We start from the raw sequence: 72,089 nt of genomic DNA, 5'->3' as shown, positions 1-72,089 counted from the left end.
AATAATTGTAAATAAGATTGCTTAAGTCATTTCGTAGGTTAAATTGTATCGTCTTTCGATCAATTAATGAACTTCTTAGTTCTATTTAACTTGGATTTTACCTTTTAAATAGTCTTTTGGTCAACTAAAGTACTACGAGTATTTAGCGATTTTAGGTTAGATTGTAATTATATAAGAGTCTTTCCATTAATTAATTGACTATTTAGCGGTTTTAGGTTAGATTGTACCATTATACGAGTCTTCCAACATATTAATGGACTATTAGGTCAGTTTTAAGTTGGATTGTACATTCTCAATAATCTTTCGATGATTTAATATAATTTTTAGTCGATTTTAGGTTGGATCATATCCTGCACACAAAAGGATCATTTAATGTAAAATAAAAAGTATGAAAATAAATGTGAACGACAAAAATATTGAGAATTCAAAAAATAATAAAAATAAACAGGTTATTGAAATAAATTATGATAAAATAAAATTAGACAACATTATAAAAACTTAAAAATTAATTCCACCAAAAAATAATCAAAAGCTTAAATGAATATTAAGGGGATATGATGAAAGTAATACATGTAGTTTGTTGAAATAATTTATCAAAAATAAAATAAATTAAGGTTTGAAACAATAGAAAGAAAAATAAAATGTTTGTTGAGATATTTATACCAAATTAAAGAATATTTAAAAATAGAAAATAAAAATATATAGAATAAATGTGAAGGCAAAAAAATGTTGGAAGAGGTCGATCCTTAAATGAATTTTAGTTCTCTCAATAGATTATTTTTTACAGATGCGTGTAGAGAATATCTTAATTTACCAAAAAATATCATTCATATAAACATAGAAAAAGAAGATACATATAAATTTTCAAGCTTACCCCCTTCAAAATCCATCAAATTTTGGCACCTTCTTATTTTAAGGGCATTGCAAGTATTTCATACCAAAATTACTTTATATATATTTCTTTATTTTAGTAATATATATTTTTTAACTCGTATATATTTTTTTTTATAATTTTTGTATTTTTACTCATATATTAATGCAAGTGTCTACTTTTTTTCGATTATTACATTGATGATTATAATGAGAGAGGCCTTTAAAAGAAATACTCAATCCCATCACAAAATCACAATCCATTTTCTACCAATATCAACAAAAAAAATGTTTATTTTCTATAACTTCACCGGAGACCTATATTTCTATGGGAACCTATATTTTAAATAATATATTTATACGCGTGTCTATTTTTTTTATAATTTCTAAAAATTTACTCATAAAAAATCTCAAGAGGGATGAAAGTAGTAATTTCTAGAGACCTATATTTCTACTTATATATTAATATGTGTGTCTATTTTCTTATAATTTTTACGTGGATCTATATTTATACTCATATATTAATATGTCTTTGGTTGTTCTTTGAAAGAGATCTTATAAAAAGGGACAAAGAAAAAAAATACAATCTACACGATGTAGTAAGAATTGATATTACTACTCCCTCTGTTTCAAAATTATACAAAAATAATTTTCAAGCATATTATCTCAAGTAATATTACCTCACTCTAGGTAGATATAATAAGGGTCAGTTCCTATCAGCAGCGGACCTAGGGGTGGGCTGAGGTGGGCCGCGGCCCACCCCCACCCCCAAAAAATAATTTTTTTTTATATGTAGGGTATTAATTTAAATATATTATTAATGATTTTAAGTCACCCGGTATATATATGTATAAATATTAATATAAATATTAATTTAGAGTATATTATTGATGACTATAAGTAATTCGGTACACATATTAGTTCAAGTATTAATGTAAATGTTAGTTCATAATTAATTGAATTTATAATAATAGATAAAATTAGCAGTTGAACTAGCGTATATAAATATGAAATGACATAAAAAATATGTTTAATTAATATTAAATTTTTAAAGTCCCATATTTTCACATTTGTTGCAATTTTAGTCCTATCTAAATATTTTTTTATTACTTTTTTGCTGTAAAATTAGCGAATTTTAATGAGAAAAAATTGTGAATTTTGGTCTCAAATTTGATATTTCATCTTTAGATTCAATGTTGGAGACAATAAATCACCTTTATAGCCAAAAATCACAATTTTTAGAGTAAAAATATAGTTTGTTGGTACCAAAATAGTAACATGTGAAAATAGAAGAGCAAAAAATTCAATTTGAAAATAAATTGACTATTTTTCGGCCCACCCACGATATTTTTTCTAGTTCCGCCACTGGTTCCTATGAATTATAGTTCGAACATTTTAACTCGTGTCATTTTTTTATTGTATCTTAAAAATCTATAATGAGCTTTAATAAATAGTATTTTTTTTTGTTTTTACTTTTATGTTTTGTACGACACGTATATGAAAATTTGCTACTATTAAAATGATATTGCACTGGCGATAAATAGTAATAAATATTACAATATATAATTATCATACACAGGACAACAATATTGTACTGGCGAGTAATTTTGTAATGAGACTAATTTTTTACTATACAATATTTAACCTATTATAATTTACTCTGTTAATATTTATTGCATTATCTTAATAAATAAAATGTGTAAGTTGAAATTAAATTCTATAATGTAGCTGATCAAAAAAATTCTATAATGTAGTATTAATATTTATTTCTAAATATTTACGACAATATCGTCTTACCATAAAAAATTGTCTTACCTTGTAAATATTAAGATAATGAGAACTAAATTGTCTGTTTGATTTGAAACTGGTTATGAGACTGGACAAATTAGGTAGCAAGGAACAGAACAAAAACAAGATTTTTTGTCCCTCACTAAATCACATGACAACTTTTTGTCCACAGTACAACTATAAAAAATAAGAAAATATCCATTTTATTTTCGAATATAAAAATATTATCGCCCTATATCTCTCCGGTACATTTTTGTCCTGTCATGTATTATCTTGTTCTGTCATGTTCGGTTCTTGCTGTTTTATGAATCAAACGCATACGTTACGTGAAAATTTCTCTCTCTCTCTCTCTCTCTCTCTCTCTCTCTCTCTATATATATATATATATATATATATATATATATATATATATATATATATATATAGAGTCAGGATCCGTTGACACCAACTAGTTTGACACCAAATGTTACACCTCTCAATAACGTTTTAACCGATATAAATTTTATAAAATCCACCGTTGGATTGAAAGTTTACATCATATAGATCATTTGTGTAAAATTTCAAATAAATCCAAAATCATTTGATATGTTATTGAGATACATTAAAATTAACGGTTTTTGTATTTATTTAAATGCCGTTAATCTTTATGTGTCTCAATAGCATATCAAATGATTTTGGATTTGTCTGAAATTTTACACAAATGATCTATATGATTTAAACTTTCAATCCAACGGTGGATTTTATAAAATTTATATCGGTTAAAACGTTATTGAGAGGTGTAACATTTGGTGTCAAACTAGTTGGTGTCAACGGATCCTGACTCATATATATATATATATATATATATATATATATATATATATATATATATATATATATATATATATATATATAATTCCTAGATAGTTCTTCTACTATTTATGTAAACCCTAATCCATTTAAGCCAATGAATTTTTTCCATTTAGCCACGTCAGCCACTTACAATGCCACATCACTCCTCTTTACATCATTATCATCTCTAGACTCTATCTACTTTTCATATACCTACATTTATATAGATGATTTTTCATATCGTCCACATTAATACATGAGGAACTTATACTAAAGAGCCACACTTTACTACTTACTCACCATATATTTCATCGGTTGCAAAAAAAATCCATCCATTTACATCACGCATGTTCCATAGTTAATGAATTAAAAATCCTTTATATTTTATTAAATTGATCAGTTTCTTTTTTAAATTATTCCTATGCACTCTATACCTATATGGCTATATAAACGGTGCATAAATATTCATCATTTTTTCGGTGAAATGTTGTGATGGTTTTTATCTCCACAAATCCATTTCTCAAGACACATATATAGGCAAGTGTATATATTATATCAATTTAGAAATATTTACCTTACTTTTTTCATTATTATAGAAAAAAATTTAGTTTTCTCATGCTCATTTACAAACCAAAATAAAATTTAATCTATTCATTGATATAACAAGTGTCTAATTTAGTATAAAACAGTGTTCACACCCGTGCATCGCACGGATAAGGGATTTATATATATATATATATTCTAGATAGTTGTGGAATTGCCTATCTAAACCCTAATCCACAAACTAATGAAAACTTTTCATTTAATCACATCATCCACTTACATCTATTTAATGTGGGGTACTAATTGTAATTATTATTATTATTATTATTTTGGGTTATCATTCATTTTAAATTTTTTTGTTCATTTTATTATTTTGTGTATTTTATTGTCTTTTTTTTCAAAAAAGTTATTGTTTTTGCTAATAATCTTTTGTCCAATCTTTATAAATATAAGAAGTTGGTCGATTGTCAGGACTACTTTCTAATGTTAGTAAAAAAAAAAGATAAAATAAATTTTACTAATGATTGTTATGCCCTGTTTGATTTTTATCATATTCGATATTTGAGTTTGAGTTAAGTTGATTTATCTTTGCTCCAATAAGTTTCAAATTAATATAAATGTCAAATTCGATAATACAGTAGTTTTTTGGTAAGAGATAATGAAGTAGTTTATCCAACTCAGAATCCTCCAATGAGATTTATAATATAAATAAAAACTTATGTTTCAACATCGATTGTTTTCCATGGTCAATTATAAGTTATCATTTCCATAGTTATTTTGAAGAATGAGTTAAAGATATTGCTAATCAATGTTAATGAAGAAGATACCAAAGTAACTTCAAATGTGATGTATAAATAAGTTTTTTAAATGTATAAACATCTATATATATAATTCCTAGATAGTTGTGCAACCACTAATCTAACCCTAATCCACGTCAGTCACTTATATCCAATTAACTCACTCAATAATGCCACATCACTTCTACTTACATCATTGTCATCTCTATACACTTTTTCATATGCCTACATTTATATACACATGACTTTTCATTATACACACAGTGTATGAGTATGACCACAAACCGTTTTCATAGCGACATGACAATTTATGGATTACCAACTTATTTTGGTAGATGCAATAGGATCCTGTTCTTGTAAAAACTCAAAGGGGTTCGTATTATTGATTAAATGGTGTGGTTACACTTGGTTCAATCCCAACAACCCTGGGAGTTTTTTTTAGGTCCGAAAAAAGGATCTTTCCCAATGAAAATATGGAGCTATTTATAGAGCCTCTAGTCTTCTTCTCCAAGTAAGGGCTCCTAAAAATCCGGTCCTTAGCATCTTCTTCGGTGGTGTAGCGTGAAAATAGGGATGAGAACCTTGGTCTCCAAGCTATGGCGGTTTTGGGAGGTTGGTTTCTTCACTCCCAAGTCAGTTGCTAACACAGGGAAGAAGAAGATATTTATAATAATACGGGATTCAACTTTTGGGCGTTGCCCCGCTATTATTAATCACGCCCGGGGCTTTGTGTCGCCTAATGGATATTTGGGATTTACTTGATTTGGGCCTATTCTCCTTCTGATACTCATTGGGCTTACTGGTTATGTCGTTAAGCCCATTGCCCGGTCCACAGCCCCCCAAGTACGAAGTCCAATGGGGTGAAGTACTTGAATGTGATTTGAATTTTCCCTCCCAATATTATGGCGCGAAATTACGTCCTCTCCCACTTCCTGGCGCACGTTCCTCTGTTCGTGTGTAATTTTCATCAACCGTCTCCCCACTAACTACTGCCACGATGAGATTTCTTTATCTATAAATGAAGCATTCAGCGCCCCGATCAATTCATCCCTTGTTGTTTGCTGAAATTTTAGACTTCTTTTCAAAGTTATGTCTCCCAAAAATCCTCCTTTTGAATGCGGTCAGTCTCCCGCCTCTCCGGTTATCAAGCGGCTCCGTCGTATGCTGACCATAAATACTGAAGACCTGATGAAGGATTTTAGCGAATTTTCGGAATTCGTCAAGGAGCTTAACGATTACTGCTGGAGATTGACCAAAGAAGAGAAGCGCTTCCTCGATAGTGTCTTGCGCCTGGAAAAGGAGTTAAAAGCTAATGCCTCCTTTGTGATTGCTGTGGAGAATGTTAAGGAATGTCATTTCGAAGTTACTGAAGCTGTTGATAGCCAGATAGAGATCACGAAGGAGACCATGGGCGTGCAAGAGGAAATCTTAGGAATATGCTTTAACGAGGAGCGGAGAGTGGACGATCGTCTGGCGCTGCTGAACAAGGAGATGAAGCCTCTTGTGAAGAGGAAGAGGGCTCTTCAAGGCGAGATTAGGGATGATGTTGCTAAGTTGATTTCCAGGCGCCATTCTTTGGTGGACCTTTTGGACAAGCTGAAGCGTGTGGAAAAATGTGCGGGCGAAAATCGCTCGCTTAGACAGTAAAGTCGCCACCGAACTTTATTTATTCCCAAAGGAAAAGGAAAATATCGATAAAACCTTGAAAGAGAGGAAAAATGGTCGTCGCAACCATTTCCGAGTTCGGGAGTCAATTATGTGAGGGGAAGGTATTAGCACCCCTTACATCCGTTGTACTCAACGGGAACCTTCTCGTTAATTTTAGGGTTAGAAAGAGTGTTTTTAATTTATTTGCTTGCTTTTTTTAATTATCGGAGTTATTTACAAGAGGGAAAAAAAATTAGTTTTTTATTAGTGTGCTTGACAAGATGTTGAATCTTGCTCCTACGTATCCCCGGGTGCAATGGAGGAATCAAAGCTACACGCAGTTCTTTGGTAGAAAATGATTGTTTGTTGGTTGATTTTATTTATGAAAATGTTTTTTGGTCGCGCTTGGGCAAAAAATTTGCTTTATCAAAGAGTCGGACTCACACTTGGGCGATAATATCCGTTTTGAGAAAAAGTAATTGAACGCGCACGGGCGTGAAAAATAATGTTTGTGGGTTGAAATTGATTTTATTATTTTTTAGGAGAATGACAATTATCTGAACTGCGAGCCAAACGGCAGGAATCCAAATAATTGGGAAGTGGGAAAGCCAAACGGCAGTCCACTCTTTTTATTCGTTTATTTACATCTTTTATTTTATATCTTTGAGTTTGCAAATAACAAATAAAAAAAGAATTAAAAATTAAAAGGACAGCAGTGGTGCAAACAGAAGCCGGGGGCGTGGATAACAACAGATTAACAAAGCCCAGCCCAGGAGTGGTCCAGAGGCGCAGGGTAACAAGTAATAACGCAGGGAGTGATCTCTGCCGTCTGATTGATCAGACGACTCCTATGTGATCTGGGCGCTGCGGCTCTTTGGCCGTTTGATGGAGATCAAAGGCTCCGGAATGATGGGCTGCGGTGTGCGCGCGAGCACGGGATTATGGCCTATATAAATACAGGGCGACTGATTTTTCCCAATTTTCACTAATCTTTCCCTTTCTTCCTCAACTTCTCTCTCGGTCTCTCTCTCTTTCTCAGTTCTCTCTCAGTTTTTTTTTCAATCAAATTAACAACAATCAATACAAACCTCTATTTTCTAAATCAAAAAAAGCATGGAAATAAAATATTATGAAAAGAAAAGAAACAATGGTCACCGGCGGCAAAAGAGGAGCTCTGGCGCAGGGAGAGAGCAAATTCGCGGCGGAGGAAGTGGTGATGAGTGGGGGCGGATTCGACGGCAGTAAAAGTGACTCGGTGGTTCGCCGTATTTGCAGCGGCAACGAGAGCTCCTTTTCTTTATTATTCTGCTCCTTCTATGTTTCTTTTCCCTTTCAATTTGATTTTGTTTCTATTCTTCTTTGCTTTGATTTTTCTTCTTTTTGATGTTATTGTTTTTTTGACAGTGGGTTTTTGATTTTATGGGTGGTTTGTATTGGTGGTGATATGTTGAAGATGGTGGCTGATGTGTGATTGGTAATGATGGTGTTGGTGGATGGTGGAGAGAAGGCGCAGTAACGGTGTTGCGGCAGTTGTTATTGTTTTTTCTCCCTGCCTTTTCTTGTTGTAAAACTCTTGTTATATATAAGCAAAGGAATTAGGTTTAGACTTTAATGTTGATTGTTCTGAATTAGGAATGTTTTGATGATGATTTGGAATTGTTGGGAGAATTGAATTTTTTTGAAACTTGAATCCAGGAGAAATCAAGGAGATGTTGAAATTTAGAGTTGGCAAACAAAGTGAATACGCGTATCCCATATTCTTTCTTTTCTTGATTTATTTTATTTTTATAATTTTTTTTTATTTTTATAATTTTTTTATTCTTTTATGACTTAATTACAAAAGACAAAATGAAACTAAAAAAAAATAATAATTACAAAATACATAAAAAGACTCAAGTGGGACTCGTACTCTCAACCTCATACTCATAATTACTTGGAAGACTCTTTTCGTTGCCCAACAAGCTAACACACACATTTGAAAGAAGAGTGCATAAAAAATAATTAAAAGGAACGTCAAAATTTGGGGTATGACACAAGCAGAACGAGCTGAGAGAGGATCTGAAGCCTATTGAAGAAAACATGGTGAAGGCGAAGAGGGTGAAACGGGCGCTGGAGGAAATGCACCGTATCGCCGTCGCCGACGCCGGTGAATTGGGGAGTTCTACCATGCCATGAAGTCTTTACTTGCTTGCTCTTTTATGTCTTTTTTCCTATGTTTGTAATTTGTTTCCGTATCTTTGAACCTTCGTTATTTTCATTCTGTTTCTTGCTTCCGTTGTATTTCCTTTACAAAAAATTTAAATATTAAGCAATTTCCTTTCCTTATGTATTGTTCTTTTGTTCCTTTTAGTGCCGCCTCCCTTTGCAATCTTCCATAACTAAGATGGGTCAAAATTTTTAACTCCTTGGAAACGTAAAAGTGACATTTCTCGAGACAGTCAACAGTTGGTGGTTACGACCGTCCAAGCATTTATTACTATCGTTAATAACGATGTTAAGGTTAAAAATTGACTATAAATATCACCTGATAAAACTCAAATTTATAACAACCTGTTTTGAATCATCACGATGGAAAAGAATAATGCCAAAATGCCTGCTGCTGAGAAGTCTCAACCTCAGCGAAGGAAGAAAAGGGTAGAGGTGTCTACCTCTAACTCCACTCGCTCCCGAAGGTCTAAGGATGTCAAAAAGGTGGAGGTTATCGTTCTTTCCTCGGATACCTCCGATTCTGGTAGTGGTGATGAGGATTACGTTTCGTTTCTGGAGACCTATATTCCTCCTGAGCTTCGTGCTTCTTCGTCCAGTGAAGAAGAGGGGTCCCGGGTCACCGTGGAATCCAAGATGACTTTCCCTGAGCCTGCGCAGAAGGATTCGGAGTCTGATTGACGAGATTTAGGACTAGCTCTTTCTTTGTAATTTCGCTTGCTATCATTGTACCTTTATTTTTTTAAAAATAAATAAAGATTTTTGGTCTCCGACTGAATTTATTGTTCCTGTGTTTCGCCTTCTTCTTAATCTTGAATCTTTTCCTTTTTGGGCGTTTTCCCTTGTTATGCCTTAAACAGGGCGAGGTTTGTATCACTGGCGTGGTTGTTCTTGAGGCGCGTTGTGCTTCGAGGTAGTAATTTGGCGACTTTGATTTCGCCTTTTAGGATAATAATTATTCGACGATAAATCTTCCAAGGTTTACTCTCGGGATACACGCTTTTGACACGTATTTAATCCGACGACGCGTGCGTTACCTCTTGCTTCAACTTCTGGACTTCAACCAACCGAAAAGGTTTTCCTCCTTAAATAGTATCTCTGTTTCTCTTCCCTTTACTTACTTCTTCTCGCGAATCCGTATTCTTTTTCGCATATCCTTCCTCGATCCTCCAGCAAGCCTTTGTTCAACGCTTCGTGTTAGGACGCTTCCAGTTTATTGCTCCAAGCTTTGTCAATTTCCTAAGGTATTCTTCTTTTATACCTTATTCCTTCTCGCCGATTTGGTCTGTCTTGAGTAGGAACCCTAATTTTCTGATTTAGGTTTTAAAAAGATGGTTATTTTGAGGGAGTTAGATGATAATGAGGGGAGGGTTCCTATTTCTTCTCCTAGTTATCTCGAATGGGCGCAACAAGTTCGCGCCCACTATACTAGGGCTAACGGTGTTCTTAATAGCCGAGGATTTTACTCGGAATTATGGGGTTTTGATGTTGGGAGTAGTAGTAGTGATAGTGATAGTGATAGTGATAGTGATAGTGATAGTAGTAGTGCTGACAGTGGTAATGACAGTGATTGCGTCATAATCGCCCCTTCCTCTTTCACAGGAAAGCGGAAGAATCCTTGTCGAGATCTGGTTGTTGCTGGTTATACTCCCGTCACCATGGAAGTTTCTTCAAAGTATACCAGTACAGAAATGGTGAGGAGCTTTAGGAAAGCCGTCAAGCTTTCAGACCCCTCTCATGAAGACTCTATTATAACCGAACCCGTCAGAGAGGACGAGTTTGTATTTTCTAAGAATGACAACCCGCCGCATTATTTCTATCTTTATACCGGCGTGATCCAACCCCTCAACATTTGGTTGCCTTTTACTTCCTTTGAGGCGGAGATATTGAAGGTTCTCAACGTCGCCCCTACCCAACTCCATCATAATAGTTGGGCCTTTATCAAAGCCTACGAGGTAATGTGTTCCGGCTTCGAACTGGAGCCCTCAATTGGCGTTTTTTTCTCTTTCTATCACATAAAGAACTTGAAGCCTCAAACTTTGGTCTCCCTTAGCAGTCAACCTAACCGTCGCCTTCTGAATCTATACGCTTCCAACTTCAAGAACTTTAAGAATTCTTTCTTTCGAGTTCGTAGTGGTGAGGAATTTTCTGACTTGATGTATGATGAGGTTGATGATCCTCTATTCCCTTTCTACTGGACCGATAACCCTAGGCTTATCAAGGGTGCTATCTTTGAGGCCTTAAGCGATTTTGAGCAAGATACCGTCAACTTCCTTGACTCTTATGCTCTTATGGATACCGCCGACATTCTTAGGTGTGAGGGTAATAGTGAAGCCCTGACAGAGTATTTACGCAAGTAATGCATTTGGTATTTTTCTACTTCTGTTTAATGTTGATCTCGCCTTATTATTAACTTGTGTTTTTTTTTTCTTTTTTCTTTTTTACTTTTGCAGAGAGAATGAGGATTATCTCTAATGAAGAGAGATTGGCGTTTTTGGCAAAAGCTCGCTAGCAGAAGGCCAATCCCGCCATTGCTGTGGTCGACCCGTTGAAGCAGCTACAAGTGGAGGAAGCTGCTGCCAAAGAAGGGCGAAGTAAGAAGAAGCACGAAGGGCGGATCCGTGTCGAGATCCCGGGGAAAGCAGCTCCTGGAGCCAAGGAAAACGAGGGTGTCGCTCCTCCTCCTCCCAAAAAACAGAGGGTCGAGAGTACTACTCAAACTGTCAAGGACGCCTCCAAAGGCAAAGGCGTGGCTTCTAGTTCTTCTCAGCCTCCTTCTCAAGACGCCGATGCCGGTGCTTCTCTTACTTGGAGCTCTTTTGACCCTTTCGATTTCATTGAGAGGGGAGTGACTATGGTTGGCGATATGACTCGCTTCACCAACACTCCTACTGAGGACCTGAGGAAGAAGGCTTTGGAGTACGAGGTTAAGGGCACTCTTCTCAACTACTTGCTGACAAATCGCCAAGAACAAGAGGTCCAAGAGGCGAAGCAGAAGGTGAAGACCGTTGATGATAACCTTGCTGATATTGAGAAGAGGTATACTGAGACCAAGACCAAGCTGGAGGCAGATATTAAGAAGCTGAAGGAAGAACAGGAAGGCGAGGCGGAGAGGTTGAGGAAAGAGTATGAGGAGAAGCTGGCCAAGATTAAGGAAAGCTACGCCGCTTCTGAGACTAAGCTTAAAGAGAATGCAGCTGCTCAGGACGAGAAAATTTCTAAGCTTTCCAAGGAGAGGGATGCAGCGGTGTTCTCTGCTGGGACTTTGGGCGAGGAAAAGGCTAGGTTGGAGAGTGATGTCACAGAGCTTCAGCTCTATGCCGCCAGCCAATATGACGAAGGCTTTTCTTTTGCCATTGAGCAGGTCAAGCTTCTTTTCCCAGATCTCGATGCTAAGCGCCTTGGCGAAGCTGATGCAATGAATCAGATTGTTGACGGCAAACTCGTTCCTTACGTTCCTCCTCAGTGAATGACTCCTTTTCCCTTTGTTGTAATGATTTTTGTTCTTGCCCTTCTGTGGCTTTTTGTAACTATTTTGTATGCCCTTTTGTGGCTTTGAACAATTTGCCCCTTGGCTGGGTCCTTTATAAATTTCTTTATTTGCCTGATTTCTTCTCTTCATAACTTTATGGATTATTATGCTTTTAGGTAACGCCTCCTATTGTTCTTGCTTCAGACACTTCTACCCCTACACCTGTGATGTCTTTGACATTTTAACATAATTGTGAGTTGTTTGAGAATAAATTTATACCTGTTGCCTTTTTGGCGATTGTAGCTGGTATGGCGATATGTCGCCTTGTCTTGAGTGTGTGCAAGCTTTTCCTCTTGGTGATATTGATAATCTTGCTTTTCTTTGCTGTATCTTTTTCTGACGCACCCAACTCGTAAGACTTACAGGTAACGCCAAGGCCTTGCAACCTTGTTTAATTTTTCTTTTTCTGACGTACCCAACTCGTAAGACTTACAGGTGACGCCAAGGCCTTGCAACCTTGTTTAATTTTTCTTTTTCTGACGTACCCAACTCGTAAGACTTACAGGTAACGCCAAGGCCTTGCAACCTTGTTTAATTTTTCTTTTTCTGACGTACCCAACTCGTAAGACTTACAGGTAACGCCAAGGCCTTGCAACCTTGTTTAATTTTTCTTTTTCTGACGTACCCAACTCGTAAGACTTACAGGTAACGCCAAGGCCTTGCAACCTTGTTTTATGGTTCAGCGCTCACATCTGAGTTGATCTTTGATAAAGATTCAGAGCTCAAGTTTGAGATAACCATTTTCGTTGATTCAGAGCCCGTAACTTAATCAGGTTGACGCAAATATTTTGACATATGCAAGAAGATATAAACTACTAGAATTTTGAAATTCAATGAGCCTCGATAAAAACCCGAGTTAAAACAGGGGAAAAGAGTGTCTCATTGTCTTTTTATTCATTTATGAAAACGGTTCTTATACATCATTAAAAATATTGCTAAAAGAAGAGAATGGTTTTACTTATTCTTCCACCAATAACGTGATGCCCTGCGATTAGCTGTAGTAGAACTTTAAGTTTGCTACGTTCCACGTCCTGGGGAGGATTCTTCCTTCCATGGTCTCTAGACGATATGCTCCTCCTTCGAAAGCTTCTTGCACCCGAAAGGGGCTTTCCCAGTTTGCCGCAAACTTTCCTCCTTTATCCTTTCCCATAGGTCTTTTCAGCACTAGATCGCCCTCTTGAAAACTCCTTTGTTTGACTCTCGTATTATAACGCATAGCGGCCCTTTGCTTTATGGCGAATTCTCTGAAATGCGCTCTTTCTCTTCTTTCCTCGATCATGTCTAGGTTCTCTTCCAAAGCTCTGTCGTTCTCTTCCTGCGTCGTGGTTTCTCTGCGCCAACTAGGAGGATTTATTTCCACCTGAAATCTGGCACGCAGTGAACACAATGCTGCACAAGATGCTATAGCACACGTTGCAGCAAGACAGTCGCAGAACACAGTAAATAAATAAATAAATTGCAGAACAATAAATAAGACAGGAAATTGTTAACCCAGTTCAGTGCAACGTCACCTACTCTGGGGGATACCAATCCAGGAATGAATCCACTATAATAGCTCTAGTTCAAAGCCCTCGACCAACACCCGGTACTTGACTTATCACCTAGACACTACCAATGCAATCCTATCTAAGAACCTCTTAGATAATGAGACACTGTCCCAAATTCCCTCTAACAACACATACCATGTTGCTGTCAATAATAATAATCAGGATGGAGACACTCTCCTAGAAACTAGACAACACTCTTGCTTAAAAGCTTATGAGTGAATCACACAAACTAACTCCGTGCTTAAAAGCTTAGGAGCAGTTGACAATAAACAACACAAACCCAGTCCTAAACTTGCATCAAAACGATACAAGAAAGGCTCACAAAAGACACACACACTAAACCTCAAAAACGCACACTTTAGTAATACAAGGTTTAGAAATCGCAAGTTCAATAGCCTTGAGGCTTCACATATTTATAGTCTTCAATTGTCTTGATGGGCAAGTTAGGTCTTCAGACACATACAGCTGTAGGAATTGTGGCCAACCCTAAATTATTTCCAGAAATATAATTCATGTTGTACCAAACAAAAAAAAACGCAAAAATATAATATAATTATATTTTTGTTTTAAATAACTTTCCTTTGACCGACTTCAATAAAACTTGCTGAGCAAGGCTCGTTTTGCCCAGGCGCACGTGCTAGAACATATAATTGAAGCAAATCTTGACTCAGATTTGAAATAAAAATTCTGCACGAAAAACAGAGCTTCAGTATGCTGTACTATAATGCTACAGCATCTCAGTCCAGCATCTGGCTGGTTGGCTTTTGCAAAATGTAGCCAATCAAAACACCAACAATCTCCCCCTTTGGCAAATTTTGGCTAAAACAACCTTAGGCCAGTGCATAGAGAGATACAGTCTAAACTTTCCTTCGAGTCAACATAAGCACACAACTAGGAAAGAAAGTAAAGAAATTCATCAAATGAATAGATAGCTAGCACGTAAGCATCAGAGGCATGCAACAGCGGAACATAACACATCTTAGCCTCAAAGTACAAATAGAGAGAAATAAACTCTCACATAGTGGATTCTAGTGGATTCAAGATCGGAGAAATAAACTCCTTAAGATTTAAATTCTACAGAGAATAGGAAAAATAAATTCCTATATAAGCATGCATATTAAAAGTAGTAGAAAAATAAATTCTACCTACTCCCCCTCAATATATGCATAAACTTTCACTCCCCCTCAAAACATGCATATCACATAAAACATGCTATACTAGATGCTATAGCATTCTTCATCACATCATGCACATAAACACTTTTACTCCCCCTTTTTAGCCATAAATTCTGACAAATAGGACCATAGAATAGGAGCAAAACAAAGAACCATAGAATACCAAGTAGCACAAAGTCATAGGATGTCAGAGCATAAGGAACCACATAGTACATGTTACAAACCATAAGGGCTAAGCCTTCAAAAAGAAATAACATCCAAAATAAGAAAAAAGTTACAGAAGGAAACAGATCATATTGAGGGACTTTCATCAGAGGCCATCTCCTCTTCTACAGTGTCACCACCTGCAAGATCATCATCATGAGGAGCGCCATGGGAAGGACCAACTCCATCCTCATTTGCCTGTGACTGCTCAAGCTCCAAGGCTTGGATTACACCATCTACCAGCTCCTTCTTCTCACCTAGCATATTACTAACCTCCCTGAGATTAGCAATCATCTGTCTCTTGGTCATACCTACAGCTGGTGTCTTCAAAGATGCTACAGCAATGTCTGCAGCATGTTTTCCTTCCAATAATCTAAAATCCATGGTTAAAGCTGAGGGTCTAGAGACAGGCACATCAGAGTTAGTGCAAATGTCAGGATGTTGAGACAAGATAATACCACAGATCAGAGTGGGAAAGGCTATTGGCATTTTTACAGCAGTGGAAGAGCCATGGAGAATTGTTGCATTAAAAATATGAGTGCCATAATCAAAAACAGTACCAGTGCCTATGGCATAGATGAACTTGGCCAAACCTGTAGCTACACTGTTGGAGTGTGTAGTGGGGACCCAGTTTGCTGCACCTATTTTGTTCAGCAGAGCATATTTTGTAGTTAATTTTGCAGCAGACAGTTTGCCAGCTCTTGGCCACACTCTCACCTTGTCACCAGTTATAGTCTTACAAATTTCATGCATAGAGATCTCCAGCTCAGGTGCAGAATCATCACTTCTTCCCAGATATTCATTGATGATGGCTGGCGAGAAATCAACACATTTGCCTCTTACATACACCTTTAAGTATTCAGGGCTTAAAGGATCATCACAGTCAGCTGGGATGTTCACCAAGAATTCTCTTGTCAGCTTTTCATAGCATTTTCCCAGTTCAGACACAGTTTTCATTAGCCCTGCTTGCTCAATTAGATTCATAATATCTTCACATTTCAAGAATTCCTCATTAAGGTTCCTTTCAATGGCTATTCTTCTTTTCACCACAAATTTCCACCTGTTAACATTCTCAACACAGTGGAAGGAGACATTGTCAATTGGTACAGATGGAACATTAGGAGCCATTCTCTTTCTCTTGGCAGATTTCAGAGGAGATGCTTCAGGAGATGCTCCAGCATCTTGATCTTCCTCATAATCAGAGTCACTAGAAGAGACAGTTTTTCTCTTCACAATCTTCTTCTTACTTTCAGAGGGTACAGTTACCTTGCTCCACCGTTTCTTAGGTCCAATTTTAGTTTTGGTGGCTTCAGAAGGAGTGGCTATATCCTTTCCTGTATTACTTCTCAGCCTCCTAGATATACCAGCCCTAGAAGTACCCTTGAATTGGAGACTTTCAACATCAATTACATTTGCCTCACTTGTATCAGGCATACTTGCAGTTTTACCCTTATCCTGAGTAATGACATCAACAGGGATGGTGGTTTCAGTACCTTTCTCATTAACAGGAACCACAGGAGAGTTTGGTGAATCAGGGACTACAGAGGCACTAATATCAACATGTGCTTCAGATGCTGTAGCATCATTTGCAGCATCTAGCCCAGAACCTGCATTCTCATCAATTGTCATCTCAGACACAAGATTGGCCTTAGAGTTAGCGCCAATATCATCAACAACAACATCAGGGTTTTCCAAGGAAGTTTCCCCCAATTTCTCAGCAGACCTAGGTTTTTCTAATCCTAGGGTTTCAGTTAAATCCAATTCCAAACTTAAATTCTTCTTACTAGAATCAGATGCTTCAACATTCACATCAACATTTGCAGTAGCAGGATTATCAAGATACAATTCACGCATTGTATGAACCGCTTTAAGAGTAGATTTAGATTTAGAACACTTACCCCCTTTCTTCGATTCAGACGGCACACGAGAAGTCGATTGACTTCGTTTAGAGCTTTTCTTCGGTGTGGTCCTCTTCGTCTTCACTATATCATCAGGAAACACCGTTGAAAGTGGATAGGCGATTGTGATTTGTTGAGGAAGAGAGTTATATGAAGGTGTGGTGTCGTCGTTCTTTGTAGGAGAAGAAGTTTGAGAACTCGACATGATGTTTGTTGGATTTTGATGGAGGTTTTTGGTGATGGTGATTAATGGAAGAAGTTGAGAGGTTGTTGAAAAGAGAGAATGGAGAGAGATAGTGTGATAGAGAGAGTAAAGAGGTTGTAGCGCGTGAAACAAGAAGTTATGGAAGTTTTTGATTACTTCCCTTGATTTGCGTGCACTAATGAATGAAGTGAGGAGAAACACTTCAACTGCACGCCTTTTATGCTGTAACTGCTACAAATCTTCAAACAGGCAAATACCAAGTTTGCCTCGCAATTTTTCAAATTGAACTGCGTCTAGAGCCTTAGTAAATATATCAGCCAGTTGTTCTTCAGTTGAAATATGATCAAGAGTTACAATACCTTCTTCAACTAGATCTCTAATAAAATGGTGCCTAATATCAATATGCTTCGTCCTGCTATGTTGGATAGGATTCTTTGAAATATTGATGGCACTAAGATTGTCACAGTACAATGCCATAACATCTTGTACCACATTGTACTCCAGCAACATTTGTTTCATCCATAATAGCTGGGAGCAGCTGCTACCGGCAGCTATGTACTCTGCTTCAGCTGTAGATAAAGATACACAATTCTGTTTCTTGCTGAACCAGGATATAAGGTTGTTGCCCAAAAAGAAACAAGCTCCTGAGGTGCTTTTTCTATCATCTGCACAACCTGCCCAATCAGCATCACAATATCCTACTAGCATAGAGTTCTCACCATGAGTATACAAGATCCCATAATCACATGTACCATTCACATACTTCAGAATTCTTTTCACTTGAGCAAGATGACTCATCTTTGGCTCAGCTTGGTACCTAGCACATACTCCTACAGCAAAAGTAATATCAGGCCTGCTGGCTGTAAGGTATAATAAGCTTCCTATCATGCTTCTATAAAGACTTTGATCTACATCAACTCCCTTTTCATCTTTGGTAAGCTTTAAATGGGTTGCTGCAGGTGTTCTTTTATGAGCAGCACTTTCCATACCAAACTTTTTCACTATATTTCTTGCATACTTGCTTTGGGAGATAAAAATAGTATCTTTCATCTGTTTTACTTGGAGCCCAAGAAAGTAGGTTAGTTCACCTACAAGACTCATCTCAAACTCAGACTGCATTTGCTGCACGAAATGCTGTACCATCTCACTAGACATTCCTCCAAATACAATGTCATCAACATAGATTTGTGCTATTAGAAATTTGCCTTGATCTTCTTTCACAAATAGAGTCTTGTCATTTCCTCCTTTCCTGTAGCCTTGACTAGTAAGGAACTCAGTCAATCTTTCATACCATGCTCGAGGTCTTGTTTTAATCCATAAAGAGCTTTCTTTAATTTGTAAACATGATTTGGAAAGCTTGGATCAACAAACCCCTTTGGTTGTTCCACATATACTTCTTCATTTAAGTACCCATTGAGGAAGACACTTTTCACATCCATTTGAAATAACTTGAATTTTAGAATGCATGCCACTCCTAGAAGTAATCTAATGGATTCAAGACGAGCAACCAGAGCAAAAGTCTCATCAAAATCTATCCCTTCAATCTGTGAGTATCCTTGTGCAACCAGCCTTGCCTTGTTTCTGGTCACAGTTCCACTTTCATCAGACTTGTTCTTGTAGACCCATTTGGTACCAATTACATTTGCATTTTCAGGTCTAGGAACCAAGTCCCAAACTTCATTCCTCTTGAACTGATTTAGCTCTTCTTGCATAGCATTTATCCAGAACTCATCAGTCAGAGCTTCCTTCACATTTTTTGGCTCAAATTTAGACACAAAACAAGCATTAGAAACTATGTCAAGTGTCCTTCTAGTAGCAATTCCTTGATTGGGATTACCAATAATCAGGTCTGTAGGATGATTCTTTTGAGTACGAGTAGAAGGTCCTTTCTTTGGAGTAGCAGAGATTTGGTCAGATGCAGTAACCTCTGTATCATTCTTTGATTCATTAGTAGTTTCACAATCTACATCACCTGTTATAGATGCTGTAGCATCTTCTGCATCATCTTCAGCAGTTTCACTTGAGGTGTCATCTATTACCACATTTATAGACTCCATCATGGTTTTGGTTCTATTATTATATACTCTGTAGGCTCTACTATTTGTTGAGTATCCCAAGAATATGCCCTCATCACTTTTAGGATCCATTTTGGTTCTTGGTTCTCTATCAGACAAGATGTAGCATTTACTACCAAACACATGGAAGTGCTTAACAGTAGGTTTCCTTTCCTTCCATAATTCGTATAGAGTAGTTGTTGTTCCAGATCTCAGGGTGACACGATTATGAATATAGCAGGCAGTATTCATAGCTTCTGCCCAAAAACCATGTGAAAGCTTCTTTGCATGTAACATTACCCTTGCAGACTCTTGTATAGTTCTATTTTTCCTTTCTACTACACCCACTACAAGAAAAATGTCACTTTGCGACACTTAGGTTGCAACAACTTGACTATAACCGTTGCAATGTGTTAATTTTAAAAAATTTGCAACGGTTTATGCGACACTTAGGTCAACCGTCGCAATATTTTGGCTTTTTAAAGCGGCAATATATTTTCCATTAGCGCCCATTGAAATTTTTGGCTCTCACTCACTTATAGGCATGGCAATGGGGCGGGGCGGGGACGGGTTTTGCCCTCCCCAAACCCAAACCCATAAAGTTCGGGTTTCCCCAAACTCATCCCAAATTCGAGCGGGGATAAAAATGATGACCCCAAACCCATATCAAACGGGGATCGGGTATCTCATCGGGTTTCGGGTATCCTCATTACGCCTCTTTCCACATGAATTTAGATTATATTTTAGTATTCTTTTATTAAAAAAAAGTTAAATGTCCAAAATTATTTTTTCTCAACAATATTTTTTTAAATAAAAAAAAAGAGAAAATGGTTTGTTTAATACTCAAATTAAAATAAAAAATAAATATATGAACCTAATTTAAGAGATTATTTAAGCGTTTCTAATTTAAAAAAGGTAAAATCTAATTTTTAGTATAAGCGGGGCGGGTTCGGGGACGGGTTCGGGGTGGGTATCAATGTACCCATTACCCGCCCCAAACTCATCTTTTGAAATCGGGGAAAACCCACCCGCGGATATGAGTTTTATTGCCATGCCTAGTCACTTAATACCAAAAAGTAAAAACACACACACAAAAAAAGTGAAAAAACACATTTCTGTGAGAAATCCCTAAATCCCAAAACACTCTCTTCATCGTTCCCGCCGCCACCACACTCACACTCCGGCGCAACTTTCTTCATCGTTCCCTTCAAGAGAAGTGAATGGGTTCATCGTTCTCTCCAATCGTTCACTTAAGGTATCAAAACTCACTCTCTCCAATCTCTTTACTGTTCCCGTCGAGAGAAGTAAGATCTGTCGTTCTTCCAAAACTCGACTGCTCTGTCTATCTAACATCCACCTCCATAACCAAGAATCAAGTCTCAAATTTTAGTTTCATTCCTCTTTTCTCTATTTGGCAAAGAATCTCCACAAACCTAAACCCCAATTCCGAAATTTTCCCAATTCCTCCATTATTAGTTCATGCATGTACGAATTAAGGCTTCAAACTCTCATTTCATACCAAAACGAAAGTCAAGGTATGAATAAAATTTGATTCTTGTTTTCCTCTTGTTCTTTCACCATCGAACCCCCAAATTCTCTTTGTATTTGATGCCTTATTTTTCCCAAATTCAGAATCCTTTTTCACGGCTTGTATTCATGAGTTTTACTATGGGTTGGAGCATTTCAAGTATTGGAGGTAATCTAGGTAAAATTCGTATGGACCTATGACTAGTATTTCTGTCATAACTTTCACTCTGTAATCCAGATTTGAACGATTGCTGAATTTTCAGAATCTAGACGAAATTTCCTTCAGTTTAGTCACTCATTTCATAGCATTTGGTTTAGTAACGAGCTCTGAAAACTCGTTTGAAGTTGGGTTTCTGATGCTGTGAAAATTGCAGGATTTTCCCGACGGGTTTTACTTGCTCAAGCCGCACAAACGGGTAACTGAAGTTTGAAGTTTCATTTTCCTTTTAAGTTCCAGAAGTTCCCTTGACACATGAGGTTGGAAGTTTGGATTGAAAAGAATTATAAGACGAGATTCAATTGGAGCACTAGAATAGATTGGAGAACAAGCTTTTGATGTAGACTATGTTGTGGTTGTAATAATCAAGTGTTGAGAGAGCTACAATTACAGAGGTGAGTTCCATAGATAGAAATCCTTACCAATATTAGTCTCCCCACTATTCTCATGGAGAATTGGGTTTAGGGGTAGTTAGAATTAGAATCTATTTCATGAGAAATTGCACTTTGATGAGATTGCCCCTTTAGATTAGTTCTCTCAAATTGTATAGATTTAATGCATGTTGTTTATGAATCTTGGTGACTTCCCTTGTCCTTGTTGTGCTACTAACTGTTGGCCTAAATTGTCACTAAAATGCATCTAGAGTAAGGCTAGGACTGTGTGAGGATAATGGTACAAACTGAATTTTTTTGCAGGAAACTGGTCACCTGGGCATTCTGCCCTCCGCGTCTGGGGCGTGGACCACTGCTCTGGAAGCGCAAATAACAGTGTTTCCCAGACTGTTCCTGCGCCTGGAGTTACATCCAGCAGCCCCGTTTGCATTGTTTTGCATTTCCGGACGCTTTTGGGACACCGTAATGTCCCTAATGGAATAAGATCATATAGGAATGAAAAATATAGTAGTTAGCTTAATAAATTGCATAGGTTGGGTAGGGAAAACAAACTGAATACTATGGACTAGATGTATTATAAGTTAATTCAGGACAGGTAAGAATATTGACAGTTGATCTTGAAATGTAGTGGACTTTGGGCCACAAGTGTTAGATTTCTAATGCTAAATGTCTATGATGAATAATATGTTAAGTTGTGGTCTATAAGGCACCAGAAAGGCTTCCTTATGTAGGAGTTGGAGCTGGATTGAAATTCTATATAGAATTTCACACAACGATAAGATGAGGTATGACCGTACGCTTTAGCCCTGATATGATAGGGAATTTAGCCGGGTATGTAAGGGAATGGTTCGAGACTACTCACCTCGAATTATTCCGTAAAATCAACTCAGACAAATAATTGTGTCACACTTTATTTGCATTATACCGAAAATAATCGTGAAATGAATATGTATATGTTTATGTAATTGATCAACTGTCAGGACAAAGGATATTAGTACCACCCTAAGATAGGTGGGATTCACTGAGGCTTTATGTCTCATCCCACTCCTTTTTATTTTTTTCAGATAAGCAGATTAAACGAGTCAGGGGTAAGAAGAAACTAAGGATTGAAGATGGAAGATTTTATTACATTAGTTTCTTCCTTGCTTTGTTAGATTAGTCTGATAGATATGTCTGATGATTATTTACCATTGTGTAATGGAACTTTCATTTCCTTGTACCTGATATAGAATTTAGGTACTTGTTTCTTTTGAACAAGCTATTCTATAAATTTTAATGTATCGGAACCTCAATTATGTATATCTTGGTCAATATTCTAGACATTTGACATTTGGATGTTACAAGGAGGTCATTGAACTTATATAGTTTTACTGTGCTTATGTTATTGAAAATCATAATCCGTTTCCATGTTGATATTTGAAGGTAGGGAATCCTCTTATGGAGTTAAATATGTTCTCAATTCAAGAGCAGAGTTCTTATGGTTCCATGGACTGATTTCAAATTCTGCTTTCAAATGTTAAGGTGTGTACATTACTTTGTAATCGTTTAACAGAACTTTCATGTTTATTAAACTTTATTGTGAGAATCCTTTATTTACATATGGTGAGATAGTACTAATTTCCCAGTCTATCATAATTGTTAAATGACAAAAGTCAAATAGTTTTATTAATTGCAGAGTATATGGCTGTCCCATTTTATATCAAGCATACTTTTGTTAATTTTGTTCTACCATCAAAGAAGAATTTTGCAGGGTATATGTAGTGGTTTACTTTCTTCATTCCCAACATGAATTCTATTATAGGGTAAATATTAACTTTGAGTTGTTTTGGACCTTAATTTTAATGTGAAGGATGAGAAGCCAACCAACTGGTAGTTTGCAGAATCTGTTCAGATGAAGGGGAAACCAATCACACATAACACAAATTGCTATGGTTAGATAAAATTTGTAAATTTCCATCTCCTTTTAACACTTACATTAAATAATGCTCTATTACTTCCATCTCCTTTTAATATTTCTCTAATAGTAGTGATAATAGTATATCCTCTTATGGTATGATTCTAGCTCTTTGTATATTATGATTGACCTTTTCATCTCTTTCTTATTAATTTCACTTAATTGTTTCTTTACTACACTATTGTGATTTATTTTCTGTTATAGTAGTTATTGCTGCTGCTGCATAAGTTTATGGTTTGTGTGCTTCTCACTATGTTTTTGGTTGTTTCGCAGTTCTGTTTCTAAAGTCTGAATGCGAACCCTCTGCGAGACCACCGTGAGACCATGCAAAAGTTGTTTGCTACCACACCATCACTATTTTCAATCAATGGCTCCAGTTGTAGTGGGAGATGTGATTCCAGACGGAGCTTAATTTTGTTGCCCTTATTTGTTGTCATTTGTGTGTGTGCGCTATAGGTCCGGGGTTTTTAATGATTGAGTCCATTCGTTTTTTTAAGTATCCTAATATATATTTATGTTTTTCCAGGTAACCGAATAAGAAAAGTCAAGAGATGGTAGCACTAATCAAGGATTATGAAGCAACATCATGTACCAGGGAATGTTTAGATATTTTAAGAACTTATTTTGCCATAATGTTTTGTATGTTTAACCACTATACTAATGTTTATGTTTTAGTTTTTCAATGTTTGAACTACATTGATTTTTTTTCCGTTTGGAACTTCAAGATTATGGATGTTGTCACTACTTAATGAATTATGGATGTTAAGTCACTAAATGAATTATATAAATGAGATTAAGTTATTTATATTTATATATTTGTGCATTTTAATTTCTTTACTCTTGTATGGATATGTATCTATTATTTAATAAGCCATTAAAATGTTTTAAATTATTATATATTTTTTTTATAAAAAAAAAACAGTTTGCGACGGTTTTGAAACCGTTGCAAGTTCTGGTATTAAATTCAGCTATTAAACATTGCGACAGTTTGAAACTATTGTAACGACGGTTTTCAAAACTGTTGCAAAGTTCTCTTGCGACACACAAATCAGCAACGGTTTGCTAACTGTCGCAGATGTATAATTGCGACAGTTTTAACTGTTGCAAACTGCAATTTTGACTGTCGCAAAGTACCTTTTTTCTTGTAGTGACCATTTTGTTGTGGTGTAATGGGAGATGAGAATTCATGTATGATGCCTTCAGAGGCACAGAAGTCAGAGAAACTGGAGTTCTCAAACTCCTTACCATGATCACTTCTGATCCTTAATACCACATTGTTTTTCTCCCTTTGAAGTTGAATACATAGATCTTTGAACACATCAAAGGTTTCTGATTTCTTTCTAATAAAATTTATCCAGGTGTATCTAGAAAAGTCATCAACAACAACATATGCGTACCTTTTTCCTCCCAAGCTTTCAGTTTGCATAGGACCCATCAAGTCCATGTGTAGAAGTTCAAGAACTCTGGTAGTGGTAAGATGCTGCAGCTTTGGATGTAGCATCTTGGTTTGCTTTCCAATCTGACAATCTCCACATATGCTACCTTCTTCAATTTTGAGATTTGGCAGTCCTCTGATGGCTTCTTTAGATATTGCTTTCTTCATGCTTCTTAGATTAAGATGACCAAGCTTTTGGTGCCATAGTTTTACTTCATCTTCTTTAGTGGTTAAGCATGTTGACATATTTGCTTCTTCTTGGGGAACCCATAGATAGCAGTTGTCTTTTGATCTGACACCTTTCATCAAAATCTCACCTTCGTTATTTGTAACCAGACATTCAGATTTGGTGAAGTTTACTTTCATTCCTTGGTCGCATAGTTGACTAATACTTATCAAGTTTGCAGTCAATCCTCTTACTAACAATACATTGTTTAGTTTAGGCAAGCTATTACTTCTGAGCTCCCCTATCCCAACAATTTCTCCTTTTGCACCATCACCAAAGGTAACAAAGCTAGTTGAGTAAGACTTTATTCCGACAAGAAATTTACTTATTCCGGTCATGTGTCTTGAACAACCACTATCGAAGTACCAGTCTTCCCTTGATGAAGCTCTAAGTGATGTGTGAGCAATCAGAGCAGTAATCTCTTCTTCAGGTTGAGTTGTATCACTTTTCTTCTCATTTTCTTCTTTAGGTTTCCATTCTTGTTGAGTAGGAGCAGTTGTGGAAACAGGTTTGTGCTGAGGACGTCTGTTAGGGTACCCATATAGCTTGTAGCAGTAAGGCCTTATGTGCCCTTTTCTACCACAGTAATGACATCTCCAAGCATGGTGCTTTCTTCTATTTCTTGACATGGGATGCTGCTGATGATGCTGCGGCTTCTGATAAGGCATCCTTTGCTTTTGAGTTTCTTTAGGCTCCATGTACATGAGGTCAGGACTATAATTTTTGAATTTATTGACATTCTCATAGCTAAGCCCAATATTTCTAGGCTTTCGAACATTTTTCTCTAAGATTTCCTCCAGTTGTCCATCAGCCTTATGAAGTTTGTCAAGATGCTCATCATCTTTATACAACATGTCAGAGAATTTTCTCAGCCGCCAAATGTCAGTATTTAATTTTTCAATGACTCCTTTAGCTTCTTCAAGATCAGAGGATAGATAATTTACCTTCTTTTGAAGTTCCTCCATCTTTGAGATATTCTCAAATTTTTCTGCTTTTAACTCATTGATGGTTACCTTTTGTTTCTCAATAACCCTGCAGATCTCAAGATCAGAGGACAGAAAATTTACCTTCTTTTGAAGTTCCTCTATTTTTGAGATATTCTCAGATTTTTCTGCTTTTAACTCATTGATGGTTACCTTTTGTTTCTCAATAACCCTGCAGATTTCTTCACTTTTAAGACAAAGTTCCTTGTAGGATGCAGCAAGCTCTTCATAGGTTACCTCTCCATCATCAGATTCTGTATCAGATGTAACAATACCTGTTAAGACTGAGATATGTTTAGCAGTTACAGATGCTGTATCATCTTCTGAGTCATCATCCTCAGACCAACTGACAGTTAGCCCTTTCTTTGCTCTCTTCTGATATGTTGGGCACTCAGGTCTGATGTGACCATATCCTTCACATTCGTGACATCGAATGTTTCTGTTTAAGTTTGATTTTTCATCACCTTTTGGTTTTCCTTGACTTTCATTGCTGCGCATAGTGCTTGGAGCATTGTTTTTGAAATTTGATCTGGGTCTCTTATCCATTCGTTTCAGAACTTTGTTGAATTGTTTTCCCAATAACACCATGGCCTCAGAGATACTCTAATTAGATTCTTCTTCATCCTCCAGTTCTTCTTCATTATTTTTAGATGAGAAGGCAATGCTCTTATTTTTCTTTTCACTTCTTCCATTTGCAACACTTTCATAAGTTTGGAGTGATCCAACCAGTTCATCCAGCTTTCATCTCAGATATGTTTTTGGCTTCTTCCATAGCCGTGACTTTCATATCAAATTTCTTTGGAAGTGATCTAAGCATTTTTCTTACTAACTTTTCTTCGGGAATTTTCTCCCCAAAGCATCAAATTGATTATCATAGTCTAGAATAGTCATATGAAAATCTTGAATTGTTTCCTCCTCCTTCATACGTAAGTTTTCAAACTGAGTAGTAAGAATCTGTAATTTAGACATTTTTACCTGAGGAGTACCTTCATGAACAGTTTCAAGAATCTTCCAAGCTTCCTTTGCTGAGACACATTTTTTGATTAGTTTGAAGATGTGTTTATCTACCCCATTGTATAATGCATATAATGCTTTTGAGTTTCCCAAAGCAAGCTCATCCTCTTCTTTAGACCAGTCCTCCTCAGCTTTTAGTTTAAGTGTTGGCTTTCCATCCTTGTCAATGACCACGGGGGGGTCCCATCCTTTCAGAACAGCCTTCCAAGTTTTGCTATCCATAGATTTTAGGAAAGCAATCATGCGTGATTTCCAATAATCATAGTTGGAGACACCAACTAGAAGCGGTGGTCTGCTTACAAGCCCTCCTTCCTTTTCAATGTTGCCAGACATTTTCCCTGGAGCTCACCCTATAACCAGAAAGGGTGCCTGCTCTGATACCAATTGAAATCTGGCACGCAGTGAACACAATGCTGCACAAGATGCTATAGCACACGTTGCAGCAAGACAGTCGCAGAACACAGTAAATAAATAAATAAATTGCAGAACAATAAATAAGACAGGAAATTGTTAACCCAGTTCAGTGCAACGTCACCTACTCTGGGGGATACCAATCCAGGAATGAATCCACTATAATAGCTCTAGTTCAAAGCCCTCGACCAACACCCGGTACTTGACTTATCACCTAGACACTACCAATGCAATCCTATCTAAGAACCTCTTAGATAATGAGACCCTGTCCCAAATTCCCTCTAACAACACATACCATGTTGCTGTCAATAATAATAATCAGGATGGAGACACTCTCCTAGAAACTAGACAACACTCTTGCTTAAAAGCTTATGAGTGAATCACACAAACTAACTCCGTGCTTAAAAGCTTAGGAGCAGTTGACAATAAACAACACAAACCCAGTCCTAAACTTGCATCAAAACGATACAAGAAAGGCTCACAAAAGACACACACACTAAACCTCAAAAACGCACACTTTAGTAATACAAGGTTTAGAAATCGCAAGTTCAATAGCCTTGAGGCTTCACATATTTATAGTCTTCAATTGTCTTGATGGGCAAGTTAGGTCTTCAGACACATACAACTGTAGGAATTGTGGCCAACCCTAAATTATTTCCAGAAATATAATTCATGTTGTACCAAACAAAAAAAAACGCAAAAATATAATATAATTATATTTTTGTTTTAAATAACTTTCCTTTGACCGACTTCAATAAAGCTTGCTGAGCAAGGCTCGTTTTGCCCAGGCGCACGTGCTAGAACATATAATTGAAGCAAATCTTGACTCAGATTTGAAATAAAAATTCTGCACGAAAAACAGAGCTTCAGTATGCTGTACTATAATGCTACAGCATCTCAGTCCAGCATCTGGCTGGTTGGCTTTTGCAAAATGTAGCCAATCAAAACACCAACACCACCGGGATCATCGCGTCTGAACCATAGACCATTGTAAATGGTGCTTCTCCTGTCGAGGATTGGGGAGTGGTGTGATACGACCAGAGGATGGGTGAGATGTGGGCTACCCAAGCTTCGCCTTTGCTATCTAGCCTCCTTTTTAAGGCTCTTAGTATCACCTTATTTGCTGACTCTGCTTGTCCGTTAGCTTGTGGATGCTCCACTGATATAAAGGTGTTTTTGATTCCTTTGCTTCGACAGAACTCTACGACCTTTTCACTGGCGAACTGTGTACCGTTGTCGGATACGATATACTTGGGCAGTCCAAATCTGCAGATGATTTTCTTCCAATAAAAGATTTTTACCTGTTCCGCCGAGATGCTGGATACCGGTTCTGCTTCAATCCATTTTGTAAAGTAGTCCACGGCGACGATGATCCATCGCGCTTGTTTATAGCCAACCGGAAATGGACCAACGATATCTACACCCCACATGAAAAAGGGCCATGGGGATAATACTGACTTTAGTGGCTCTCCCGGAACGTGATGCAGGTTGGCGTGTCTTTGGCATTTGTCACAGTTTCTTACATACATGGCGGTATCATCATGTATATCTGGCCAATAAAACCCTGCTCTTAATATCTTTCCTGCTAATGCTCTTGAACCGATATGACTACCACACGATCCCTCGTGTACTTCAGACATGATGCGCTTGGCTTCTTCGGTACTGACGCATAAAAGGAGGGGGGACGCAAATCCCCTTTTGTATAGCTTATCCCCTACCATTGAATACCATGCCGCCATTTTCTTCAATTTTAAAGCCTTTTCCCTCTCTTTCGGGAGCTCATCCTTTTGGAGGTACCGGATAATGGGCGATCTCCAGTCTTCCTCTTCTATTACCATCATCACCTCTTCCCCGCTGATGCTGGGAGTTTTTATAGTCTCTTGGATAACGATTCTATGGCTTCCTGGTTTTTTGGTGCTCGCCAGCTTTGACAATAGATCTGCTCTCATGTTTTGTTCGCGGGGAACATAAACTAATTCGAACGAATCGAAATGCTTAGCTAGGTTTTGCACTTTCTCCACGTATTTGATTAACTGCGGCTCCTTCGTTTGAAACTTCCCTGATACTTGGTTGGTTACCAGTTGGGAATCACTCATGGCCCTTAACTCTTTTACCTCCATATCGCTTGCTAACTTCATTCCTGCTATCAAAGCTTCGTATTCCGCTTGGTTGTTGCTGGCTTTGAAGGCGAAACGTAGTGATTGTTCTATCATAACGCCATCTGGTCCTTCCAGTACTATTCCGGCTCCACTTCCTCGCACATTGGAGGCCCCGTCAACTGAGAGTGTCCAAGACGCCATTTTCTCTGTTGTTGGCGGAGTAGACATTTCCAATACAAAATCAGCTAGTCTTTGTGACTTAATGGCCCCTCTAGGTGAGAAGGTGATGTCAAATTCTGATAATTCAACGGACCACGCTACCATCCTTCCTGCCAAGTCTGGCTTTCGGAGGACGTTCTTGATAGGGTAATCTGTTCTAACAACTACCTGGTGGCTTTGAAAGTACTGCCTTAATTTTCTGGCTGTGACAACTACCGCGAGAGATAACCTCTCTATTCTTTGATACCTTGTTTCTGCTCCCCTTAGGGTTCTACTTACAAAATATATGGGTTTTTCTTCGCCCTCTATTTCCTGAACTAGAGCTGAACTCAAAGCTCTATCCGAAACTGCGAGATATAGGTAAAGGGTGTTACCTGGTAATGGGCGTGTCAAGATGGGCGGTGATGCTAGGAACTCTTTTAGTTGTCTGAAGGCTTCTTCACATTCTGGTGTCCAGGAGAATCTCTCATTTTTTCTAAGGGATGCGAAGAAGTGGAAACCCTTTTCGCACGCACATGATAGAAATCTGGATAGTGCCGCTATTCTGCCTGTCAAGGTTTGTACTTCTTTTACGGATGTAGGGCTCCTCATGTCTATGATGGCTTGGCATTTTTCGGGGTTAGCCTCTATTCCTCTGCTGGTGAGCATAAACCCTAAGAATTTCCCGGCTTGTACTCCAAAGGAACACTTTGCTGGGTTTAGTCTCATGTTGTACTTTCTTACTGATCCCATGATGTCCAACAGATCATCATCATGGCGACTTCCCTCGGAAGTTTTTACTACCATGTCGTCGATATATACCTCTAAGTTCTTCCCTATTTGCTCGGCAAAAACCCTGTCCATCAACCTTTGGTATGTTGCTCCCGCATTCTTCAATCCAAAAGGCATGACGTTGTAAAAATAGTTGCAGGTATTCGACATAAAGGCTGTATGGCAGGCGTCGGAGGGGTTCATCTTTATTTGATTGTATCCGGAGTAGGCGTCCATAAAGCTCAGCATCTTGCACCCCGAGGCGCCATCAATTAACCTGTCTATGTTGGGCAGAGGATATGGATCTTTGGGACATGCCTTGTTTAAATCTGTGAAGTCCACGCACATTCTCCACTTTCCATTGGCTTTTTTCACCATGACGACATTTGCCAACCATGAGGGGTATTTGATTTCTTCGATGAACCCGGCCTCCTTTAGCTTCTCTACTTCTTCCGCTATAGCGACTCGTCTTTCTTCTCCCACCTTCCTCTTTCTTTGGGAGACTGGTTTTGTGCTGGGTGATATTGAAAGTCTATGTGTTATCACCCCTTCGTCAATCCCTGACATATCTGAAGGTTTCCATGCGAATAGATCAGCGTTATCCTTCAAGATTTTGATGATTCGTTTCCTCTCCTCGCTGGACAGCGCTGTTCCCAAGCTGGTTGTCTGGTGTGGGTGATCGCCGATTTGAACCTGCTCCAGGTCTTCTATAGGGCTTACCCTTCGATCTTGAAATTCTTCCCTTGGATCCATATCTGCATTTTCTATGATGTTTATGCCGCCTGGAACTGCGGCTTGTCTTCTTTCGAATTTTCCACTTGCGCTGGAAGTTCGGTGCCGTATCTTTAAGCTGGATTCGTAGCATTTCTTGGCGAGAATCTGATCGCCCCTTACTGTTCCTACTCCCCCATTATCAAGGGGGTATTTTATTGCTAGGTACAAAGTGGACATGGCTGCCCCCAATGTGGGGCCTACCTATAATAATATTATAGGAGGTAAAAGGAGTTTTAACTACCAGATATCGCACCTTGATAGTTTTGGCGTTGCTGCCTTCTCCAAATGTGGTGAGAAGAGAGGCATAGCCCATTACATCCACTTGTTCGCCAGAGAACCCAACCAGGGTTCCTGAGTATGGTTGCAATTGCTCTTCTGCTAATTGCATGGCCTTGAAAGCTTCCCAGTACATAATGTCCGCTGAACTCCCTGAGTCTATCAGTACTCTTTTTACATCGCAGTTCAAAATTTGGACTTGTATCACTAAAGGATCATCGTCATGAGGTGCTACCTCCAAACCATCCTTTGCAGTGAACGCCAAATTCGGTACGTCTAATGGCTGGGGTTGACTTACGAGGTATATTTCCGAGATGGCTCGGCGTACATACCTTTTCCTTGCTGAGCTTGATTCGCCCCCGCCTGAGAATCCTCCCGCTATTGTATTCACGGAGATTCTCCCCTTGGGAGGCTCTCTATTTGGCCCAGGAGGGTCCCGTGGCTCCTGTCGGGGGACTTTTGGCACGACAACCCGCCCTTGGGCGGCGTCGTCAATGAATTTGCGGAGGTGTCCGCTTTTTATCAGCTCTTCGATTAAATCTCTTAAGCGGAAGCATTTTTCTGTGGAGTGACCTCTACACCTGTGATATGCGCACCAGGCGTTATCGTCCAGCCCCATAGGGATGTTACTGGTTCTCCTTGGGGGGAGGCTTGCCAAACCAGTGGCCAGAATTTCGTTTAAGACGTAAACTTTTGAGGCGTTTAATGGCGTGAGGTCTTCATTGGCGGGATGATTCCTGAATTCTCTTCTGGGCGGTTGGCGGTAGGGCTTCCCATGATGCCTCTGCCATGGGTCTCCTTGGTGGCCTCCCGCTTTTGGTCGTGGGTGTTCGGGCGCTCTAGTGGCACGGCCCACGTATTCCTTCTCCTTAACGTCTCTTTGTCTTTTCTCGGCGTTACTTTCTTCGCCCTTTATATAACACTCCGCCCTCTTGTTCACCTCTTGCATTGACGAGGCTGGCTTTTGGGCTAAGGACTCATTGAAATGTCCTGCTCTTAGCCCATTGTGGAAGGCTGCCACGAACATCTCCTGATTTGGATTTGAGACCTTGATGGTGGCTTCGCTGAATCTGGCGAGGAAATTACGCAATGACTCGCCATGGTTTTGGCGGATGGAGAAAAGACTGGTTGATGTGACTTTCACGTGTTTCGATCCAGCGAACTGGTGGATAAATTTTTTATGAAAGTCAGCATAACTCTCAATTGAATTCTTTGGAAGGTTCATGTACCAATGTAGGGCGACATCCTTGAAGGTGCCGGCTAGTGGTTTGCACTTTAGATGCTCCGGAGCATTGATTATGGCGGTTTGTGTTCCGATTGCCATCAGGTGCTCCCTTGGATCCTTCTTTCCGTCGAAGGTAGGAAGGTGAGGAACCTTGATTGTTTCCACCACTTAGGAATCCCATAAGTGTTGTGCTAAAGGCTGTACGTCCATGACGCCCTCTCCCTCCTCCTCCTCCGAAATCAATTTCGCTTTCTCTTTTTCATTAGTTCTTTCGGCTTCGATGGCCGCAATCTGAGTTTGTAAGCGCCGTATTTCTACGACGGCGGCTTGCAAGGTGTTAACGCTAGAGTTATCGTTGTTTCCATGCTCTCCAGCCATGTGAAGATGTTTGATTTTTCGTCTAGTTGCTGTGATAGGCTGGGATCAAATGATTTTACCGCAGCCCCACGGTGGGCGCCAAAATGTTCTTGTAAAAACTCAAAGGGGTTCGTATTATTGATTAAATGGTGTGGTTACACTTGGTTCAATCCCAACAACCCTGGGAGTTTTTTTTAGGTCCGAAAAAAGGATCTTTCCCAATGAAAATATGGAGCTATTTATAGAGCCTCTAGTCTTCTTCTCCAAGTAAGGGCTCCTAAAAATCCGGTCCTTAGCATCTTCTTCGGTGGTGTAGCGTGAAAATAGGGATGAGAACCTTGGTCTCCAAGCTATGGCGGTTTTGGGAGGTTGGTTTCTTCACTCCCAAGTCAGTTGCTAACACAGGGAAGAAGAAGATATTTATAATAATACGGGATTCAACTTCTGGGCGTTGCCCCGCTATTATTAATCACGCCCGGGGCTTTGTGTCGCCTAATGGATATTTGGGATTTACTTGATTTGGGCCTATACTCCTTCTGATACTCATTGGGCTTGCTGGTTATGTCGTTAAGCCCATTGCCCGGTCCAGATCCATTGTAATCTTTTCGAAATGTATAAACACATCTTTAATATCTATCTTATATTTACATTATTTTTTTATTATTATTATTTTGTTGTTGTTGTTGTTATTATTATAATTTTCATAATACTTATTGTTTCAATTTATACGAATGATTTTTCAACATTACAATATAAAATACCGCATAATACACGTGCATCGCACGGGTGTGGGACTAGTATATATATAAATCCTGAATAGTTCTCCTACCACTAATCCTAACCCTAATTCTATCAACCAATCATAACCTTTAAATCATTTTCTTTAAAAAACAAATAATAAAAAAATTAACAATAGTAATGATATTTTTTTATTTAGCATCATATGCCTTTTCTATCAACCAATCATAACCTTTAAATCATTGTAATCTTCATATATGCCACATTTAATTTGAAGCATTCATATGCCTTTTCATTCCATTTTCATTTATATTTTCATACACCATTATCCTTTTCATATACCCAATTTAATTTGAAGTGTCCAATAATTATCAATAAATCTAATTTTTTTTTCAAGCAATGAAAAGTTGTACAAATTTAATTTCATATAACCACTATTTTTTTGGTGGACATTATAAATGTTTTTCTATTTCTTTATTTTTTTATCAATTCTTTCCACCACCTGAGTCATTTCGAAAGAATTGATTTTCTTCTCTACCTATGTTTTTTTTTATTTTTTTTTTATTTTTTTATTTTTTTTATCTTTCATTCACATTTACCTCTTAACCCTTCTTATTTTTTTCATCTTGTTCCTTTTTAATTTTCTTGCTCATGATATTAAGTAATAGTTTGTGATCTTAAATGTGCACAAGAAAAAACTGATGATATTGTTCTAATCTCTAACTATTTATGTTTCCTCCCTTTACTTGCCTTCAAGATATTTGCAATATAGTAGGTTTAATTCATATGCTTTGAATATCTATAGAATCTTTTGTTTGGTAGATACTAATTTAGATTGATTGATTTAACGAATATATTTTATTTTAATATTTGTCCAGGTAAATGTTGCTATCATCATGTAGATATAATTTGGTGTGATTGCTTATATATTTGTATTGTAATAGTACTATTATGCAATTGCCTTTATATGCTATTAAATATTTTGGGTTTCTAGATTAATTGTATGAAATATAGATTATCGATTTTGAGAGGGGGCATTTGCCTTTGCATGTGAGATTATACATTCATATGATATGAACAAGAATAATGTGTATGGATTGAAGAGATCATGAAGATAAGTTGACACCAAAACCGTTAATTTTGATGTATCTCAATAACATATCAAATGATTTTGGATTTATTTGAAATTTTACACAAATGATCTATATGATGTAAACTTTCAATCCAACGGTGGATTTTATAAAATTTATATCGGTTAAAACGTTATTGAGAGGTGTAACATTTGGTGTCAAACTAGTTGGTGTCAACGGATCCTGACTCATATATATATATATATATATATATATATATATATATATATATATATATATATATATATATATATATATATATATATATATATATATATATATATATATATAGTATTGTAGTAAAAATGTCGTGGCTCCAAATTATATATTAAATATTTGGTGGTGTTTGATGTAAGATGGACAAATAGTGTATTGTTTTTTATTTTTATTTATTTATACTTTTTTTTAATGTTTGCATTATATATATTTTGATTTTAATTTAGAGATTGATATACTTGATCTATATGTATACATGATTTATATTATAATTGTGTTTGATAGACCAAACATTTATAAGAGATTAGAAGTTCTCCAACCAATTGACACTCTTTATACTTAATAATTGATTTGTTTGTCCGACTTTTGGTTATAAAGTTGGAAGAACTATGTTTGTACAAAAAGAAACGTAATAAATTATGTGTGTCCTTGCCTAAAAAAATAGTATGTTCTTGATTTTTTTTTATATTTCAAGTTTCAACTATAGGTTGTTCCTCCTTGAATTATTTAAAATTTATTTTTTCTATAAGTTTCGTACAATGACATATTATTAAGGGTTAATTAATGAGTCTTTACCCCCCTATAATATGAGTGAAATTTGCTTTACCCCCCTACAAAATATATTTTTTGGATTACCCCCTTATAATATCAAGATTTCATGGTTTACCCCCCTCAGTTGACAACTTGGATGCTGAATGTGTCAATCTGCTTATGTGGCATGCTGAGTTGGCTTTTAATTTAATTTTTATTAATTTATTTGGTGACATATAGATAAATGATTCCACCTAATTATTTAAGAAAAAAATGAAATTAAAAATTCAACACAAATGCATCGAAATTCAGCAAATTGAAGAACACCAAACACCTAAATCACTTTCTTTAACTTTCCCACCTTCATCATCTAATTCATTACTATTTAAACCCATAAATTTGTGATAGTAATTTGTATGTTTGTATGCTTCGACAGTCCATAATTTGTATGCTTGTGAATCTGTGATGTATAGTATCAAAACTTTCAAGCTACTCATTATTGCTTGAGAAGAGGATCAAAACCCTTCCAGCTGTACCTCTCATATTCTTCTCCATATTTTTCTATTTTCAATTTAGGTATTCATCCATGTTTTTTGTATTTCTGTGTTCGATTTCATCGTGATTTTTGTTTGTTCCTTACTTTTCGTGTGATCCTTTCATCCAATTTTATTGTTCTTGTTGTTTGTTCTTCATATCAGATTGGGGTTTTTATAGGGTTCAGATCCGTTTTGATTCGATTGGGGTTTTCTATCTCCACGAGATTGCAATCGCGGCTCCGTCGCTTGCCGGCCGCAGCTACTGCTTCATCATCTCCGTAGCAACTGCGAACATATTGTTCCACGATCGAGACACTTAGTGAAGATGATGATGATGATGCACAGTAAACTGTATTGAAGAAGATGAACAATGAACTGTTGTAATGTGTTTTAAGAAAGAAAAAAAAATCTTTCAAAAAATATTATGTGTGTTTTTATGTTTTTTTTTCTTTTTTGAGATGGAAGATGAAGATATGTTAATATTAGGATTTCTAGGTTTGTAGATATATACTGTATATAGAAGATGAAGAAGATTACAATTTTCTGGAAAAGTGTTTTTCAATTTATTTTTCTTTTTAAAAAATAATATATAATTAATTTATCTATGTGTCATCAAATAAATTAATAAAAAATAAATTAAAAGTCCACTCAGCATGCCACGTAATAAATTTTGTAGGGGGTAAAGCAAATTTCACTCACATTACAGGGGGTAAAGACCTATTAACCCTATTATTAATTAACTATCTATGAAAATATATTTTTAATATTATATTATAAAACAACATATTATAAGACATTATTAGAAAAATTATTGAATGCATGTAAAAAGAAAAAATTAACCGTCAATGCAAATTAGTAAAAAATATCTTGCAGAAATTAATACTACAAAAGAAATTTTGCACATTGAGTCGCATGTTATACGTGGACACTAATATTCCCAAATATGTTGGAAATGCCACTATTATGCAAATCTTACTTTGTGAGAATAACCTTAATTAACCACCCTATCGTACCTATATTTTATATACATGTCCAAGTCCAACTAGGAACCACCACCAAGAACATGGCCACCAGATCTATTTCTTCTGATATTTTTTCTTTTTTAAATTACAAGTGATGCCGCATCGCAACCGCAACGCGCAACGGCGTTTTTCCGCAACGCAACCGCGTTTTGATCGCATTGACCGCAACAGTCATTTATGCCCCAAATCAAGAAAAAAAGGTAAAACTAAAATCAGAGAATCAAAGAATCAATTTCAGAAAACAGAAAAAAACAAACGAAAAGCAAAAACTTTTCACAAAGAATCAGAATCTTAGGAAGAGTAAACTTACTTTTTTTCCTTTACGTCAATTCAATTCGTTTTAGAATCTCTTTTTCCTCTAAATCATAGACTTGGTGCTGTGAAGAGTTGCATTTGCAGTGAGTGAGTTCAATTTATTGTTCCTCTGATTCAATGTGTCCTCCCTTCCTTTCCTCTTTCCAATCGGTCTGATATGCTATGTGATATCTCTCAAGGTATGTTATTGTTATTGTTAACTACTTATTCAAGTTATGTTCTTTCCTCTTTCTGGCTTTTTGGGTTTTATTTGGAAATTTGATTTCTAATTCTAGGTTTTGTGTTTATTTGGGTGTTTGTGTGAGTGGGTGAGAATGAGATGATTCTTTGTAGAGAGAAATACCAGAGTTGGTTCTGAGAGAGTGAGGAAGGAGATAGAGAAGAGAAAATCTGGGATTTGTGGTTCTGAGAGAGTGAGGAACAGAGATAGGGAAGAGAAGATCCGATCGAGAATTCAAGAACAGAGAGAGAGAATGAGTTTTTTGTTTTAATAATAAATAGAAGTGTTTAATTATTATAATAATTATTTTATTTTAGTGGGGGTAGGGGGAAGAATGAAAGTGAAGAAAAAATTGGGGGGGAAACGAAAATGTAGTGGGGGAAAGAATGGAAGTGGAGTAAAAATGGGTAGTGAGCTATTTTTTTTAGTAATTTTATAATAGATTTTTTTTTTGTCAAAAAAAATTTATTTGTATCTACAATCCTTATTTTTAGATTGTGGTTAAACAACCTTTTCATTGGATCAATCCTTGTTTATCTGATATGGATTTTTTTTTTTTATTTCTTTCTAATTTTATAATAGATTTATTTATATTTTTTGTAAAAAAAAAATTTGTTTTTTATATTTTTTTTGAGGCAATTTATTTTTTATATAGTAAGTGATATTTATCTTAATTCTTTTTTATTTACTATTTAGATAAATGAAAATAATTTTGATACATCCTTGGTGTAAAAAAAATTATTGTGTTAGTTGTAAACAAAAAAATTGTGTTAGTTTATATTTTTAATTCGTAGATAATTATTAGTTAGTTTATGTTATTGATTGACATTTATTTATTATTATATTTAATTTAATAGGTACGATTAAATATACACAATGCCATCAAGAGAAGCATTTCCTACAAAAAGATTAGAGGGTGCTCCAAGTGATGATATTGGATGGCACTTTGGAACACCGGTAACTGGAAATAGAAACAATGTTCGTTGTGAACTTTGTAGAGAAATAATAAGAGGCGGCATTACGAGATTGAAGCAACATATAGCACATATGCCAGGACAGGTCAAACCTTGTCCTAGAGTGAACAAAATAGTTAGGGAAAGTATGATGAAACTTCTAGTTGATGCAAAAGCGAAGAGAAACGATTCTAAAAGAAGGAAAGAAGAATTTGAAGAACATTTAAGGAGAGATGTTGTTGAAGTAGATAATGTGGATCATTCTAGTGATGATCAATTAAGGTTTTCTACACAAGAGAGTCTCAGATCACATCATGAATGGGAAAATAGGCAAAAATTCAGACATGAAACAGGAGGATATAAAAATGTTTATGACCAAGGTGAAAGTTCTCGTGCAATTGTTAGCGGAGGTGAAAGACTAGAAGATCTAACTTTTTCTTTGAGGTCTACCAACGTTGATCTTGTGAGGACCAAAAGCATGAAGCAACCTAAAGTCAATAAGGGCATGCTAAACACATGGAGGAAGAGGCTTGGAGCGGCCGTAAGCAAATTTATAATTTATGAGCGTTTGCCTATGAATTTATCTAATTCTCCCTGGTATCAACCATTCTCATATTATGAATTTTTTAGTGTATTGTGAAAAAGGAACAGTGTTTTGGAAATCAGTTGATGCTTCCGATGTTGATAGTAGAAACACAGAGTACTACTTTCAATTATTGGATAAAGTTGTGGACGAAATTGGCGAAGAATGTGTTGTTCAGGTGGTTACAGACAATGAAGCTGCACTGAAAGCAGCCGGTCACAAACTAATGGAAAAGAGGCCACATTTGTATTGGTCTTCTTGTGCGGCTCATTGTTTAGATCTTTGCTTAGAGGATATAGAGAAGAAAAAAAATATACAAAAGTTATTAAGTGAAGCAAAGTTGGTGACAACATTCATCTACAACCATACGTATATTGTGAGTCTCATGAAAAAATATACTGGAGGTAGAGAGATTATTCGTCTTGGTGTAACCCGATTTGCAACACAATTTCTACAACTTCAATCAATTGTGAATCAGAAGGAAGGTCTGGAAAATATGTTTCATTCGGAAGAGTTTAGAAAAACAAAATATGGCAAAGAGAAGAATGGGTCAGGATATGAAGCAAGGAAAATTGTTTTGAGCAAGGAGTTTTGGAGTAAAGCCAAAGATATATTGAAGGTGTACGAGCCTATTGTTCAAGTTTTAAGACTAGTTGATGGTGACGAGAAACCAACAATGGGTTTCCTATATGAAGCCATTGATCGAGCAAAACAGACAATTCAACAAAATTCTCGTTATCATTCCACCTATAATGATATAATTGACAAGCGTTGGAAATTCATGCATTCTGATCTTCATTCTGCTGGTATGTCTATATTTTAATTTTAATTTCTTCATATAATTTTAAAATATGTTTCTTCATGTCATGTTATTTTTTCATGCATTGTGATTATATTTTTTTAATTAGGTTATTTTCTTAATCCACAATTTCAATATGGAGTTGCACATGGAGATGATGTCTATGAGGAAACATTTGAAGGGACGGCTAGAGTGATAACGAAATTAGTAAGAAGAATATATGATCAAATCAAAGCTCTAAATCAGGTTAGTAATAAATGAAATATTTTAATCTGATAAATTATTTGTTATAAAAAATATGTTTACATATTAATGTATTTTGTTATGTTATTTAGTTGACTCTTTACAGAGAAAATAGTGATTCATTTGGTACACGTCTGACTCAAGATTCTTGGTCAAAGATGAGGGCAGGTAAAATACTAATCCATTTTTTATAAGTTTCGCAAAATTAACTTTGTTTTTTAATATATAATTATAACCAATAATTTTCTTTTTTTATTGTTTATTTACATAGATTCTTGGTGGGGGTATTATGGTACATGTGCTCCTGAACTTCAACTTGTAGCTATAAAAGTCGTTAGTCAAACAACTTCTGCTACAAATTGCGAGAGAAATTGGAGTACATTTAGTTATATTCACACAAAGACGAGGAATAGATTGAAGTATAGAAAGTTACATAAACTTGTCTTCACACATTACAACATGAAGCTGAAAATGAGACAAGAAATGAGGAGAAGTCAAGAAGAAATAGAAACAAGTTTTGATCCTATAAATCTTAACTATATATTTCAAGAAGATCCTTTATCTGAATGGATAGAAGAGAGAGAAAATCCATTATTGGATGGAGTTCAAAATGCAGAATGGTTGCATATAGAAGATACAGATGATGGTGATGGTGGTGGTTTAAGTCCACCAAGTGGTAACAGTGGTAATGAAGAAGCTGGCGAAGGTGGTGGTGGTGGTGGTGGTGGTGATGATGAAGAAGATGCACAAGTAGACCATGATCCATATAGTGAAACACCACCTATTTATAGGCGTTATAGAAATTTGACGGATATGGGTCGTTCTGATGGTTCACTACTTAACAGTGGAGGAGATGTGTCACATTCTAGATCAAGAAGAGGTAAAAGGAAACAAAATGTTCCACTTGAAGATTCTTCTTCTTCTAGTATTGCTCAAAGTTTTAGTGACTTTGGAATTGGTGATTCTTCTCAAAATAGTCAACAATCTTATCCGCCTATTTATCAATATCCTTATTTCAACTCATATAACCAATATGCAAGTGATCAAGCTCATTCCAACTACCAACAAGCAATGAATTACCAAGATCCTTATTATGAACAATCAAGTGGTGGATTTTTTGGTTACGTCTTTGGGCAAGAAGCTACACAAGATGATAGCCAGAGTGAAAGTACAAGTAATGCTCCTCCACGTCATTCCACCATGTGGTAAAAAGTATCATGTAAATTATATTTTAAAAAATTTAAATTTATATTCAGTTAATTTTTATGATGGGAAATCTAAATACTCTTGAGTTATTAAGATATTTGATTATTAATTTTTCTTTCTTTTTTTTGCAGCGAAGACCATATATTTATATGGAGACAAGTATGATGTTGCTTTTCAAAGTCAAAATTGCAACTTAGTGCATTTATCTATTTGTGATGTATTAATTGTGTTAGTATTTGCATAAACAATTATGAATGTTATTTATGTTAATGTTTCTTCCATTCAAGTCAAGGTTATATTATTCATAAATAAGACACAATGTCTTAAAAATGAATTAAAATTGATATAGAATTATAAGTAAAAGATATGTAAGGAATTACAATAATTATAGTATTTTTTCTGTGTTTGCGCGGATAAGAAATTATTTCACGCTGCAACGGCCGCAATTGCATCGCAGTGTCCGCATTAGCCGCAATCGCAACACCTGCAACCGCATTCATGACCGCAACCGCAATTTAAAACCTTGATTGTGATCGGACGACTATAAATCAACTGCATTAAAATTTTGACTGCACATAATCCATTTCCATTGAAATGATGTTTTAGATAACATATAATATTATTATTGATTAGAATATGAATATTTTTTATATTAGTTATAAGGATAATAATTTTTTTTATGTTATTACAATTTAAATCGAGAAAACATTTATTATTAAAAGTCCCCTTTTAACATTTGAATATGGTCTTTAAATATACAGGAAGTACCTTAAGGTACTCTATAATATTACTTTTAAATAATGATTTTTATTATTATGTCGACTGACAAAATTACAAAAACTCTACTTAAAATCATAGTTGGCGTATGAGAATCTGTCATCAAATGCCAAAATCATGAGCCAATTGCAAAGCATTTTTTAAACCGGTCACATGATCCCATAAGCATAACAGCACATTATTAATTTAAGTTATAAATGGGTAGTTATGAAGCATATGCAGGTGTTATCACATGCGTTTGTTGTTTCACACACAAATAGATTGTTAATATTAATATGGGTTTATCATTGTGTAATCGTGGATAAGGTTAGGACTTAGGAGTTATACTCTCAAGTTTTACATGTTGAGAGCATTTTGTTATCAATTACTCCCAGAAGTATTACTAATGGAAATCGAACTAGTGACTTAAAATCTATGAAACCTGATACATGATAAGATACCGATACGATATGATACCGATACGGTGATACGAAATTTTTTTCAAAATTCTCAATACGATACGTCATACGTTATTTAAAAATTAAATTTAAAATTAAATATAAATGTATAAGCATAACTAAAATCGATAATGCTAAAAATTAACATTCAAATTACTCAAAATAAGAAAACAAGTGACAATTACATATATTAAGTTAAGTAATACTCAAAAGGGGGTGGAATGGGTAGCTTAACTGGTTAAGCTAGTTGAACTAAGGGTTAAGGAGTTGGAGTCATGACAAGGAGAAAAACTAATAAAGACATAGTTGGTAACATCATACTCTAATTAACATTCGATACTTAAGGGAAAATACGAATTGTATCAGTCTCCTCTCCTATGTTTCCATCGATACGCGTATCAGAGAAGTATCAGAGAAGTATTGGTTATATTTTATTTAAAAAATAATATTAATTGCCGATTCTTTTCTCTGATACTTCTCCGATATACGATACTTCTCCGATACGTGTATCGGAAAGTATCAGATGAGTATCGGTATCGAGTACGTATCAGATACGATACTTTGCCATTTTTGGAGTATCGAAGCTTCACAGCTTAAAATCATTCAACGAATTTTATTTTATTTTTGAGATTACGCATTGTTTTCTTTTCATGTATACTCCCTCAGGTCACTTGTTGGGTCACAAGCGGACAGTCAGAAATCATTTATATTGAGCTTAAGAATAAACATTCAAGTGACGAAATCTAACGGCGTTAGTCAAAAATTGACGTGAGGGACTAACTTAGTAAACAGAAGAAAATATAAGGGATCAATCTAAAATTTTTAAAAGATAAGATAAGAGACCAAATGTGCAATTGAGTCTTTTTATTATAAACAGGTAGGCCATTTTCAAAAAAGGGGACATGTAAATCTAATAAAAGAAGACGCTATGTTTTTTACCTATTGTTTCATTCTTATTCTTATATACAAAGAGAGTTAAATTTCATATATAGTTGATTTTGTATATATTTTCAATATAAACAGCTAGGCCATTTTCAAAAAATTCATTGTTCATTTTATTTTTGAATTTTTTTCGTTAACAGAAATCTCTATAATTATTTAAGATGATAGAGGTGTACAAATCTATTAAACAAGTAATAATATTTTTAGTATTATATTTCTTCTACCTTTTGACAAATAAACTGATTTAAATAACTAAATATATTTTATTGTGGCAACTAAACATAATTTTTTTTTGGTAAATTAAAATCATTATAAGAATAAACATAAAATATAGTTAATCATACAAGTTAAAAATATTTGTTGATGTCATACTTAGGCTTTTTTTATTCGTTACACTGTTCCAAAAACTATGTACCAAAATATCATTTTTTTTCTTCTTCTTCTTCTTCTTCTTCTTCAGATCATTGATTTGTTGTGAATAAATGTTCCTTTGAAAATTGCTATCTGGGAGAACAATTTCTCAACATGTTATTTTTATTTTATTTTAATTTGTTAGCTAAGCCTCGATGCCAAGAACCCCTTCCACGATGTTCCTATTTCAGGTATAATATTTAACTATTTTGGGATTCTGGCTTGAGTCCGTTTTTTAAACATTAAAACATCTGAATAAAGACAACATAAATATTATTGCCATAAAATTAAGCTAATTAAAACCTTTTTGTTGTTCCTCATTACATATGAGTTGTAAATTGAGCTTTAGACAACTAAATTATTCTGAATTCATTGCATTTTATACTAATTATGACAAATTCTATTAATTTAAACTTCAATTTAAATACTAGCTCATTTTCAAAATTTTAATTTATCAATTTACACAAAGTGAAACATTAGTTAATTATGGCTTCTCTATATGCTAATAACTCTATTTTTCTCTTGCTTTGTATATGCTTAACCTATAGAACAATTGCATTTGGCGGAAATTTCAACACTGATTTTAACATTTTATTTGGAGATAAAAGGAAGGCGGTGACAATAATATGACACTTACAATGAATAAATATTCTGGCTCTGGCATTGGTACCAAGAATGAATATTTGTTCGGAAGATTTGATTTGCAAATCAAACTTGTGCCAGAGAACTCTGCAGGTACTGTCACTGCATATTATGTATGCATTTTGTTCCAAAATTACCTTTATATATGCAATATCTTAATTCACATTTATAATAATAGTTTTATATTACAATTGAGGTTACACCGCACACCTATATAATGTGGTAAATGTGATTGATAGCTAGAATTACAGTTGCGATGTTGTTGTTTGGTGACTGTTAGATCGAGATCAGACAATTCATGAATCAAGTAGATTTTGATGCTTTTAACTCTAAAAATATTGAGATTGAAGTATGGATTGTCTGATCTTACCCTAAATGTCATTGATGAGCGCTAATCGCATGAATTTGAAACATTTGCGACGATAGCCAATTCAAACCGTTATATTGCAGAAGCAATTAAAGCTATGGAAAATAATTTAAAACTATTATGGTTACACACACATTGCATGATTTTAGTAACTTTTACTTATTGTATATCTTATTTAATTTTATATTTGTATTTATGCAGCTAAGTTCTCAAGGATCACACCATGATTAGATTGATATGGAATTTTTAGGCAACTTGTCTGGTTATCCATATATTCTCTCAACCAATATATATGTCAATGGTAATGGAGGTCATGAGATCCAATTCTATCTTTGGTTTGATCCCACACAACATTTTCACACTTACTCTATTGATTGGAATCCTCAACGCATAATGTAAGTTTTTCATTTTATAAGTAAATTTTCATTAAACTTATAAGGATTTTCTTTTTAAATTTGTTTCACGGATTTCCTCAACTTTATAAAGTTAGTAATTTTATTCAAGACATATCATCCACTAAATGTGGCACCTCTCGTCGTTAAATATGAATTTTGGTTCGCCATTTAACCTTTGTTCTAGACTTAACACTCGAGTTAACCCTTATTACATATTCAATATTTGATTACATAAGATTCACTACAGCATTTTTAGCTTTAGGCAACGAATTTATAGGCAACGCCTGAAAAACCGTTGAAATAAGGGGTCACCGACAACGCTTTTGTTCTTGTTGCCAAATTTTTATACTTTGTTCACTTCTCTTGTAAAAGCGTTGGCTATTTATTTGGGGCAACGGTTTTACGCGTGTTGACTACATAAAACTGTTGACTTTTCATATCCTATAGGCAACCCTTGTGAATGGTAGATCAAACCCATTGCAGCAACGATTTTTTAACCAATTTAGCCCACCATCTTAAAACTGTTGCTTAAAAATTTATAAAACTGTTGACCAAAGTCATACATTTCAATTTTGTCAAATTCATTGGGCGCTAAATTCTCCCACTCTTTTTTTCTAAGATTCCCTCTTTTTTTTATTAAATTTTAAAATAAAAAATTTAGACACATTAATAGGCAAAAAGAAAACACCAAACTCAAACAAAAAACACAGTTCTCTTTCTTCACCCAAAAACATAAGGCAAACACAAACAATGGAGACTCAACCAAGCTTCTTCATCCATCGCGTGAACTAAGCTTCTTCCATCAATTCCTTCCTCTTCTTCCATCGTTCCCCTTCCATTGTTCCCATTCCATCGATTTCTTCCTCTTCCTCCATCGCGTGAACTATTCTCACAAAAAACCCTAATCCCTTTTCATCGATTTACTCGGGTTTGTAATCAAAACAAAGATTGAAGCTCTCAACTGGTTGTGATTGAAGCTCTCAGTTGGTTGTGATTGAAGGTCAGGTTTGTAATATTTCATTTATCTCAAGTGAATAAAACCTTTTTCTTTGTTAGGGTTCCCTTGGTAGAAGAAAACATGAGAAACTTCATTATTATGCTCTGTACCTAGGGTTTTCTAAAGCATTTCATCTCATTTTTGTGGCTCTTAAATATTTCACACACATGTCTTCACATCTTTGTTTATGGGTTTTTTTTTTTTTTTTTGCTTTAAGAATATTCTGGTCATTGAATTTGAAACAATGGAGACAATATGTTTACTTTAACATAGCAAGGTTCTTAAGTAATTAATATGAAGCACATACACATCTCGGATTAGGCGTGTCCCGGTGTCGGACACGCGTCGATGTCGAACACCGACACACCGACACTTATAATTACATTGAACTGTGTTATTTTCTCAAATTATTATCGATGTCGATGTGTCCGTGTCGTGTTCAGTATCAGTTTATGTGTATGTGCTTCATATTGGAAATGTAATTTAAGTGTAAAATTGAAGTGTGACTAATAGAATTTTATTATACTTGACAATTTTTAGATTTGCATATGGTTATGTTGCCGTTAACAAAATGAGCCATCATACATGTTTGGACCTTGTAGTCCTCATCTAGATATAGTAGGACAATTGATTTAATTTTGATGAGATACCATTAGCATTGTTTGAGCTTCAAGCTCTAGCTTTTATGTGTTTATTTCTATAGAGGGACTAATAAAAGTAACAAATATTTGGAGCAAAGTAGTATGGAAATAAAGCTACTGAACATATATATCAATGGGTTCACACACACACACACACTAATCAAAGAGATTGTTAATTAGCTTTGTTAAAATAATAGAAACAGGGGAGGGGGATTATAACACGTAAGTTCTTTGTGATATGTTATCTCACCCAAATACACTTTGCTAATTAATTTCCACTACATAGTATTTTTGCTACTTTTATATGTTTCCTATTTTTATTTTCAGGGTAGCAGTACTCACAGGACAGTGTTTCTCAAGCAGTTTTCATCTAGACGGCTTCTAACTGGTAACGTAATATAAGTTTTTTTTTATCATTTGATGTAACATGAGTTATCTTTACATTAGATTTAAAAGAATTCTTTATGTTCTAACAATTTCTACTAGACAAGAAATCTTCCTGTACATCCTTCATTGTTTGATTTATAATATTGTTATGAATAATCTATTGTGTGCCTTCAGGGCTTGTCTTGCATAATCTATTTGTGTAGCTTCAGGACTGGTGTGTCTGTGATTTTTACGCATTAATTGTGGTAGTGCTGGTGTGTCTATGATTTTATGCTGTTTTGGTTGTTAGTTAGTGCATTATGTGTAGATGTTTCTCTAATTTTTTTGTGTTTAAATACTTTCAGAACAAATGAAAAAGGAAGCAAACAACAAGACAAATATGAAATCTCATGTCAAGAATCAAAGGGGTGCTTCCAGTTTGGAGCTTCCACAGTTCAAGTCAAGCAATGAATTATTGGCTAAGCGTTACAAAATCAAGCGTGAGGAGGGAATGGCCAATCTTCAACAAACGAATGCATCTATAACTAAAGTTGGAGCTCCTAGTAACAAACAAAATCAGCCACCAACTACTCAACCGTTCAAGTTATCTATGTTTGCAACAACTGCGAAAACAAATTTGAATTTGATTAAAGAGCCAGTCACGAAGCCTAATCCAAAGAAAAAAATTTCAGACAATGCGAGTAGGACTCAACCTAATGTTATTGCTGAAAGGAGTGTAGAAAAGGAAGTTTCCATGAAAAAACACAAAGGGTTGAAGATTCAAGATTCAAAAGGGCAAAGTTTGGCTCAAGGTAGAGGACCGGTACCTACACAAATTCAAGAGCCAAAGGAGCAGCCCATGAAAAAAACAATGATTGAAGATGGATCAATGGAAAGACAGCAAACTGGGAAAAACAATTATGTTGGAAATGGTAGTTTGAAGGCCAAGGAGCAGCCTAGGAAAAGGGTAGTAGTGTCTGGAGATGAGTCAAGGGTAAAAGAGAAACCTTTGAAAAGGATAGTTGTTGAAGATGACTCAAGGGCAAGGCAGGAAAGTGCTAGAAAGAAGTCAAAAAGAACCCCTTTGTGTCCATCAATGTTAATTGATGACTACCTTAAGAAAAATGGAAAAGATGTTGAAAACGAGATCCGGAATTTAATTGAAGATGAGGGAGACGTTGTTATGGAAGAACAAGAAGAAAATGTGGATTGTGAAGAAGCTGCTGAAACAAATGGTAAATTTTATATATTTTGTTAATCAAAGGTGTATGTTATGTGTGATGTTTTATCTTAACATTATATTGTCTAATGTCAAAGCAGAGACAACTAAGAAAAGAACTCGGGGACCAACACTGTGTTTAAAAATATATGCAAGGTCTCTCAAACAACGTGAAGAAGTTACTCTAGACGATGACGGAGATGTAATTGGACCCGATGACAAAACTGTTGCAGAATTTGCCAATTTCCTTGGCTCTATAGCAAGGAATTCAGATTTCTGTCCCTTGATCTATACAAACTTCAAAGAGATGCTGAAAAAGGAAACAAAAAATGATCATATGGACCGTAAGGAACGTATATGGAGATTTGTTAATGTATGTGGAGTCAAATTTCATTTTTGTTTCAATAATCAAATATTTATTAACTTTTGATGACCATTGTTATTTTATTTTTTTGTAGAGGAAGTACATTATTCCTGATGAAGGACAAAAAGTGGTGTTTATTACAATAAATAGGGCTTGGAGACACCATAAGTGCGATATGAAAAAAAAACATTTTCTGAAATACACTAGTATGAAGGAGAGATTAAAAAATCGTCCTGAGAGCATATCTGAAAATCATTTCAAGAAACTGTTGATATATTGGAAAGATAGCAATGTCCAAGTAAGTTAGCTAGTTGTTTTGCTCAATAGTTTCAAGAAATTTTTGCTCAATAGTTTTTTCTTGTATGTAGGCCATTAGCCAAAAAAATGCAGTTAATAGGAGCAAGCAAAAGTTTAGGCATCGTGTGGGACCAACGAACTTTGCTAGAATTCGTGCAAAAATGGTATGGTATTAAATTTTGTTCTAGTTTTTATTATTTGATGCATATAATGAGGCTTCTTTTTAACAACTATTCTTATTTGATGCATATAATGAGGACCAACTGAACTTGTTTTCTTATTTGATGCAAATGTTGGTCATAATCTGGTTATATATAATGAGGACCGACTTAAATTATTTTCTTATTTGATGCAAATGTTTGTCATAATCTGGTTATAACGATGACCAACTGAACTTCTTTTCTATGATTAATAATGTAGCGGGCTAAGAAGGATGGAGAAGTCACCCAAGCTGAGGTGTTTATTGAAACTCGCAAAAGTCAAAGAGGAAAAGAAGTTGATGGAGAAACACAAGTTGCTATAGTAAGTTATAAAATTCTGGTATTCATCCAAAATACGTACATAGTTTTTCATTTTATTTTTTATACCGACAATTTGTATAATTAGGACAAACTTCAAGAATCTATTGATAATTCACCTGAAACTGCCAAAGAAACATTTCACTCACTATTTGGGAAAGAAAAGCCTGGTAGTGTTCGTTGTCATGGAAAAACTGCCACACCATCATCATTAAGGAAAAAAGAAGAAATTTCTTTAGTGAAAAAGCAATATGATGGGAAAATTGCTGACATGTCACAGAAGATGGGAGCAATGGAAGCACTTTTAAAAAACATGTACATGCAACAAAATCCACATTTAAGTGAAGAAGATGTAGATAATATGATTAGAAATACTTTACATGGTGATGATAATAGTCCAATAGCACGTTCGTCGACATCGACATATGCTCCTGCTCATCTTAAGGTATAACTTCATTTTGCATTAGTCAACATTGTTCTTGTACCTTGTTTTTTTTGCTGCACAAATCATGTAGTTTTTAGGATATCTTTATTGCTAGTTGAAAGGGTTGGTGCTTAGATTAGGACTGTTTTTAGTGTTTTTTCAGGCACCTTGATGACCTTGGTTGTTTAAGAATTGTTAGTTTTGTTGGATATTGTCTTTATGGGACATCTACTTGTGAACTGTTAGTTTTGTTGGATATTATTTGTTTTGTTAGATATTGTGGTTTTTGTGAACATATGCTTTGTCTGTCAAGATGATGAGTTTGTTCTGTGTGTGCCCGAGTTTTGGTTGTTGCTTTACCTGAGTTTTTGGATGTTATATATAGCAGGGCTGCTTTTGACTTTTAGGCTTGATTTGTATTTAATTTTGCTATTGTTAGTTTGATTTGTATTATATTTTCATATACTTTTAGGTTAGAAATGAAAATGATCATGATCAAGATGATGATGATCCTCAAGATGATGATAATCCTCAAGATGATGATGATGCTGCTGCTTATGATCAAGAAGATAATCTTGATTGTTCTCAAAATGATCCTCAAGATGATGAATTTCAAGATGGTGATGAAGACCAATATTGATTCAAGCATGGAAGATTATGTTTTGCTTTTTGTAACAAGTTAACTTGTAGTTTATTTCGTTTTGATCTATTTTGTAAAGTTAACTTCTACTTTATATCGCATGGATCTATCTTGAAAAATACATTATGTACCATGTGTATTATGCAAATTAGAATATTATTGACAATTACATAATTAGACTTGAAGATATATGGAACATTTTATTATGAGATTATTGTGTTTAGTATAATTTATCGAGAATGTTGCGTAAAGCATGATAACTACAATTGTATCACCATATGAATATAATAGTAAATTTAAATAATTTAATTATATTTTTAGTCAACAAGTTTCAGACAACACTTTCAAATTTGTTGCTTATATAAAACAGTTGAATTAACCGATAGGCAACAAGTTTTATCCGTTGCTTGATAAAAACCGTTGCCTTTCCATATATTTTATGCAACGGCTATTTACGGGTTGGCTGTATAAAACCGTTGACGTTTAGCTTTCAAGCAACGGTTATATATTGTTGCTTTAAGGGAACCGTTGCCTAAAACTAGAGCAAACATCGTTGTCTTTGCATATGTTCAGCCAACGGTTAACTGAATGTGTTGGTAAAAAGTCAAAAAGCGTTGCCTGTTCGAATAGGTAACGCCCGTATACACCACACCTGATAAACTGTTGACTAAACGTTTAGGCAACGATTTTTGTACATTTTACAACGGTTTTCAGTAGTTGTTGAAAGCGAAAAATGCTGTAGTGATTCTTTGATACCCGCTATTCTATTAACTTATCTAATAAAGTATAAAAAAAAATACCGATTATAAATTAAACGTGAATTAGAACCTTCACCAATTGATCAACAAGGCTGACCGCTTGTAATCACACAACACATAATCTAAATCCTAAGATTACACTATTCTATCATTATTATTAATCTATGTCCCCTGATCTGAACTTGAGTCCAGTAACCCAAAATTCTTTCTAAAACAATGAAAAAAATATAATTATATACATGTAACAAACAATGTGTAAATATAACTATATCATGCGTTTGAGATCTATGCAGAATATTGGTGGATAACATACTCATAAGAGTGATACATAATAGACAAAAGGATGGTGTTCCATTCCCAACAAGGCAATCAATGAAATTATACACAACACTATGGAATGAAGATTCATGGGCAACACGAGGGGGACAAGTGAAAATTGATTGGTCAAAGGCTCCGTTCACAGCTGGATTTAGAAACTTCAATGTCAATGTATGCATTCCTAGTCCCTCAAATAATTGCTTAGGTTTCAATGGTGGAGAAAATAAAGGTTTTGGTGGTGAAACAAGGAAGAAGCTCAAAGAGATATATTCAAAATTGATTGTTTATGATTATTGTCGTGATTTTATACGTTGGTCTTCTTTATGAATGTCGCAATCGTTTAACTGATTTTTCAGATGAATATTAGAGATTGCATGCAATCATGGTGCATCTTGTGGCCAAATATACATCGTGAAGTATTTTTACTTTTTTTTTTTTTTATTATTTTAGATAGTTAAAATATGTACTATTTATTAATTGAATAATGATCTTAATTTGGCAGCCATTAAAAAGATGGATACTGACTATTGATACCTTTATAAATAAATTCTAAATTCTAAATTTATTTAAATTTAATGTATTAAAAATGACATTACATAATTTTTTTTGAAAAGATGACATTATATAATTGTGTATTGAATATTGTACAGGGCCGTCTCCGAGTATTTAGAGGTCCAGGGCAAAAAATAAAAATGGACCCCTTATAAAAATATAATATATCTAAATTGTAAACAATTTCAATAACATCAAAAATAATCATTCATTGTTTTTTTTTAGACGCAATATACCACTTTTCTAATTATGTTTTTTTTTTTTGAAATATATATATATTTTTTTTTATCTAATTATGAAATATATTTTTGTTTTTTTTTATCTAATTATGAAATATATTTTTTTTTTTTTTTTTTTTTAATCTAATTATGATTTTTTTTTGTCTAATTATGTTTTGTTGGGCCATAAATGTTGCTGGGCCACTATTGTTGCTATTTAAACCCCCCCAATATTACTACCTATTACCATTTTTTTTTGTGGCCCCTTTTTTTTTTGTGGCCCTGGGCTGGAGGCCTGGAAGCCCAGGCCCAAAACCGGCCCTGATATTGTAACCAATAAAATTGGCTTAATGTAATTTTTATCCATCTATTTTGGTATTTTTGAATTATTAGTCGCCTTATTTTTAAATTTTTAAAACCAGTTTTTTGATCCATTTATTCATATATTAATATGTGTCTACTTTTTTATAATTTCTACAAGTACCTATATTTCTAATCATATAATAATACACGTGTTTACTTTTTTTTTATAATTTCTATGTGGCCCTATATTCTACTCACATATATAAATACGTGTGTTTAATTTATTTTTTTAAAATTTTTACATGGATATATATTTCTATTCATATATTAATATGTGTACATTTTTTTTTTTATAATTTCTGAAATTCCTGGCACGCTGTGGACAAGTGCTATGACAGATGCTACAACAGTTGTTTTATGTATATAACGCAGCAGACTATCAAAATAATAAAGTGCAGAATGATAAAGAACACAATAGGTTTGTTAACCCAGTTCAGTGTAAACACACCTAATCTGGGGGATACCAATCCAGGAAGGAAATCCACTATCAGCAGTATTAATTCAGAGCTAAACTCCCCCGTTTACAACTCCTCACTTAATCACTACCCGTGCTAACTTCTACATAGGAACTCCTAGATATGAGACCCCTCTATCACTTCCTCTCAATCACACAACTTGTGATTTAAACTCAGAAACAAACCAATTGTGAAGATACTCTTCAAAGACAAACCTAACTCTATACTTCAAAGCTTAAGAGTAGGTTTACATAAACTAATAACAACCTGTCCTTAAAAGTTTAAGGTTACGATCACACACTACCTAACCTCCTTGCTTAAAAGCTTTGGAGTTAGTACACAAATTACAACTCAAACATAGTCCTAAGCTTGCATCAACGTGATACAAGAAAGACTCACAATTAAAACACTCTAAACCCTAAAACTCACGCTTTGTAGACTCGGTTTAGATTACATGAGTAAAACAACGTTTAGGCCTTTGTATTTATAGACTTGAATAATCTTGGTCTTCAAGTTAGGTCTTCAGAATATCTTGATTAAATCTTCAATGACAGCTTGCAAGATTTGCTAGAAAAATAAATCTTCAACAAACTCTTCAGTCCCAAAAATATTTCTTTGAGAAAAGATTTACTCCAAAAAAAATCTTTCTTCAATTAAAAGATTTGATACAAAAATATTGAAACATATTTTTGTAACAAATAAAACAAACCGCCTTTTATTTTACTTGCAGTGGAAGACGCGTTTTGCCCAGCTGGATGATCACGAACTTTATTTGTAAATCAAATCTTCCAAAGATTCAAAACAGAGTATAACGCGCTTAAGCTTCAGGAGACACATGTTGTACAGACATGCTACAACATCTTTGGTCCAACAGTTGGCTATTGTTGTTTTTGCAAAATTGTAGCCAACATTCAAAACCCAACAATCTCCTCCTTTGACAAATTTTGGCTAAAACAATCTTAGACCGATGTTGATGGAGAGATGCAGAGAACACTTTCCTTCAACTCAACTTGAACACACAGCTAAGAAAGAAAGTATAATCATAGCAACGTTGTTTCTAAGAGAAAGCTAACGAGCTAGTAACATCAGAGGCATGCTACAGCGGATGGAAACACAACTTGCCTCATGCAGTACAACTAGAGAGAAATAAACTCTCACATAGTGGATTCAGATATAAGTAGAAATAAACTCCTTCATTTAGAAAAATCTTCATATCATGGAAAAATAAATTCCACATATATATAGAATATGCATATGCTAAGAGTAGCAGAAAAATAAAAATATGCTATTAGTTTAAAATAAAAATATCAGTTTTTTACTGAAAAATCTCAGTTTTGAACAAAAAAAATATTCAATTATGCCCTTTAAAATACCAAATTTTTTTATCAGAGCCTGGACAAATGCTCGCACTGACCGGACGGTAGATCTCCCATGGTCATGAATGTATAATTAATGTACGATATTTAGTGTATGATAACCTATTTATAAGAGTAATCTTACACTTTAAAAGTTGGATTTGTAAGGTAGGATCAAAATGGGTCTAATTTCCACTTTCGTTTGAGGGACCTATGAGAAACCACAAACACGTTGTTCCATTACAAGAACAAAGTTTAGGATGAGGTGAGGTTAGTTGAAGTAAGAGCGTTGAATCAATTTTGACCACGAGTTGTGTGTTGAAGGATATGCTTGTAAGGGAAACACAATCATGGACCACAAGGAGGAGATTCTTTTGTGACACCACCCACTAATAAATAAGTGATTATATATATATGATGGGGTATGGTACCATGCTTCCCATGCAACATTGACGCTATGAAAAGAAAACACTCAATCAGATTAAGAAAAGCAACGGGGCAAAAAGATGAAATAATTGAAAGGTTGAGTTGATGTATGAAGTTATGTATATGTGGATAAATATTGATTAGTAGAATGATAGATTTTTTCTTAATCAATATGCATGTCAATACACCTTTCAATTCACCTAAAGGACCGGATATATAGAAGATGATCCACATGGTTAAGCACACTCCTCATGTTTAGAACTTGAAATTTAGAGCAACGTGACTTGAGTGACCAAATATGGCTCATGAGGTAAGAATTGATAACAAATTTTACATAGATTCTAATATTATAATGAAATTTGGGTCATGTCTAATTCAATTATAAAAAAATGATTTGAGGTGTTGAATCATTCGGAGTGGCCCCCTATAACGAAGACACCACAAAAGTTTTGGGGGATTAACACCTGTACATGCCACCTCCGGCCCTCTTCGCCAACCATCATGTTTGTTGAAGCTCCCCTTATGCCACTGTTCTCAAGTGCATTCAATCGTTCCCTAAATGGACATCATGTCGTAGAGATGGATTGTGTTCCCAACACCTATTAGATGCAATGTGTGGAGAAGGTTCTTCGGTGACAAGATTCCTTTTAGGTGCTATCACCCTAGGGGTTGTTAACTTATGGCTCGGAGGAAATGTCCAATTAATTTGTTATACATTATAGCTTCTGCACCCTTGACTCTGTTACTAAAGCCTGGCAGTGGGATACAACATATTGTAGTAGGTGGTAGATGCAAGAAATAATTTAAGTGGTGGTAACTCAGAATTTAGCTCACTCATTTCTTTGAGTTCAAACTTTGTGGTAAAGTTTATTAAGCGACAGACAAATATGGTTTGCTCATACACTTGCAAGGGCGACCATTTTTTGGTCTAGTCGTTGTACCTTTGATGTATTACTCCGTTATTGTTATGAATAATTAGGATAGTGACCTTAGTGGATGTCCTATCTCTTCCATTTCCTAGAAACTCCCATTATAGTCACTACAACAAATATGGTCTCTGGCAACACTTTTTTAGACAACATATAAAAATTGTTGCCTAAAGGTTGCCTTAGGCAACGATTCATGGATGTTGCTGACAATGTTTTCGCAACCCCCCATAATTGTCCCCTAAACTACTCTTGTGACGCTTTTAGAGCGTTACTCTATTATTTCTTTGGCAACAATTGTTAACTGTCCCCGAAGATACTTCTGGGCACGCTTTTCAGGTATTGCATCAAAATTCAATAACAAAAGTTAGCGGTAAACTTCCCCCCCGAAACATTATAAGTTTTTTGCTAAACTTCCCTCCAAACATAAAAAAAATAGTTTGAGTGTAAAAGAAAAATAAAAAATAAAATAGTTTTGTGTAAAGAAGAAACAAGAAGAAGCTTCCCGTAAAACAAAAAGCTTAGACCTAGAAAACAAAAACTAAAGTTCCATTCTCCAAATACCCATTTTTCTCCAAAATAGATTTCTTCTCCAAATCATCTATCATGCGTCTCCAAATCCTTGTTGCTTGTTGTGCTTGAGTCTCCAAATCGATTTCCACCACGCATCGCACGATTGACTTTGAAACGGTGACGGTGAAGTACGATTTGAATTGTTTACCCAAATCCCTTCGATTTCGAAACGTGGTTGTCTCCAATCCTTCGTTATCAACTTTCACGCCCAAAATTCTATCGATTTACGGTTCAAATCCCAAATCTCACGGTATGCTTAACATCTACACTAGATATCTGACCCATCTTAGTAAACAAAAAATCTAAGCTTTCTAGTTTCTTTCTACATGCCCCATTTTCTTTTTAAGATTTAGTTTTATTTTAATTTTGTTAAAGTTCAGATTTTTCTAAGAAACCCCTTTTTTTCTGGTGCTCAAAGTTTTGACTTTGTATCTTATTGTAGCTAAGAAAATGAGAAATGTGTTGTATTCAATGTTTTTCATTGAAGGGTATTAGTCATATGATGTTTTCCTTGTAGTTTCTTTGTTTTGGTGGAAATAAACACATCACTGTTTGTGTGTGTGTGTGTGAGATTTTATACAGTCTTTGTGTGTCATTGTGTTTATTTGTTTATGTGAGTGTGTGTTTGTGAGGTAATGAAATTTTATATTTGTTTCTTATGTTTTGTTTATGATGAAGCAATGATATTTTATCACTGTGTGTGTTTCTTTGTTTGTGTGTGGGTCATGTTTATCTTAAGTCTTTGGAGTTCATAAGGTAATGAGATTTTATACACTTTATATGTGTGTGCGTCTGTGTTTTTTTTATGTATTTAAAGTTTTTTTTTATTGTTTATGTATCCAAATTTAAATCCAAAATGGTATCATCCTAGTTAATTAAACTTTTTATTATTTCTGGTGACTAAACTTATGAAGTTTTGGTGGGGGTGTGGAAAGAGGGTTGATTCTAATGTGTTATTTTACATATCAGCTTTTGTTATGTACGATGATTATCTAGTGCTCTCAGGTATATAGGTGTCTAGCTTTAAAGATTTCATGTATATTCTAAGTGTACTATGATTTGGTTTTATCTTAGTAACATGGTTTTATTTTATTGTACAATGATATGATTTTATTCTTATTGTCCATTAATGTTTTTTTACTATCGAGTAGCCGCACAAGTTTACAAAAACATATAACTCAAGTTTATTAACTTCTTAAACATATGGATATGGTAGAAGCACAGTTTCGACACGTTCTACATTTTTGGAATTTTCGGCCTTGCTGCGTTCTTAGCTGCGTTTTCAGCATTGGTGCATTCTCGGCATTGCTGCGTTCTTGCTTCTTTGCATTTTTCAGGTATTATTTTTTACAACCCACTCTATGTGCTTGATATATATTTGATTCAACTTCTGTTTTGAAAATCCTTGCGTTTACCTTAAAATTATTTATTCCCTTATAGGCTTATATAGTAAACTAAACATGATAAATAAGGATTGGGTTGAGTTGCCTCCACATAGTGAAGGTTATAAGGATGGTGTTGATAACTTTTTGGATATTGGATACACCAAAGGAATAGTTGAAGGAATAGAGATTTTGTGCCCTTGTGTTATATGTTGTAATGATAGTTGGAAAGAGAGAGATGTAGTGTATGACCATTTACGTAGCAAAGGATTTGTAAAGGGATACACAGAATGGATTTACCATGGTGACGATAAAATTCTTATGGATCTTGATGGGGATACTAATGATGAAACGTCATCTGATTCATCATCTGATGATATTGACGGCTTGTTGTTTGAGACGTTTAAAGATGTTGCCGAAGGTGGAGTACATGAAGGGCTAAATGAAGACGCAAGGAAATTTTATAAACTAGTTGATGATTCAAATCAAGAGTTGTATCCTGGCTGTGAAAAATTCTCCTCATTATTATTCACCATTCGAATGTATTTGTTGAAATGTCTCCATGGATGGAGCAATGCATCGTTCACTGCTCTCTTAGAGTTGTTGAAAGAGGCTATGCCAGAATTGAACATCCCTGTCTCTTTCAATAAAACAAAGTCTATGATAAAGGATTTGGGCTTAGACTATAAAAAGATTCACGCATGTCCCAACAATTGCATGCTGTTTTGGAAAGAGTACGGGGAAGATGACTCGTGTCATCTTTGTGGAGCATCCAGGTGGATTGAATATCCTGAAGTTGATTGTGCTCCCGAAGATTCTAAAAAACCTCAAAAGGTTCCTGCCAAAGTTCTAAGACATTTTCCTCTGATTCCAAGATTGAAAAGACTTTTTATGTGTTCAAAGACAGCTGACACATTGAGGTGGCACGCAGAGGAGCGTTCAAGGGATGGTAGGTTAAGGCACCCAGCTGATGGCCAAGCATGGAAAGACTTTGATGCAACATATCCAGATTTTTCTCTTGAGACTCGTAACATCCGGCTTGGGTTGGCAAGTGATGGGTTTAATCCATTTAAGACTATGAGTCTTTCACATAGCACATGGCCTGTTGTACTAACAATATATAATTATGCGCCCAATTTGTGCTTGAAGGCAGAAAACTGTTTGATGTCGTTACTTATTCCTGGGCCACGTTCTCCTGGAAATGCAATTGATGTGTATATGCAGCCACTTATTGAGGAACTTAAGATATTGTGGGATGTTGGTGTAGAAACATATGATATCTCAAAAAATGAATCATTTCAGATGCGTGCAGCTCTTTTGTGGACTGTGAATGACTTCCCTGCATATGCTATGCTATCTGGTTGGAGTACTAAAGGGAAGTTTGCTTGCCCTGCTTGTAATCATAAAACTTCTTCAACTTACTTGAAACATAGCAAGAAGATGTGTTATATGGGTCATCGAGTCTTTTTGGATTCAAATCATGTATGGAGGGCAAATGCAGCTTCTTTTGATGGAAAAACAGAATATAGGTCTCCACCCACCTTGTTGAGTTCAAAAAGGATTTTAAAAGACTTGAAACACATCCCCGATGTATTGGGGAAGGAATATAAGAAAAAAAGGCGTGGTCCGTGGAAGAAAAAATCTATCTTTTGGCAATTGCCATATTGGAAGGATATTTCCTTGCGCCATAATTTAGATGTTATGCATATAGAGAAGAACATTTGTGATAATATAATTGGTACTCTCTTAGAGATTGAAGGGAAGAAAAAGGATCATGCGAATGCTCGTTTGGACCTACAACACATGAGGATTAGAAAAAATCTCCATTTGAAGGCAACGAGTGATGGTAAGAAAACTCAAATCCCTAAAGCATGTTTCTCCCTAACAAAGCATGAGAAGTCTGTTTTTTGTGGTGTTTTAAAGACAGCAAAACTTCCTGATGGCCTTGCTTCTAATATTTCTCGATGTGTTCAAGTTAATGAAGGGAAAATTTCTGGGTACAAGAGTCATGATGCTCATATTATACTCCATTACTTGTTGCAAGTAGCAATAAGAGGGATAACACCTAATCAAGTTTCTATACCTTTGATTCGGCTTTGTTCCTTTTTTCAGTGTTTATGCCAAAAGGTTATAGAGGTGAAAACTTTGGATAACTTGGAAGTAGAGATTGCTGAAACACTTTGTCAATTGGAGCGTATCTTCCCTCCAAGTTTCTTTGACATAATGGTTCACTTACCAATTCACCTTGCAAATGAAGTCAGATTGGGTGGACCGGTTCAATTTCGATGGATGTATTATATGGAAAGATATTTGGGTGATTTAAAATCTTTTGTTCGTAATAGGAGTCGTCCGAAGGGTTCTATTGCTGAAGCATACTTGGTCAAAGAATCTCTAACATTCTGTTCAAGATATTTGTCTAGTGGTGTAGACACAAGGATGAATAGAATGACACGAAATAGTGATGATACTCCTAGCATAGGTCATCCGATTGGGGGAAAGAAACTAATTTCTCTTGATCAGAAGTTGCAAAACCAAGCTCATGGTTACATTTTATTCAATTGTGATGAAGTGCAAGAATACATTAGGTATAATCATCTACTTGCTACAACCTTTCATTATGATAATGAGTTTCTTTTTCTTTTGTATTGAAAAATTAGTTTTTTATTTTTTATTTTTGTAGAGAGCATGAGCTTAATGTTCACAATCCTCGAAAAAGAAGTAAGTCTAGCAAATCTAACAATCAAAGAGAGGATTTTATTCAATGGTTTGAAACACGTCTCATGGATGAGGAAGTCTCTGATTGGTTGAAGGCATTGTCTAGGGGACCAAATGATATTGCTAAAAGGTATTCTGGTTATGTTGTTAATGGTTACAGATTTCATACAACAAAACGCGAAGCAAGGCTTAAAACACAAAACAGTGGTGTGACATTAGAAGCGGTAACTCAAGTTCTTAGAAATGCAAATGATGAAAATCCAAAAACGACTTGTTTGACTTACTATGGGGCAGTAAAAGATATCATTGATATCGATTATTATGGTCACAAAAGTTATGTATTGTTTAAATGTGATTGGTTTGTGGCTGAAGTTGACAAATATGGGTCACCATGTGTTTACTTTAACAAAAAATGCTACAAAAATGATCCATTTGTGTTGGCATCTCAAGTTCAGCAATGCTTCTTTATTGAAGATCCTTTTAATAAAAATAGACACTATGTTTTGAAGGCAATTCCAAGAGAAACATGTGACATGGGAGAATGTTTGAGTTCAGATGGCCAAGATTATAATATTTCAACAAATCTTGATGTATCAAAGGATGACTGTGAAGTTGATTTGGTTAGGGAAGATGTACCAGATGAAATCTTTGAAATACCTTTGTCAGAACTTCACAAACAAGAAAAAAATGAGAGTTTTGAAAGTGATGACGAGTCTACTGATGATTCTAGTTATAGTAGTTGTTAAGCAATGCCTTTTTTAGGTAGTGTTAACCATGTCTTTTCCCAATTTGTTAATCAATATTATTTTTGTTTATATCAATTTTTACAAATATTTGTTAATCACTATTATGGTGTTCATATATTGTGTTTGAACATTGATTGTATTGTATAATAATGTAATTTTATGTTTTTCCCCTTTGCAGCTCATCATTGTAGCCATAATGGACAATGTAATTGGTACAAAAGACGGAGAATAACCGGGCAGCAACTTGCATCCTAGCTCCAGTCAAAAGTGACATTTAATGATAATGGTCAGCCTATTGGGCCAACTGCAAAAGTAGTAGCTCGCTTCGGTCTTTTCTTGGGAACATTGGCTAGGAACTCAATTTGTCCTCTAATTTACACAAATTGGTCAGGAATGCCAAAAAAGAATAAAAGACGTTGCTGGAGATATTCTAATGTATGTGTGTATGTATGAATTTGAATATCTAGTCTAGTTATTAAAAAAACTTTGATTTCTTGATCATGTTTTATCTTATATGAATTTGTAGCAGAAGCATATCTTGCCGGCTGAGGCACGAAGTTGGGTTGACAAAACTGTTAGAGATGTATGGAGAAGATATAAGCATGAAATTAAGAAGAGGACGACATAGGTGATGAACTTGAAGAGGACGACATAGGTGGCAAAGAGGATGATGAAAATGATAATGAGTTGGATGATGTTGTTTTAGGATTGAACTAAGCATTAAACTTGAAGAAACTATGTATTTTGTCATTTTGTTAGACTTGTACTTCTAAGTATTAAATTTATTGTGGTAAGCCATGTTAGACATTGTGTCTACAATGTGAGTATTTGAGTTAATGTGAAGATTTAGTGATACTTTTGTAGTAAATGCAATTTGTGTTGATGCAATTCTTGTTTGGATCATAACTTATAGATACATTGACAGCGTGAACTCAATATTTCATTTTTAGGGGCTTAGTAATTGTTACCAGGATTGGCAACACGTGTAAAGCGTTGTCTTAGATTGTTCCCATTGTATCAGGTTTAGGGAACACTTTATAATCGTTGCAAGATATTGCAACATGCGAAAAGCGTTGCCTAAGATAACAAAGAAAATCGTCCCCTTTTCCTACAGTTTAGGCGACGCTTTAAAATAGTGTGCCCAAAAAGTGACAAAAAGCGTCGCCTCAGACCATAGGCAACGCTCGTATATAAGACACTTGAAAAACGTCCCCTATTCTTATAGGCAACAATTTTCACGGTTCTGGCAACAATTTCCAGTTGTTGCTAGAGACCATATTTGTTGTAGTGAGTAAGTGACCTTTAAATGTACTTGATCATTCAGTTGCTTATTTGTGTCCTATATAGGACTCTTGTTATGATGTAAATACACATGCGAAGAGAATAACACAAAACTCTCATCTTTTCTATCTCTATTCTCTAGCTTTAGAAGTTTATTTCTAACAATTATTGAATAACGAAATGATATGAATTGTTGGTTGTAAAAAAAAAAGGGGAAAGTTTCGACCCTAGTTTCCTTAAAATTTAGAAAACAAACTGACAATCTTTCTTGTTTATTAAATCTTAATTTGAAATAGAAAATATAATCTTTGTTTTTTACTGTTAAAAATTATTAGTTTGCCACTTATGATTTCAATTTTTTTTTAACTTGTTTAGTGGAAAAAACTCGCATCTTATGCTTGTTTGTCATTCTTATCGTGAAATAATTATTTGTGCAAATGCTTTAGCATATTTAGAATGTGATATGGGTTTTATTGTAATGTTTTTATAAGTTTTATCTAAGTTAAATTAGTCATTTATGATTTTGTTATTACAAAATAGTAATCTTTAAATTTAGTTCTTATTCAATTTTTCCTTCTTCTTCTCAGAGCCGCCACCCCCTCCCCTTTTAACCCTAGTTTTTCTCTTTTGTTCATCCACCAAGGAGGGATGGTTTTGGGATCATTTTTTGATCCAAAATCACCTCTCTGAATTGTTTTTTCTTTCCTTTTCATTTAAATAAGTGATTATCCGCACAGATTTGCTTCTTCGTTTTTGTTTTTTAAGATTGTCGTCGTCTTGCGCGACGTTGTGTTTGGCGTCGTCTTGTGCGTATTTTGTTGGCGGTTCATTTTAGTACGGTATTTCGTTGATTCAAATTGACATATCTACCTCAACTCATTACAGATTTGATGAAGACTTGGACGTCAACGTGCAGATCCGGGAGTATGAAGATTCCGGTTACTTTTATTTTATCATATTTGTAGGCACTTTCATGATGTTGTTGTATGCTATTAACCTAGATGATGCAAGATTGTTTGTAGATTTACCTTTTTCAGTTTTTAGCGATCTTGAATTTGTAATGATCGATGTACTTTCAATTTGAATGAATGAATCCATATTTTTTTTTAGTCAAAAAAAACTTAAATTAGTCATTTATATTTTATCATCTCATTTATACTTTAGTTAAATTAAAAGATATTCATATCATCTCATTTAAACGTTTTTGGATCCACCTATTTTATTTAATCATGATGAAATAGATGTACCCAAAAATGTTGATGAATGAATGAATGAGTTTAGATCCAATTGTATGAAAACTAGTGAACGAATTTCTATATTATCCGCAAACAATGAAAAAGATGCTATAAGACATGAATTGAAAGTAGTTGACAAGTGACAATTCACATGAAAACAGTGAATGAAGACTAAACTGATCCACTTCCCCGCTCCTTTGGTTTGTCATGAAACAAAGAAAAAATCGACAACGTCTTATTCACGAGAATATGACCATTTCCAACTCTCTTTGTTTCATTCCAACATTTTCATCTCTTTGTCTTTTTTCTCTCTTGGAATGTGTGTTTGATTCCCTATTCCCTTTTTTATCTACACTTTTGTCAATTTCCATTGGATTTTCTTCATCAAATGATGTTGATATCACCATAAAATATTCTTTACATGCTTTAGCTATAGCTCTTTTAATTAGCTTCATTAGCACTAATAGCTAGGAAAATAATTCTCTTAAAAAAAAAATTGTAAATAGTTCGGTGATTAAAAATTTCACTCTTAAAATAAATCAGTGAAACATTCGAAACTCAAATCACGACACTTGTATATATAATAATATGATGTCTTATCAAATGAGTTAAATTTGCGGGACAATAATTCTCTAAATTAGTAGTACAAATGTTTGATTCAAAAGCAAGCAAAAATTATTGGATTAAAAAAATGTTACATGAGAATCTCTCCTTTTATTTCTGTGGGCCATGATATAATTGCATGCAATCAAACACCAACTAGTACTATTTCATATTTAATTGGAAATTTTCTCCATGATCCATTACTATCACATTTCAATATAACATGGCAAATTAAATAACCAAATGAAATAAAAAGTAAGAACACTTTTATTCTTTCTTTTATATAAAAATTTTCAACCTCAACAAGAAAAATTATGCTTGATATATATCCTATTTAGCAAAACAAGATTTATAACTTTAGTAACTCATTCAATGCATCATAAAATCACGGTAAATTTGACAAAATCACATAAATAACACCGTAATTTTTTAAAAGATTTAAGGTGTAGTTTTAGTCAAAATCGGTGACCAGTACACCGTAATTCTACTAAACTCACAGTTTATCGAATTCCAAACATACACTCTTGATTTCATCCGGGAAAGTAATAAATTCCAATGCGCGAAAATCTCTTTCTTTTTAACTTTCAATTCCCATTATTTGATCAATGATCAATTGAAATGTTGCTGCTCCAACCATGGCCATAATCCAGATTGTTCATCAATGGCACAAAACATGTTACTCAAACTCTCTTCTTTGACCATATGATCAATCTTTTGACACTGAATGTCTTGTCTTGAATTAGTTTGAAAGAGTTGATGAGGAACTCCTCCTGTTGGTCTAGAAGAAGATGGAAAAAGATTTATGCTTGTTTGTTGAGTAGATAAAGGACTATCAATAGCTTGTGTCCTTGTTGAAATATCTAACTTGATATCTGAACTGTTTTCACTTCTGTTACTGCTTGATCCTTCTGTTTCTTTATTAAGGTTGATCGATTCAGTTGGTTCTCTACTTTTCAGAGCCAATATCTGAAAACATTGAAAAACAGTAAAATTATTAAGTCAGAAAATACCACTAGTAAAAAGTTTTTTTTCTGCTTGGATTGGACTATAAAGTTAAAACAATTGATGAAATATATGATTTTTAATTTTATTTTTTTTCCAAACTAAGGAAAAGAAAACCATGCAAGAAAAATATGTCATTGAGTGGAAAGTAACTGTGTAATGATAGGAAAAAAAGCAGCTTTTTAAAAAAGTTAACATTAGTTGGTGAAATTGATGAAAGGAAATAAAGGTGATCTGAAAAATATGCATAATGCTACTCATCATGATTTCAAGCTTTATTGTACAGAATCAAAACAATTTCATCTCATATAGCACAAATTGAAGATCTCTTCCTATTTTTTACTTTCGTTATTTGAATATCAAAATACAATCATATTTGACCGACACTATTAAAAGTAAACATAAAAATTAGAAACAAAGTATTTGACATCAAAATTTTGTTGTCAATCTATTATTTGACATTTTTTAGTTGTATAAGTAAAATTGTTCCTAGAACCAAATCTCTAGAGCACCATCAAAATGGGTCATTGATATGCAAGCATCAAATTGGATCATGAATATACACTGGTATTCAATCTTTATCGCTTCGATTCGTAAGAAAAAAACATCAATAAACAAGTCAAGGTCTAGTGGTGAGGGATTTGAGTAGTATGCTAGGGTTCGATCCTCAGCTCTGTTGTAAACAAAAAAAAAACATGAATAAACAGAAAATTTACAATACAAACCTCTGTCTGAAGTTTTTGGTTCTGAGCTTGAAGTGCATCATTATCAGCCTTAATAGAATCATATTGTCTTTTAAGAACATCATAGTCTTTCTCCAACTGTTTTGTCTTCCACCTAGCCCTTCTGTTTTGAAACCATATAGCAATTTGTCTTGGTTGCAATCCAAGAGCCCTTGCTAGCTGCATTTTCCTCTCAGGTTCAAGCTTGTTTCCCAATTCAAAACTCTTCTCAAGTGTCTTCACTTGTTCCATGTTAAGCCTTCTTTTCTTCTCCCCTAATTGTGATCCATCGTCGGATAATTCTTCTTCGACATTAGCTTCTTCTCCAAGTTCAATACCAGAAAATGACATAGATCTCTTTCCTAAAAAAGATACTCCTCCTCCTACATCAACATTTCAAACAAGTTATTACTTTCATCACATACATAAATAATGATAATATTACATTCAAAATATTTAAATAAAGGTCTGCAACCGCGATCTGGGCCGTGGCATAAGCATAAAAGTGGTTAATGTTGTTATTTATAATAACAATATCTCATTCAAGAGATTTAAATAAAGGTCTGCAACCGCGATCTGGGTCGTGGCATAATCATAAAAGTGCTTGAGGATGTATCAATCTCAATTTGACTGCAATTCTCAGCAATATCAAGGATTGCGATGCGACCGCGACCATTAATTAAAATCTTGATTACACTAGGTTGGTTTTATGTGAGAGTTATAGAGAAAGAGAGTATACCATGGTAATCTTGAGGAGCACATGAGGTTATAATTGAGTTGAGTGAAGGTGGAGGTTGATGATGGTGATCCTCTTGATGAGATGTTTGTAGCATGAAATTTGCTGGAAAAAAAGCCATATCATCTGAATGAAACTCAAATCCACATGCTGAATTTTACACTTAGCAGTTTGAAATATAGCTTCTGTTAACTTGGTGCATATTTGGAAAGATAAGAACCATTTTATTGAAGGAGCAACTATGAGAAAGATTAAAGTCCAATGCTAAATTAACATCTTCTACTAGATTGAAGAGGATGCACAAATTGATCTGAAAAATATCAGTTTAAGAAAGAGATTTTGTTCTATTATTTGAATGTGAATATTATAAAATGAAATGGAAATTGAGAGAATATGGTGAGAGGAGAAAGAGTGTAAGGGATAGGAGAAGAAATGTTTGAATCTATATTTCTATGCTTCAACTTCAATATATATCACTGATTATTTTTTTTCTCATTGTGTGTAAAGTTGCCACTGTTAAATTACTAAAAAAAGCAGAAGAGAGAGAAAAATAAAACTTTAATTTGTTTTATCTTCTATGTACATGGAAAAGGAAAACAGCCAGATGAGCTTTCTTTTAGACAGAATATACATGTTGGTTATTAGATCTCAAAAAACTACATTTAGTAGTATGTAAGATTTAATTCGACCGATAAATATTAATATTATTAAGTCATACATTTCATTTGTATTTAAATTTAGAATTTCACAATTGTCTGTGTATTTTTTATGGTTTTTTGATTTACAATTAAGTTGATGATCGGATTTACGACTTTTAATCTATAGAATTGTGTGTGTATTTTTTATGGTGTTTGTCACTTGTGATGGGAAAAAAATGGATTTTACAATTTAGAAAAAGAAAAAATTATTTTTTATTTTTTTTAGAAACAATTAAAAAAATCTTAGCTACTCTGTATCAACCTGTCCAATATTCCATTGGAGTGAGTGCATGTGTAAGGTCATTACTTGCAATTATTTTCCTAATGATAAATAAGGTTCTTACTTAGGAGACAAAGAAGTGGGGTTTCCTTTACTAATAAAGTTGTCTTTAATTATATAGTTATAGAAATGTAATTGCATGTCCTTGATTCCATTATCAAAGGCCAGGAAATGGAGATTCATATAATATGGTTATTTAATCTACAGTGGGTTCATTTTGAAATTAAATAAGGAGATATTATATTACTATTAATTGCATAACAATTATAAACAATTGGCAGTAGATGTGGCAGGTGTTCTTACTGTTGGGAGAAGAAACTTATTACATGGTGTCGTGACAAAAAAAAAAAAAATTGTTGTTGAAAGTATCAACAATTTCATTTATGTATCTGTTATTAAACTTAACAATAGAGTTTACATATAAAAATGACAATTTTACAATTGTAAATAATATCATTAAACTCTGTCAAATCTTAATTCTTATCGAAGAAGAGTCTATTCACCGTCACTTTTTGAGTAGTATAACTTGTCACTTTTTGATTTACGAACCCATTGATCCGATAACCTAATCTTTTACATAATACCATGCAGGTAATCCCAATAAATTTGATCTTAAGTTTTACTAAAGACCAATTTAAGGGCCACATCACCTGAATTCCTTCAATTCTTTGATTTCATATATAATGTACAACTTCGATAGCTACCATTGAAACATAACCAAAATCAATTTGATCTCCTTTCGACAAAAGCTGATTGATTATTCGAGATACATCGATCAATCTATCTTTTTACAATCTATTCACCAATAACATTACAGACAAAATATGTCTCTCGTCTATCATAGAAACTATCTTTGCCTAATTGCCTTTAGGAATGAGAGCAATGTAGATTAAATTATGTGTGGAAGGAAAATTAATTACGAGTCTTAAGCCACAAGCAACGTAAGTCATCTATGTTTTTAAACCGAATATACACTCTAGTCTTGGTCTTGGTCTTAAATATAAACAAATGTTAAAATCTATTTAGTCCAACTTTAAACCACATACATTTTAATTGTTTCTTGTATTTTAGACTGAAGTAGTATGTATATAACGGTTTTAAAAAAACAATTAATATTTATACATCATCGTCAATAAAAAAAAATATTGATACGCAACTTCTCTTTTGATGTCTATTTATTTCTTAAGTAGAATAACTAAAAAAATGTCTATACTCGCACTTGATAGCCGCAAAGATGTTGATATAAAGAAAATCTGAGTTTGAAGTTGAATGTTTTCACTTTTCAATACTTAAGATTCGTGATATAATATATTTAACACTAAAAAAATAATAAAGAGATCTCAAAACTTAACTTAAGATTCTAATTTATTTTTATTTTCCTTAAAAAAAATTACTAATTTAAATTGAATATACTGCATGCATGTAACAATCTACGATTGTTGCACTCTTTTAAGAGATGTTTCTTAAACAAAATGATAAATAGTGGGTTATAATTTTTTTAATTCCAAATAGGAGAACTCTGGTACTCCCATTATTTTACCTTAAAAAGTAAAATTTATCGTTAGATTACTTGGAAAAAAAAAAGAAGATTGTATAATTTTGAGATTTTATTACAAAAGTTGTAAGAGAAGAGAAAGTAAAGTGAAAGAGAAAAGATAGAGAGGAATATATATCTAGCATAGGGATGGGTCCAATGAAGAGGGGCAGGGTTTGTTACCTAACCCACCAACAAGTAATGTGCCAGCAAGCATTAAGACGAAGCTCTTTCGCATCAAACTATCATATATCGATTTCATTCATTCAGCCTCTCTAAGTCCCCCTAACAATTTTATGTCATTGTGATATGCATGAAGAAGCATTGATATGAAATTGAAAACCCCAAGTTAAGCTATGCTTTGTTAATACGTACCCTTACCCTACCATAGGCAGCTGTTCTTATTTGTCTTTTTCCCTTACCATATAATATGTCCATTTACATCCCACATTTCCACTGTTCTTCCCACTATAGCTACATGTCATTGCCAACTTCCTTCAAATTGGCCCGGAGCTAACTAGTACATCTTGTGACATATACAAATTTAATAATTAAAAACTTGTGTAAATTACAAATATTTCATTTTAGTTACAATGCTTCTTAAAAAAAAAACTACAAAGTTTCTAAGCTTCTTAAAAAAAAATCTACAAAGATATTATATACATACACACTAGCAACCTATCCCCCAACTCTACATATAGCGTGGTACGAGAGAAATAGAGGAGAGAGATAGAGAAGAGAGAAAGAGAAAAGAAGTTGGAAATTTCTCTTGTTTGGTAAGGAGAAAACTTAAGAAGTGAAAAGAATAATTGGTGGATCCCATGCCTTTTTGGTGAGAAATGAGGAGAGAATAGCAAAAAGTCATTAATGTACATGGTGGGACTTATATGACTACATTAAAATAATTAAATTATATTAAAATAAAAATAGAATGCAAGGATATTATTGTTCTTTTAAATATTAAACACATTTCTCTTTTTTTTTTTTTTTCTTCTTTCTTATACCAATCAATACTTCTACACCCCAAACATCATCCCAGAGTGGCCTAAACAGTTCTCTTGGAAGAGTAGAAACATTCACCAACGGCGAGTCAGAGCTAGCATCCAATTTAGCCAACACATATCCGCACAAGCATAATAATTCCCTCACGAAGAGTATGTGTAAGAATCACCTCCCAATCATTAGCAAGCAGTTTTCGAATACAAAAAATCTCATTCGAAAAACGATGATGTGTTGTGACCCCTTCCTTAATTAAATTAACAGAGAGTAACGAATATGAGCAACAAAACACCTTACGGAAACCACGTTCCCAACACAGCTTCAAGCCATACCAAAGCGCCATAATCTCAACAAATAAAATATTCTGAATCGCATCAGTCCCGTTAAAACCCCAAATAAACTCACCCTCTTTGTTCCATAATATAAAACATGAGTTTTTTTTTTAATATTAATTAATATAAATGTAATTTTTCTATGAAATATTTATTTATTTTATATGAAAAAAATTATTGAATATCATATTGTAACTGTTACATATTTTATATATATTTATTTATATTAATGAAAAAATAATTTCTTATAAATTTTGAGTGTAGATCTATTTTAATCTATCATAATTTTTTCTCTGACATTTTTATATTGAGAACAAACTAGTCTTTGATTTGTTATAAACTTATAATAGTGGAATTAATTTGAGAATACACAAATCGAAAGTTATCTCAAGCTCAGATGAAGCTCTGCTATATCAATAGAACATGAGAATAACATCACGAAACTTGCAAAGCCTATCTAAAAAATAACACTAGATAGATTTGTAGGGTCGAGTTAGGTCAAACTCCCAATTTTACGATGGTATTAGAGTTTTCTCCACGACCCGCTTGGTTGATTGATATCAGTTTCTTATTGGGTTATCATCATTTATATCCGCGCCTCAAACACAATAGGGTCGGGTTGAGTTATGTCTAACTTTCAATTCTAATTAAGAATCTTAATTCCCTTACTATTACAATTTCAAACCACGGAGTTTTCTTGCTCGATTATAACTCTAAAATTTCAAATCATGGAATTTACTTATCTTCGAAGTGTTTGTAGGTCCACTGTTCATACTCTTTCAACTCAAAAGTCTTA

General features: G+C 34.7%; 4 protein-coding genes, 2 long non-coding RNA genes and 1 pseudogene across 22 annotated transcripts; 5 read left to right on the top strand and 2 right to left on the bottom strand.

The window, feature by feature from the left end:
- Positions 1–15,226: 15,226 nt before the first annotated feature.
- On the bottom strand, positions 15,227–17,242 carry LOC123895882. Its single transcript, XM_045946351.1, has one exon. It carries the CDS (start codon positions 17,240–17,242, stop codon positions 15,227–15,229), a length of 2,016 nt encoding a protein of 671 aa, XP_045802307.1.
- A 3,140-nt stretch (positions 17,243–20,382) lies between these two features.
- Positions 20,383–24,197, top strand: LOC123897100. Of its 17 annotated transcripts, XR_006804808.1 has the most exons (7): positions 20,389–20,831; positions 20,929–21,001; positions 21,198–21,435; positions 22,497–22,668; positions 22,855–22,953; positions 23,282–23,363; positions 23,660–24,197. It is a non-coding gene; the product is annotated as an uncharacterized LOC123897100 (long non-coding RNA). The 17 variants fall into 17 exon arrangements; XR_006804815.1 differs by having other exon boundaries at positions 20,386–21,001; positions 23,093–23,363; XR_006804807.1 differs by having other exon boundaries at positions 20,388–21,001.
- Positions 24,198–44,700: 20,503 nt separating this feature from the next.
- LOC123895881 lies at positions 44,701–52,487 on the top strand (annotated as a pseudogene).
- On the top strand, positions 46,339–50,235 carry LOC123899594. The gene is made up of 8 exons (XM_045950763.1): positions 46,339–46,618; positions 47,584–47,644; positions 47,988–48,857; positions 48,943–49,214; positions 49,300–49,503; positions 49,574–49,666; positions 49,923–50,024; positions 50,155–50,235. Exons 3-8 carry the CDS (start codon positions 47,993–47,995, stop codon positions 50,233–50,235), a joined length of 1,617 nt encoding a protein of 538 aa, XP_045806719.1. The 5' UTR covers positions 46,339–46,618; positions 47,584–47,644; positions 47,988–47,992.
- On the top strand, positions 50,000–51,266 carry LOC123897099 (trigger factor-like). The gene is made up of 2 exons (XM_045947594.1): positions 50,000–50,465; positions 50,917–51,266. The coding sequence occupies exons 1-2, from the start codon at positions 50,292–50,294 to the stop codon at positions 51,082–51,084; spliced, it is 342 nt and encodes a 113-aa protein (XP_045803550.1). The 5' UTR covers positions 50,000–50,291; the 3' UTR covers positions 51,085–51,266.
- Positions 52,488–56,990: 4,503 nt separating the features above from the next.
- LOC123897098 lies at positions 56,991–62,709 on the top strand. Its single transcript, XR_006804801.1, has 4 exons — positions 56,991–57,278; positions 58,245–58,365; positions 62,050–62,306; positions 62,398–62,709. It is a non-coding gene; the product is annotated as an uncharacterized LOC123897098 (long non-coding RNA).
- A 2,654-nt stretch (positions 62,710–65,363) lies between these two features.
- On the bottom strand, positions 65,364–68,093 carry LOC123897097 (homeobox-leucine zipper protein ATHB-13-like). Its single transcript, XM_045947593.1, has 3 exons — positions 67,454–68,093; positions 66,718–67,097; positions 65,364–65,956 (listed from the first exon to the last, which is right to left on the bottom strand). The coding sequence occupies exons 1-3, from the start codon at positions 67,569–67,571 to the stop codon at positions 65,600–65,602; spliced, it is 855 nt and encodes a 284-aa protein (XP_045803549.1). The 5' UTR covers positions 67,572–68,093; the 3' UTR covers positions 65,364–65,599.
- Between the last annotated feature and the right edge of the window lie 3,996 nt (positions 68,094–72,089).

Source organism: Trifolium pratense, linkage group LG7, assembly GCF_020283565.1.
Source record: "Trifolium pratense cultivar HEN17-A07 linkage group LG7, ARS_RC_1.1, whole genome shotgun sequence".
In the NCBI taxonomy this organism is placed as follows: Eukaryota; Viridiplantae; Streptophyta; class Magnoliopsida; order Fabales; family Fabaceae; genus Trifolium; species Trifolium pratense.
This window is presented reverse-complemented; position numbering and strand designations above follow the sequence as displayed.

What these genes read in the sequence shown, in the direction of transcription:
- LOC123899594 (XM_045950763.1), top strand. Translation starts at nt 47,993, where the DNA reads ATGAAAAAGGAAGCAAACAACAAGACAAATATGAAATCTCATGTCAAG. An exon ending in GTATATGGAGATTTGTTAAT is followed by an intron (nt 49,215 to 49,299) that starts GTATGTGGAGTC and finishes ATTTTTTTGTAG; the next exon opens with AGGAAGTACATTATTCCTGA. An exon ending in GGAAAGATAGCAATGTCCAA is followed by an intron (nt 49,504 to 49,573) that starts GTAAGTTAGCTA and finishes TCTTGTATGTAG; the next exon opens with GCCATTAGCCAAAAAAATGC.
- LOC123895882 (XM_045946351.1), bottom strand. Translation starts at nt 17,242, where the DNA reads ATGTCGAGTTCTCAAACTTCTTCTCCTACAAAGAACGACGACACCACA.
- LOC123897097 (XM_045947593.1), bottom strand. Translation starts at nt 67,571, where the DNA reads ATGGCTTTTTTTCCAGCAAATTTCATGCTACAAACATCTCATCAAGAG. An exon ending in TGCTCCTCAAGATTACCATG is followed by an intron (nt 67,098 to 67,453) that starts GTATACTCTCTT and finishes ATGTTGATGTAG; the next exon opens with GAGGAGGAGTATCTTTTTTA. An exon ending in ACCAAAAACTTCAGACAGAG is followed by an intron (nt 65,957 to 66,717) that starts GTTTGTATTGTA and finishes CAATGTTTTCAG; the next exon opens with ATATTGGCTCTGAAAAGTAG.
- LOC123897099 (XM_045947594.1), top strand. Translation starts at nt 50,292, where the DNA reads ATGTCACAGAAGATGGGAGCAATGGAAGCACTTTTAAAAAACATGTAC. An exon ending in ATGCTCCTGCTCATCTTAAG is followed by an intron (nt 50,466 to 50,916) that starts GTATAACTTCAT and finishes ATATACTTTTAG; the next exon opens with GTTAGAAATGAAAATGATCA.